The sequence below is a fragment of the Salmo salar genome, unplaced genomic scaffold, assembly GCF_905237065.1.
Source record: "Salmo salar unplaced genomic scaffold, Ssal_v3.1, whole genome shotgun sequence".
Lineage (NCBI taxonomy): Eukaryota > Metazoa > Chordata > Actinopteri > Salmoniformes > Salmonidae > Salmo > Salmo salar.
Genome location: NW_025549192.1, coordinates 51,870 through 123,958, shown reverse-complemented (window position 1 = coordinate 123,958; position 72,089 = coordinate 51,870). Strand labels below are relative to the sequence as shown.

General features: G+C 41.5%; 2 protein-coding genes across 2 annotated transcripts; one reads left to right on the top strand and one right to left on the bottom strand.

The window, feature by feature from the left end:
- Nucleotides 1-13,567: 13,567 nt before the first annotated feature.
- LOC123735926 (NACHT, LRR and PYD domains-containing protein 12) lies at nt 13,568-51,441 on the bottom strand. Its single transcript, XM_045713094.1, has 15 exons — nt 51,379-51,441; nt 41,094-41,326; nt 40,669-40,835; nt 38,586-40,569; nt 38,329-38,502; nt 37,873-38,049; nt 37,620-37,793; nt 34,348-34,521; nt 30,510-30,683; nt 29,978-30,151; nt 26,431-26,477; nt 25,790-26,333; nt 23,560-23,826; nt 13,867-13,995; nt 13,568-13,592 (listed from the first exon to the last, which is right to left on the bottom strand). Exons 2-15 carry the CDS (start codon nt 41,252-41,254, stop codon nt 13,568-13,570), a joined length of 4,371 nt encoding a protein of 1,456 aa, XP_045569050.1. The 5' UTR covers nt 41,255-41,326; nt 51,379-51,441.
- Nucleotides 51,442-59,834: 8,393 nt separating this feature from the next.
- LOC106597858 (NACHT, LRR and PYD domains-containing protein 1 homolog) lies at nt 59,835-61,905 on the top strand. The gene is made up of 5 exons (XM_045713093.1): nt 59,835-60,253; nt 60,383-60,420; nt 61,063-61,127; nt 61,258-61,472; nt 61,661-61,905. The coding sequence occupies exons 1-5, from the start codon at nt 60,241-60,243 to the stop codon at nt 61,903-61,905; spliced, it is 576 nt and encodes a 191-aa protein (XP_045569049.1). The 5' UTR covers nt 59,835-60,240.
- Nucleotides 61,906-72,089: the final 10,184 nt, after the last annotated feature.

The window sequence follows — 72,089 nt, the reverse complement described above, 5'->3', positions numbered from 1 at the left end:
GTATACTGTATACTACATACTTGAGTATATACCACATACTATCAGTTCATTTTAGTATACTGTATACTACATATTTAATGAGTATATACTACATACTATTAGTTCATTTTAGTATACTGTATACTACATACTTAATGAGTATATACTACATACTATTAGTTCATTTTAGTATACTGTATACTACATACTTAATGAGTATATACTACATACTATTAGTTCATTTTAGTATAGTGTATACTACATACTTAATGAGTATATAGTACATACTATTAGTTCATTTTAGTATACTGTAACCGACCAGCTCTTTGCCTTCTCTACCGGAAGTTGATGCTGTTGCTATGCAACCTCTTGCTAGCTAGTTAGCGTAACAAGTTACTAGTTAAACATTGTTCGACTTTGGGTGTGTTATTAAATTAAATCTGGAGTGTTGCACGCTCAGGCCGAGGAGTAGGGTTGATTTGAGCTTTCTAGTGCGGCTGGAAACAATTTAATTACCCTTTTTTTGTCGACGTTTACTGACACTGGCCATATTGAACGGGTGTTGAGCGGCTCGTAAATTCATTATTCTGCGCTCTGGTCTCTCAGGCGAGATGCTCTGAAATCGGAGTAGAGCCAGAGAGAATTTACGAAAGCACAACGACTATACCATTTAGCTAAGCTAAATATATACTTAATGTTACCAGTGAATGCAGTTTTTGTGAACTAGAAACTGAATCTATTGAACTCTTATTCTGTAATTGTTTATATAGTGAAGTGTTCTGGACTGATGTAAAAATACATCTTGGCCTCAAATTGCATACAACCATTGAAATTTCTAAGTTTGACATATTATTTAATTACAAGCGTAATTAAATTGTTTCCAGCAGCACCAGAGCGCTCAATTCAACCCTACTCCTCGGCCTGAGCGTCCAGCACTCCAGATTTAATTTAATAACACACCCAAAGTCGAACAATGTCTAACTAGTAATTTGTTACGCTAACTAGCTAGCAAGAGGTTGCATAGCAACCGCATCAACTTTCAGTAGAGAAGGCAAAGAGCTGGTCGGTTACAGTATACTAAAATGAACTAATAGTATGTACTATATACTCATTAAGTATGTAGTATACAGTATACTAAAATGAACTAATAGTATGTACTATATACTCATTAAGTATGTAGTATACAATATACTAAAATGAACTAATAGTATGTAGTATATACTCATTAAGTATGTAGTGTCGTGTCTTTGGCTATGCCGGATTAAGTGATATGACATGCTAACTTATAAAATGATTTCTCTGTAATTAATATTACCTGATTAAGCTAATCATGTAAATGTAATTAACTAGAAAGTCGGGGCACCACGGAAGAACGTTTATAGAGCAGTTATCTTCCGAATAAACTCTTAAAATACTTAGTAATATTTTACATCGATAGCAATCAATATTAACCCTTATCTTATTTTCAGTCTCATAATGAAAGTTGTAAATTCTTGGTTATCTTCACGAACCCTGGCTAACAAGTTGAATCAGCAATACAAAATTGGGTTTAATTATTTATTTACTAAATACCTAACTAATCACACAGAATTACAAATACACAGAATACAATGATGTCATACAGAATTCACCCCTGGTGAACGGAACCTGTATCATGGCTGGTTACACAAAGGAAAGGGGGTTGGGCTTGAATGAAAGAGCGGGAAGATTTAAGAACACAGAAACAGAAGCTATGCTATCGTAAATACATTATCTTATGCATTCTAAATTACTGCCCATTTGGAAAAGGAAAATGCAATAAATATTTACTCTTGAGCTGCGCTTCGGAAGATTGGTCGTAGATGCTGGCCGGGTTGGCCAACAGATCTCCCTGTTTTCGGAAGAATGTCAATGGTGGTCAATTGGATACGTGGTGGTATCTTCGTCTGGTTGTTAGACTGGATCCGTCGTCCGTCCTTTCCTAGCCCACGTCGACAGCGGCCGCTGCTAACTCAACGGCTAGGAAGTAACACTTCTGTAGTGAATAAGCTCAAAGTTCATACCATTCGCCACCAAAGCTCACGCCGAGGTTGGCTTAGTTCTGTTCTTGACATGTGTGTCCTTCTAACGTAGAAGCTGCAGACCTCACGTGCTGGAACCACGTGGTTATCTTTTCGTCAAAGGCTTATATAGTGGAGAGGGGGGAAGGATGTGTTTCATCGTTTATAACCCCTCCTCTTCACAGGGGTGGGCCACTGATCAAGCAGGGCACTTTCCTTATGAAAACCCAAATCTCTCATTTGGAAGCTAAAATTACATTTCATCTCCTAACAAACAATTTCAATATCAAACATTTCAATTGCATAACAATTCCATGTGACTCTGATAACTAGTGGGCGTATACTTTCTCAGGTACAGTTTATGTCGTCCTGTCATCAATTATAATGTCTCAGATGACAACTGAAATGAAATCCATACTCATTACGTTATCAAGCATATTTCCAACTGGTTTTATTACCAAAATATGGTTCCTTTCCCCATTTGTTTGATGTTCCCAGACTCTCTATATTTAACAGGACAGCAGTCCTTCAGTAGGGTCAGTAAGAGAGGGGAAGGGAGAAAGGTATTTATCGGGGGGGTCATAAACCTTACCCACAGGCCAACGTCATGACAGTAGTATACAGTATACTAAAATGAACTAATAATATGTAGTATATACTCATTAAGTATGTAGTATACAGTATACTAAAATGAACTAATAGTATGTAGTATATACTCATTAAGTATGTAGTATACAGTATACTAAAATGAACTAATAGTATGTAGTATATACTCATTAAATATGTAGTATATAGTATACTAAAATGAACTAATAGTATGTACTACATATTCATTAGATATGTTGTATACAGTATACTAAAATGAACTAATAGTATGTACTATATATTCATTAAATATGTAGTATACAGTATACTAAAATGAACTAATAGTATGTAGTATATACTCATTAGGTATGTAGTATACAGTATACTAAAATGAACTAATAGTATGTACTATATATTCATAAGTATGTAGTATACAGTATACTAACATGAACTAATAGTATGTAGTATATATTCATTAAGTATGTAGTATACAGTATACTAAAATGAACTAATAGTATGTAGTATATACTCATTAAGTATGTAGTATACAGTATGTTAGTATGGGTATTCGAACACAGCTCTAGACTCCCCTCTCCCCCTCATCTCTGCACACTAGACTGTCACCTCTAAACCAGAGACAATCACACAAACTCTGACTGTAGTCTATGGTCACACCCTCAAATGGCACCCTTCTCCTTATTTAATGTACTGCTTCCCCCACAGCTCTGGTCTAACGTAGTGCACTTCATAGAGAACAGGGTGCCAGTTGGGATTAGAGCCTATTTGTATGGACCCATATGCTACACGTGGACATGGGCCGGTTTCCTGTATCCATGGCGCTGGGTTGAAGTGTCAGCTTAGTGACCGTTGCTTAGCGACAGGCGGAGGACTGATCAGCGATTTTTTTATTTATTTTTATTTCACCTTTATTTAACCAGGTAGGCAATTTGAGAACAAGTTCTCATTTACAATTGCGACCTGGCCAAGATAAAGCAAAGCAGTTCGACAACATACAAAAACACAGAGTTACACATGGAGTAAAACAACATACAATCAATGATGCAGTAGAAAGAAAGAAATGATGCAGAAAGAACAGAACTGAACTGTTTGTTTTTCTTCACCCTGTTGTTTTGTTTACCTGTTCTGGTTTTTGTTTGGCACCCTATTCCCTATGTAGTGCGCTACTTTAGACCAGGGGCCTATTCCCTATGTAGTGCACTACTTTAGACCAGGACCCATAGGGCTCTGTATAGGGAATAGAATGCCATTTGGGACGGCCAAACCTACTCCTAGAGAGATACTACTGGCCGTGCAGGCTTTTCCTCCGATCCTGCTCTAACACACCTGATTCTACTAATCAGTCTAATCAGAACCTTGACTGGCAGAATGAGGTGAGTTAGAGCAGGGCTGAAGCAAAAGCCTGCAGATCCAGTAGCTCTCTGGGAGGAGGGTTGATATCATCAAGACAACTTTAGGTTCATACAGCATCAATTAGCTTTCTGATTGGTTACCTCACATATAAAGCAAGTTTAATGCTGTAAGCAGATTTCCTTTGTGTGTAGTTGTGTTTTCAACTGTAATCTCAGTCCATGATTTGATCTTGGTCACCCCTTTTAAATTCTTTGTCTGGTATTTCTAAACAGGTGTGTTATGATCCTGGCAGATGTGTGTATGAATGATCACGTAACAGGTGTGTATATGTAACAGGTGTGTGTGTAACAGGTGTATATGTAACAGGTGTGTGCAGTAAACTACCCAGAAACAGAATACTTTCTCTTTATCTGAGCCCGTGTGGCTCAGTTGGTAGAGCATGGTGTTTGCAACGCCAGGGTTGTGGGTTCGTTTCCCACGGAGGACCAGTACAAGAACATGTTTTATGAAATGTATGCATTCACTGCTGTAAGTCGCTCTAGATAAGAGCATCTGCTAAATGACTCAAAATATTTAAAAAAAAATTAAAAAATGTTATCATGTTAAAACTCAAACAAGAGCACTATGGAACCATTTTAAGAACCAAAAACTATATTTAATTGCTTCGAAAAATGTATTTCATTTTATTTGGAATGCTAAGCCAGACAAAATTAAACGTGCCTAATTATATAATGAATATGAGTTTGTGGGGCCAAAATGATTAAATATTAAAAAGCTTTAAACCTCTCACTAAAAGCTTCACTCATACATAAATTATACTTAATTAAACCCAAAATGGTTCTCCAGTAGATTATTAAGAAAAGCGCATCCGTTGTTCAAACATTGTTTTTTTGCCTTCATACAGATTACAACTTCTCATTTCTGACTAATTGAAAATGACATTTTGTTTAAAGTATCGCACTTTCTTAAACAAGCCATACAAAGCTGGTTACAATTTCAGTTTTATCCTTCGTAAACGATAGAAAAAAATATTAGAACAAATGTGATACGGGAATTAAGTTATCAATGTTCATAAACCGAACTTCAATTTAAGTACTCAGTTTGTATACCAGAAGGTGTAAGGTTCCGGTTGAAGGAAACAGACTGAGACCCAGTTTACAATGATCAGAACGTTAATCTACTGTAAGCCTCAAGGTTTCTCCCCTCCCTGGGTGGGGAGACATTCTTCCTGTTATCAGTTCCTCCGTGGTCACAAGTTGTCTGCTGTCTGTTAACAGTTCCCCTTTTCCTTGAATGTCTTGCTTACATTGCTAAATCATTAAGCTTTGAGTAAATTATTCTTCCACACACACATTAGTAAATTAATATTACAATCACGTGGTTATACATTTTCAGGGTGAAATCATTTAGCCAAACCTTTAATCATATAAATTCCATTACAAAATGTTAAGGTTAAACTCAAATATATTGATTAATAAAAAAAATTAAATGGTGTATTGGAGGCGAAGTCAGGTGCAGGAGAGCAGAGTATAATGAACAGGCACACTTTTATTATAGTTCCAAAAACGAGAGCACTACATAAATCAAACGCGCTCAAAACACGGAACATAAAAGTAAAGCGCGTAAACTAACACCACATAACAAGAAACAATTACACACAAAACATGATGGGAACCAGAGGGTTAAATACAAGTAGATAAATTGGGGAAATGAAAACCAGGGGTGTACGGAAACAAAACAAGACAAATGGATATATGAAAAATGGAGCGGCGATGGCTAGAAAGCCGGTGACGTCGATCGCCGAACGCCGCCCGAACAAGGAGAGGCGGAAGTCGTGACAAAAAAACATAATTTACGGGAGAAATTGTAAAAAAAATTGCATTATATTTATTAATGATATTATGAATAGAAATGGAGTTGTCACATATGCAGTTGTCGAAAATATATGGGAATATCTGCTCAATCCACATTTACAACCAACTGATTGCAGCACTACCACAAAAATGGAGGAGGCAAGTGGAAAAGGGAGAAGGTAGGGAACTTGTTTGCCTGCCATATATTAATGATGCAAATTGGCTGAAAGGAACTGGCATAAATGGAAAAATATACCAGTTTCATCTGAGGACCAAAATGTTGACAGCTGCACCATACAGGATGAAAAATAAATGGGAGGAGATTTTCAATGTACCAATTCCATGGCACACGGTTTATGAACTGGTACAAAAAAACGACACTTGACTCAACACTTAGAGTTTTTCAATTAAAATGATTATATACAATTCTTGCCACCAACAGAATGCTTAAACTGAACCTTACAAATATCAGTGTTGGGTGGTTTGGAAAACCACAGTCAGTCAATAAATAACACAATAATACTCGCAGGAAATGTTTACATCTTTAGCTCTCAATCTGTGGATAATATACGATTAGAAAGATTCAAACATTTTGTAAAACATCACATCCCAATTTAAAAATATATGGCATATGGAAATGTGTATGTATATATGTATATGTACGTATGTGTAGATAAAAAGCTGGGGGAAAAAACTAAAGATATTTGTCCTCAGAAGAGGTAAAAAAATATATGTATTTTTTTGTTTGTTGCTTTTTGACAAAGATTTGACAAAGATTTACAGCTATGAGCAACACCATGGGGTGTATTAATTAGTCACCCACCGTAGCACAACGTTTTGCAACAAAAAAATTGTTTCTTTTGGAAAAAGTCAGGTAGGTCCCTACCTGTTTTAGGGGGAAAGCACTCAGTGTAATCCTAAACGTTGAGTAGGAGTTTTGATCTAGGATCAGGTCTCTAATGAATACACCGCATGGTGTTGAATAGGAGGGTTGATCTAGGATCAGGTCTGTTTCCTAGTGAATACACCCCATGGTGTTGAATAGGAGGGTTGATCTAGGATCAGGTCTGTTTCCTAGTGAATACACCCCATGGTGTTGAATAGGAGGGTTGATCTAGGATCAGGTCTGTTTCCTAGTGAATACACCCCATGGTGTTGAATAGGAGGGTTGATCTAGGACCAGGTCTGTTTCCTAGTGAATACACCCCATGGTGTTGAATAGGAGGGTTGATCTAGGATCAGGTCTGTTTCCTAGTGAATACACCCCATGGTGTTGAGTAGGAGGGTTGATCTAGGATCAGGTCTGTTTCCTAGTGAATACACCCCATGGTGTTGAATAGGAGGGTTGATCTAGGATCAGGTCTGTTTCCTAGTGAATACACCCCATGGTGTTGAATAGGAGGGTTGATCTAGGATCAGGTCTCCCCGGTCCAAATGATTAAGATTATAATTCTGATCCACTGTTACGAACCGGCTCATAGTCCGTAACAAAGAGGGAGACAACGTGGAGATATAGAAAAACATATTTATTAAATAAAGTCAACTATATACAAGTAACAATGTGGTGTGTAGTCAGTAGTGGAAGTGAGTGGATGTGTTCACAGATGGTGATAATGAGGGCTGTTGAAAGGTGCCAAAACAAATGAACACAACGAAGCCCCAAAATGCCACAACCAAAAACAACAGTGTGTCTGGGTGGAGAGAGTCTCCTCAATGAATGGGGGAAAGGTGTATTTATCCCCGGGACACAGCCGAGCCCAGGTGTGTCCCATTTCACTGACGACCCTTCCAGCTCTGCCCACCGACATCCTATTAAAGAAAACAAGATCAAAGAGAAAGAATTCTGCAGACAGAGTGGGAGGGTCGTCACAGTGTGACAGAGCGGGAGGGTCGTCACAGTGTGACAGAGCGGGAGGGTCGTCACAGTGTGACAGAGCGGGAGGGTCGTCACAGTGTGACAGAGCGGGAGGGTCGTCACAGAGTGACAGAGCGGGAGGGTCGTCACAGTGTGACAGAATGGGAGGGTCGTCAGAGTGTGACAGAGCGGGAGGGTCGTCAAACACACACAATATATAAAATGTTTTTTTCTCCATAACATTTGTGCACTGTTACTATCCATTCTACCATTAGGTTGGTAGCCCAACACTGTTACTATCCATTCTACCATTAGGTTGGTACTCCAACACTGTTACTATCCATTCTACCATTAGGTTGGTACTCCAACACTGTTACTATCCATTCTACCATTAGGTTGGTAGCCCAACACTGATACTATCCATTCTACCATTAGGTTGGTACTCCAACACTGTTACTATCCATTCTACCATTAGGTTGGTACTCCAACACTGTTGATCTGAAGCAGTGAACAAAGACAGGGGTCCAGCTCCCCAAGAAGGTTGATCATCCTGGAACTTGACTCAGTTCCTTTTCTCAACACCATGTCGATGATGTCACGAGCCTTCCCTGTAGCTCAGTTGGTAGAGCATGGTGTTTGCAACACCAGGGTTGTGGGTTCGATTCCCACGGGGGGCCAGCACAGAAAAAAAATGTATGAAATGTATGCATTCACTACTGTAAGTCGCTCTGGATAAGAGCGTCTGCTAAATGACTAAAATAAAATGAAAAAAATGACGTGCCTTCTCTGCCCTCTCAGCTATCCCCTATAGTGAGTCCATTTCCTCACTTCCTTCAGACAGAGTGAGTTGTAATCCCATAAAGAATCTAAGGAAGGTCTTTGGTCAAGATGTCAACATGGTGGTGTGTATCTTTGACTAGCCTGACTACCAGCCTCCCCATCTGTATAGGACAAGACATCATTCCAGTTCATTCCCTTAATTGTGTTTTCAAAATCATGTTGTGGAAATTCTTTCACACAGAGACACTCGAAGTCAATCTGAAATGAATCATTGTTTATTGTCAGTGAGCTGGAGAGGTTCCAACCAATCAGGAGCTCTCCCTGGTCAGACCCAACTCAATGCACCATAGTACACATGTCAATCAGGATCTCTCCCTGGTCAGACCCAACTCAATGCACCATAGAACACATGTCAATCAGGATCTCTCCCTGGTCAGACCCAGCAGTTGTCTTATATACGGCTATACACAGACAAGTTATATTTGCATGATTTAGCATAATTAATGAATCATTACCGTTTTGTTCCATTCATGTGACCGACCAATACTGGTTCATAACATTTGACAGACCCATACTGGTTCATAACATTTAACAGACCAACACCTCACCAGTCTTCTTCTCTCTAAGCTGAGACCTTGAAACTGAGATATCTCGTTCTCAAAACAACGTCTGGGCTTACTGCCAAATTACAGCTACTGATAGTGAGGATTTGTACAGTCAGCCACTTGATGAACACACAAATTAGTTTATAGAACAGCACATGAATAAAACACAGACATTTGTTAAAAGAATAGCACAAACATAAACATTTCCCTTACAATCATTTAAGTGTCTTTGTCCACAGACCAGGAGACAGGCCTCAGCATCTTCAGATTAGGTGAAGAAGTGTCTTTGTCCACAGACTAGGAGACAGGCCTCAGCATCTTCAGATTAGGTGAAGAAGTGTCTTTGTCCACAGACTAGGAGACAGGCCTCAGCATCTTCAGATTAGGTGAAGAAGTGTCTTTGTCCACAGACTAGGAGACAAGCCTCAGCATCTTCAGATTAGGTGAAGAAGTGTCTTTGTCCACAGACTAGGAGTCAGGCCTCAGCATCTTCAGATTAGGTGAAGAAGTGCCTTTGTCCACAGACTAGGAGACAGGCCTCAGCATCTTCAGATTAGGTGCTATAAGACAGAGGATGGAGGAGAAGGGAAGAGAGAGGTCAGAAAGTATGCAGAAGAATGAGGAGTGAGATACACCTGAGATAATTATGTGATGATGGTCCTATGATACACCTGAGATAATGATGTGATGATGGTCCTATGATACACCTGAGATAATGATGTGATGATGGTCCTATGATACACCTGAGATAATGATGTGATGATGGTCCTATGATACACCTGAGATAATGATGTGATGATGTTCCTATGATACCCCTGAGATAATGATGTGATGATGGTCCTATGATAGAACTATAATAAGATACATTTATTACAGGCAGCAACACAAAAACATGCTTCCATTCTGAAAAATACTTTCTCTTTGATCTGGGTAGCTATGTTTTTATTTGACCTATATTTAATCATTCCACATATTCAAGGGAGGGAGAAAAGAAAACGGTCTTACCTAGATTCACTCAAGTGCTTAACAAGATGGTGTTCATGTTCAATGAGAGCTTTGAGACAAGCTCCCGTCACTTCTGGTCCTTTAGGGAGGACTGATCTCAGTAGTTCTCTCATTCGGTCCTGTTCAGTTGTTTCAGCTTTTATTCTGGAGTACTCTTCATCACCAATCATGCCCTTTGACCGCAGAACATCTGCTATTGGCATTGGGTTTTTGACTCCCTGAATGAGTATAGCCCTGTGATTCTGAAGAAACTCCTCAGCAGGAATCCCAATGAGTATTAATGCTGAAGGGGGGATCAATTAAATGAATATGTCTTTAGGGTGAACAGCAGCTGTTTCTACATCATGCAGTCTCTCCAGTTATCATTCCCCTGATAGTCATTTATTGAATAGAGCTGACTCCAGTGTTGTGATCAATTCCAATTGAAGTCAGTCAATAAAAAATAAATAAAATTACTATTCTGTTTATTGAGAAGTCATTGAAAGTAGATGCCCTTTTCCAGTTATTGAATTGGAATTTCAGTTCACTTCCTGAATTGACTGACTTATTTGGTATTGACGCCTACCCTGGCTGACACGATTGCCTATTCTACATAACATACAGAGCCTTGCAAAAGTGTTCATACCCCTTGGATTTCTCTATTGTGTTACATAGTGGGATTAAAATGGATTTAGTTGTAATGTTTTGTCATCAATCTACTGAAAATAGTCTGTAATGTCAAAGTGGACATGTTCCCCATACATACAATATCTGGAAGTATTACATTTCAAGCACAGATTCAACTATATACAAAGACCAGGGATGTTTTTGAAAGCCTCGTGAAGAAGGGCAGTGATTGGTAGATGGGTAACAATAACAAAATCAGACATTTAATAATTATGCTGTGGATTACATATTAAACCACCCAGACACATCAAAGATAGTTGTCCTTCTGAACTGAGTTGCAGGACAGGAAGGAAACTGCTCAGGGACGTCACCATCAGGACACTGGTGAATTTAAAACAGTTCCAGAGTTCAACGTCTGTGATGGGAGAAAACTGAGGATGGATCAACAACATTGTAGTGACTCCATAATAACGACTTAAATGACAGAGTGAAAAGAAGAATACAAATATTCCAAAACATGCATCTTATATGGAACAAGGTACTAAAGTAATACTGTTAAAAACATCTACAAAGGAAGACACTTTTTGGCCTAAATGCAAAGCCTCATGTTTGGGGCAAATCCAACACATCACTGAGTAACTGCCTCCTTATTTTCAAGCATGGTGGTGGCTGCATCATAGTATGGGTATGTTTGTCATCAGCAAATACTGGGGAGTTTTTCAGGATAAAAAATAAATGGAATGGAGCTAAGAATAGGCAAAATCCTAGAGGAAAACCAAGACACTGGGAGAGGAATTCACCTTTCAACAGAACAATAACCTACATAACAAGGCCAAATCTACACTTGAGCTGCTTACCAAGAAGACATTGAATGTTCCTGAGTGGCCAAGTTACAGTTCTGACTTAAATCTGCTTGTAAATCTATGGAAAGACTTAAATGGCTGTCTAGCCATGATCTCCAACATCTTGACAGAGCTTGAAGAATTATGAAAATAATAATGGGCTAATATTGTACAATCCAGGTGTGGAAAGCCCTTAGAGACTCACCCAGAAAGACTCCCAGCTGTAATCGCTGCCAAAGGTGTTTCTAAGTATTGACTCGGGGGGCTGAATACTTATGGAACGACTATTTTAGGCATTTCATTTCTATCAATCTAAATATATATATTCTTTGACATTAGAGTATTTTGTGTAGATTGTCGTCAAGAAATGACAATGAAATCCCTTTTAATCCCACTGTTAAACAAAATGTGACGCAGATAAGGCTCTGTATTTCTGTCTGAATGTTTTATATCATTACACCCCACTGAACATGACTCATGAAGACCTTCATCACCCCACTGAACATGACTCATGAAGACCTTCATCACCCCACTGAACATGACTCATGAAGACCTTCATCACCCCACTGAACATGACTCATGAAGACCTTCAGTGTCCTTCATCACAACTTGAAGAGATGTTAGCTCTGTAACCCGTTTTATAAACCTCATCCACAAAAACAAGCTTACATGTTGGATGAGAGTCTTTGCTGTATACATCTGAAAGACAAACAATAGAAAATATCATAAAACATTTTAAAAGCATCTGTTAGAAAAGGACATTGATGATTGACATACTGTTTATGTCTAGTATTTCTTACCTTTTGATACCACTGATTTCCATACTGTCCTCTCATCTTCCCCGATTAATTCCATCTCAATGTCAACCCCTGTGTTTCTCATAATCATCTGACAACAGCTTGGTGTGGTGTCTGCAGGTAACAGCTGAATCTTCTGTAGAAGGCCCATATGGTGCAACGATTGAGACAACAGACAAGAGATAGAAAGAAATAGTGAAATAGAATGACATTCCAGTTATTCATATACAATATGACAGATTCATGTCCTCAGCCTGCTAAAACTGCACCTCTGGATTGATGGAAGTGGAGTGGGGATTCTTGAATGCAAACAAACTGTTCAGCTTTAAGGGCCCGTTTGGACTTGACAGGACGAATTCTGAAAATCCTTTGGACACCTGATCTTTCTCCCGTTCCTGAACAGCCTACAAAATGAGCAATGTAGTAGTCAGTCAGAACAATGTAGTCTCGTAATTCACACAACATGCAATCCATTTTTGTCAACAAAAAAATGTGTAGACTATTGTTCTACTATCCCAATTTTACCAGGATAATATTTTAAAGGTGTACCAGGTAAGTTGACTGAGAAGAGATTCTCTATTACAGCAACAACCTGGGGAAACGTTACAGGGAAGAGGAGAGGGGATAAATGAGCCAATTGGAAGCTGGGGATGATTAGGTAGCCATGATAGTATGAGGGCCAAATTGGGAGTTGAGCCAGGACACCGGGTTAACACCCCTACTCTTATGATAAGTGCCATGGGATCTTTAGTGACCATGGAGAGGACACCCATTTAACATCCCATCTGAAAGACAGCACCCTACACAGGGCAATGTCCCCATCACTGCCCAGGGGCATTGGGTTCTCCTTCGACCAGAGGGAGGAGTGCTGTCTACTGGCTCTTCAAATGAATGAGACAAAAATAGATTTCTCACAGAGCTGCATGTTGTCTTTGTAATCTAGAGATTTTCAACAAACTATCAGCTTTCCTTCAGTAAGTTTCAACATACTGTTGTCACTTCAGTGAAAGTGCCTCACCTCTTTCTGACTGGAGTTTCTGAGGAGCAGGTACAGCCTTGAAATGACTGTTGACCTTTTTACTGCCATATAGAGGACCACGTCACAGTGGACATCTATGTTCAAAGACAGTAATCTCAGTATAACAGAGATAAGTGAGAACTTGGGATGGAGAATTTTAGCATGGAATCTGGTAACCTCATGCACTTCCTCTAAAGACACTCCATGTTCCTCTACATGAAGAATCTTCATCTCATTCCTCAGGGACGGGTTGGTCCCTGAACAACACAATAAAAAGGAGACAGAAAGACAAATATTGTATTATTAATCCAACTAAAACACAAAGAATATGCAGTATCAGATCACAGTAAGCTCAAACTCCCAGAATAGTTCATTCATTCATTCAGGAAGTGAAACTCAGTTACATGAAAATGTCTTTCTGAATACTATTTCTATATGGTTTTACCTAAACAGACACAGTGTGGCAGATGAACTTCCTCCAGTTCACCTAACTCCATAGTGATGTCCAGCAATGGACCACCTTGTGTGTACTGCATGTCTTTCAGAAGGTGACTGTAGGGTTCCCAGTTCCTGAAGTGATACTTCAGAATGACATCTCTCTCACACAGCCAGCGGAGCCCAGACACTGTGCACTCATAACTCCCTTTGGGTGTCCTGTGCCTGAGGGCAACAACAAGATATGGTAGAGAGGGTCAATCGTCAAATGGAGAGGTTGGATTAGAAGACTACTCCCAAAGGTAATGGGGAAATACACTAGCAAGTGGAATGAAATGTTAAAAGTAGTTATTTTACCTGAACATTGTCACTCCCTGGACAGTGGAAGTCAAGGGTTCAATCTGAAGCCAGTGTGTGGAGTCCTGAACAAGGACAAGCATGCCAGTAATACATATGGGGCCTGTTTCCTGGACACAGATTGAGTCTAGTGCTGGACTAAAAAGCATACTCAATGGAAGTTTCAATAGAAAGATCTTATCAGTCCAGGACTAGACTTAATCTGTGTCTGGGAAACTGGCCCATTAACCAAAGTAACTAATCTAATGTATTTATTCAATGTTACTGTCACGAGTACTGTCTTCAAATTTCCTGTCATATAGGAGCCAAGGCGCAGCGTGCCGGTAATTCCACATACTTTAATAGAAGTGAAACCGAACAAAAACAATTAACAGGATAAACAGAAATGAACGTGACACAACTGCAGTACACACAAAACACTCATAGAAAGAATAATAATCCACAAACAGGTTGGGAAAAGGCTGCCTAAGTATGATTCCTAATCAGAGACAACGATAGACAGCTGCCTCTGATTAGGAACCATACTCGGCTCAAAACAAAGAAATAGACATCATAGAAAGCCCACCCCACACCCTGACCTAACCACATAGAGAAACAAACCCTCTCTCTCTCAGGTGAGGCGTGACAGTTACATGGAATGCTGGTGATTTATCAATTCAACTGTCAAATAAAAAAATATGACAATAGCTAAAATCCTGCATGACTACAAGCAGAACACAGGACTGTCTATATCCCAGTATGAATGGTTGGTCAGTACACACCTGGCTTTGAGACTGTGTTTATATTACTAAAGCAGAACACAGGACTGTCTATATCCCAGTATGAATGGTTGGTCAGTACACACCTGGCTTTGAGACTGTGTTTATATTACTAAAGCAGAACACAGGACTGTCTATATCCCAGTATGAATGGTTGGTCAGTACACACCTGGCTTTGAGACTGTGTTTATATTTCTAAAGCAGAACACAGGAATGTCTATATCCCAGTATGAATGGTTGGTCAGTACACACCTGGCTTTGAGACTGTGCCTGACTCCTGCAGGTATGTAAAAGTAAGAATTGACATTATGACTTACCTGAACATGGTCACAAGTCTTACAGCTCTGAGGAATCCCTGAAGTCAAAAGTAGCTGTTCTATAAAACATATTTAAATACAAGTAATTAGACTGTCAAGCAACCAGACGCATTTATGAAATTGCTTATTTCAGTTACTAATAACCATGCACCCATTAATAACTGACTGTAAACGCTGTTAAATTACCATGGATTGATGAGGAATTAAAAATGATATGGTTGAGAGGGAAAAGGAATGACAGACTACTGAGGGCAGTAGGGGCTGCGCTACCCCCTGAAAAATCAGAATGAAATAAATATATATATACATACAGTGGGGGAAAAAAGTATTTGATCCCCTGCTGATTTTGTACGTTTGCCCACTGACAAAGAAATGATCAGTCTATAATTTTAATGGTAGGTTCATTTGAACAGTGAGAGACAGAATAACAACAAAAATCCCCAAAAAATCCAGAAAAACGCATGTCAAAAATGTTATAAAATGATTTGCATTTTAATGAAGGAAATAAGTATTTGATCCCTCTGCAAAACATGACTTAGTACTTGGTGGCAAAACCCTTGTTGGCAATCAGAGGTCAGACATTTCTTGTAGTTGCTCACCAGGTTTGCACACATCTCAGGAGGGATTTTTGTCCCACTCCCATTTGCAGATCTTCTCCAAGTCATTAAGGTTTCGAGGCTGACGTTTGGCAACTCGAACCTTCAGCTCCCTCCACAGATTTTCTATGGGATTAAGGTCTGGAGACTGGCTAGGCCACTCCAGGACCTTAATGTGCTTCTTGTTGAGCCACTCCTTTGTTGCCTTGGCTGTGTGTTTTGGGTCATTATCATGCTGGAATACCCATCCATGACCCATTTTCAATGCCCTGGCTGAGGGAAGGAGGTTCTCACCCAAGATTTGACGGTACATGGCCCTGTCCATCGTCCCTTGATGCGGTGAAGTTGTCCTGTCCCCTTACCAGAAAAACAAACCCAAAGCATAATGTTTCCACCTCCATGTTTGACAGTGGAGATGGTGTTCTTGGGGTCATAGGCAGCATTCCTCCTCCTCCAAACACGGCGAGTTGAGTTGATGCCAAAAAGCTCCATTTTGGTCTCATCTGACCACAACACTTTCACCAGTTGTATTCTGAATCATTCAGATGTTCATTGGCAAACTTCAGACGGGCATGTATATGTATTCTTTAGCAGGGGGACCTTGCGGGCGCTGCAGGATTTCAGTCCTTCACGGCGTAGTGTGTTACCAATTGTTTTCTTGGCGACTATGGTCCCAGCTGCCTTGAGATCATTGACAAGATTCTCCCGTGTAGTTCTGTGCTGATTCCTCACCGTTCTCATGATCATTGCAACCCCACGAAGTGAGATCTTGCATGGAGCCCCAGGCTGAGAGATATTGACAGTTCTTTTGTGTTTCTTCCATTTGCGAATAATCGCACCAAATGTTGTCACCTTCTCACCAAGCTGCTTGGCGATGGTCTTGTAGCCCATTCCAGCCTTGTGTAGGTCTACAATCTTGTCCCTGACATCCTTGGAGAGCTCTTTGGTCTTGGCCATGGTGGAGAGTTTGGAATCTGATTGATTGATTGCTTCTGTGGACAGGTGTCTTTTTACAGGTAACAAGCTGCGGTTAGGAGCACTCCCTTTAAGAGTGTGCTCCTAATCTCAGCTCGTTACCTGTATAAAAGACACCTGGGAGACAGAAATCTTTCTGATTGAGAGGGGGTCAAATACTTATTTCCCTCATTAAAATGCAAATCAATTTATAACATTTTTGACGTGCGCTTTTCTGGATATTTTTGTTGTTATTCTGTCTCACTGTTCAAATAAATCTACCATTAAAATTATAGACTGATCATTTCTTTGTCAGTGGGCAAACTTACAAAATCAGCAGGGGATCAAATACTTTTTTCCCCCACTGTATATACACGGCTCAAAAAAATAAAGGGAACACTAAAATAACACATCCTAGATCTGAAGGAATGAAATAATCTTATTAAATACTTTTTTCTTTACATAGTTGAATGTGCTGACAACAAAATCACACAAAAGTAATCAATGCAAATCCAATTTATCAACCCATGGAGGTCTGGATTTGGAGTCACACTCAAAATTAAAGTGGAAAACCACACTACAGGCTGATCCAACTTTGATGTAATGTCTTTAAAACAAGTCAAAATGAGGCTCAGTAGTGTGTGTGGCCTCCACGTGCCTGTATGACCTCCCTACAACGCCTGGGCATGCTCCTGATGAGGTGGCGGATGGTCTCCTGAGGGATCTCCTCCCAGACCTGGACTAAAGCATCCGCCAACTCCTGGACAGTCTGTGGTGCAACGTGGCGTTGGTGGATGGAGCGAGACATGATGTCCCAGATGTGCTCAATTGGATTCAGGTCTGGGGAACGGCGGGCCAGTCCATAGCATCAATGCCTCCCTCTTGCAGGAACTGCTGACACACTCCAGCCACATGAGGTCTAGCATTGTCTTGCATTAGGAGGAACCCAGGGCCAACCGCACCAGCATATGGTCTCACAAGGGGTCTGAGGATCTCATCTCGGTACCTAATGGCAGTCAGGCTACCTCTGGCGAGCACATGGAGGGCTGTGCCGCCCCCCAAAGAAATGCCACCCCACACCATGACTGACCCACCGCCAAACCGGTCATGCTGGAGGATGTTGCAGGCAGCAGAACGTTCTCCACGGCGTCTCCAGACTCTGTCACGTCTGTCACATGTGCTCAGTGTGAACCTGCTTTCATCTGTGAAGAGCACAGGGCGCCAGTGGCGAATTTGCCAATCTTGGTGTTGTCTGGCAAATGCCAAACGTCCTGCACGGTGTTGGGCTGTAAGCACAACCCCACCTGTGGACGTCGGGCCCTCATACCACTCTCATGGAGTCTGTTTCTGACCGTTTGAGCAGACACATGCACATTTGTGGCCTGCTGGAGGTCATTTTGCAGGGCTCTGGCAGTGATTCTCCTGCTCCTCCTTGCACAAAGGCGGAGGTAGTGGTCCTGCTGCTGGGTTGTTGCCCTCCTACGGCCTCCTCCACATCTCCTGATGTACTGGCCTGTCTCCTGGTAGCGCCTCCATGCTCTGGACACTACGCTGACAGACACAGCAAACCTTCTTGCCACAGCTCGCATTGATGTGCCATCCTGGATGAGCTGCACTACCTGAGCCACTTGTGTGGGTTGTAGACTCCGTCTCATGCTACCACTAGAGTGAAAGCACCACCAGCATTCAAAAGTGACCAAAACATCAGCCAGGAAGCATAGGAACTGAGAAGTGGTCTGTGGTCCCCACCTGCAGAACCACTCCTTTATTGGGGGTGTCTTGCTAATTGCCTATAATTTCCAGCTGTTGTCTATTCCATTTGCACAACAGCATGTGAAATGTATTGTCAATCAGTGTTGCTTTCTAAGTGGACAGTTTGATTTCACAGAAGTGTGATTGACTTGGAGTTACATTGTGTTGTTTAAGTGTTCCCTTTATTTTTTTGAGCAGTGTATATACACACACACACTACCGGTCAAAAGTGTTTGAACACCTACTCATTCAAGGCTTTTCTCTTTATTTTTTACTATTTTCTACATTGTAGAATAATAGTGAAGACATCAAAACCATGAAATAACACATGGAATCATGTAGTAACCAAAAAAGTGTTACTCAAAATGTATTTTATGTTTGAGATTCTTCAAATAGCAACCCTTTGCCATGATTACAGCTTTGCACACTCTTGGCATTCTCTCAACCAGCCCAACCAATGCCAAGAGTGTGCAAAGCTGTCATTCCATATGTGTTGATTCATAGTTTAGGGTCGTTGTCTTATTGGAAGGTGATCCTTCACCCCAGTCTGAGGTCCTGAGCGCTCTGGAGCAGGTTTTCATCAAGGATCTCTGTACTTTGCTCCGTTCATCCTTCCCCTCGATCCTGACTAGTCTTCCAGTCTCTGCTGCTGAAAAACATCCCCGCAGCATGCCACCACCATGCTTCACCATAGGGATGGTATTGACCAGGTAATGAGCTGTGCCTGGTTTCCTCCAGACCAAAGAGTTCAAGCTTGGTTTCATCAGACCAGAGAATCTTGTTTCTCATGTTCTGAGAGTCCTTTAGGTGCCTTTTGGCAAACTCCAAGCGGGCTGTCAGGTGCCTTTTACTGAGGAGTGGCTGATTAGTGGAGTGCTGCAGAGAAGGTTGTCCTTCTGGAATGTTATTCCATGTCCACAGAGGACCTCTCAAGCTCTGTCATAGTGACCATTGGGTTCTTGGTCAACTTCCTGACCGAGGCACTTCTCCCCCGATTGCTCAGTTTGGCCGGGCGGCCAGCTCTAGGAAGAGTCACAATCCTGTTTCGGAGCTCTATGGACAATTCCTTCGAACCTCATAGCTTGGTTTTTGCTCTGACATGTACTGTCAACTGTGGGACCTTATATAGACAGGTGTGTGCCTTTTCAAAATCATGTCCAATCAATTGAGTTTATCACAGGTTGACTCCAATTAAGTTGTAGAAACATCTCAAAGATGATCAATGAAAACAGGATGTACCTGAGCTCAATTACGAGTCTTATAGCAAAAGGTCTGAATACTTACGTAAATAAGGTATTCATTTTTCTAATTTTGCTAACATTTCTAAAAACCGGTTTTCGGTTTGTCGTTATAGAGTATTGTGTGTAGATTGAAAATAAATAAATGTAATCCATTTTAGAATAAGGCTGTAACGTAACAAAATGTGGAAGAAGTAAAGAGGTCTGAATACTTTCCGAATGCACTGTACACACAAACATGATAACATACACACCATACACTCACATACACATGGATTTTGTGTTGTAGATATGTGGTAGTGGAGTAGTAGCCTGATGGCACACACTTAATGTGTTGTGAAATATAATGTCATGTTTTTTTATACCAGTGGAGGCTGGTGGGAGGAGATATAGGAGGACGGGCTCATTGTAATGGCTGGAATGAAATAAATGGAACGATATTAAACACATCAAGCATATGGAAACCATGTTTGACTCCGTTCCATTTTCAACCCTCCAATCAGAAATTGGGAGAACACTCATATAAAACTCCTGACGTACTTGTGTTTGTGTGTGTGTGTGTCACACGCAAGTGTCAAACTTCAAGAACATTGATAAGCAGGGCTACTTAAAGAACTGTGTGTTACAGAGACTTGGTGTTGTTTATGGTGAAAAAACATTCTGATACAGATTATTTTGTGTTTTTTCCCTTACAATCAAAGCATTGTATGCTTATAACTCAATGCACTGCTTTTAAAAAATGGTCCATTTTTAATTTAGGGACAAATTTTAACAAATTCTAAAATTGAACTAATGCCATTAACTCGATTAATTGTTTTAATCGTTTGACTTAGACTTGTAATAAAAAGGAATATAAGTGAGCAACAGGCTTAGAATGTTGTGTGGATAATGAAGTCATACATGATTTATACACTCATTACCATAATCTGACGTGAAAAGTATTAAGGATACAATTACATTGTTATATTAATTCATGTTTGTGGAAGCAGGAAACAACATTGCTCTGGTCCATGTTTTGTAGACGTTAGGGGCCTGATTTCTGGTTCCCTAGTTTCTAAAATGAATGCTTAAGCTTGTTTTTACCAAATGTGACTCACCACCTGGATTTGGTGTTATTAAGTAGCAACATTTGAAATTGTGTTTTTTACACTGGATAAAAGTAGAGACTCAGAGCTACAAAATGGTATATCATACACTGCATTTTGAGGAACAATGGGAACAAAATTCTGCTTTGAAAGTTGATCAACTTGTAAACTCACTTTTGAGAAAATTGCCTTTAAATGTTTTGGTATTTAGTGAATAGCATCGTTCACACCCACTTAAGCTTTAGCCCCACCCATCTCTTTCGCTCTTGGAGTGTTCAGAGCACACCTGATGCTCTGGCCGATTTGTTTACCTCTGTTGTTTATCTCATGAAAACAGCCTTACCAGCTTTGCTGGCTTTTTTTGTTGACATTTACTGACACTGGCCATATTCAACAGGTGTTGTACACTTTAGCTTAAGACATGTAGCTAGCTAGCTCGGTAAACAATGAACCTAGCTAGGTAAACAACGTGTAAGATCACACACGTCACATAACGTTAGTTAACGAGCCAGCCAGTTAATGTTAGCTAGTTACCCACCAGGTACAACCCCAAATCCGTAAACATGGGCACCCTCATAGATATTATCCTGACCAACTTGCCCTCCAAATACACCTCTGCTGTTTTCTATCAAGATTTCAGCGATCACTGCCTCATTGCCTGCATCTGCCATGGGTCCGCGGTCAAACGACCACCCCTCATCACTGTTAAACGCTCCCTAAAACACTTCTGCGAGCAGGCCTTTCTAATTGACCTGGCCCGGGTATCCTGGAAGGATATTGACCTCATCCCGTCAGTCGAGGATGCCTAGTCGTTCTTTAAAAGTAATTTCCTCACCATCTTAAATAAGCATGCCCCTTTCAAAAAATGTAGAACTAAGAACAGATATAGCCCTTGGTTCACTCCAGACCTGACTGCCCTCGACCAGCACAAAAACATCCTGTGGCGGACTGCACTAGCATCGAATAGTCCCTGCGATATGCAACTTTTCAGGGAAGTCAGGAACCAATACACGCAGTCAGTCAGGAAAGCAAAGACTAGCTTTTTCAAACAGAAATTTGCATCCTGTAGCTCTAACTCCAAAAAGTTCTGGGACACTGTAATGTCCATGGAGAATAAGAGCACCTCCTCCCAGCTGCCCACTGCACTGAGGCTAGGTAACACTGTCACCAATGATAAATCCACGATAATCGAGAATTTCAATAAGCATTTCTCTACGGCTGGCCATGCTTTCCTCCTGGCTACCCCAACCCCGGCCAACAGCTCCGCACCCCCCACAGCTACATGCCCAAGCCTCCCCAGTTTCTCCTTAACCCAAATCCAGATAGCAGATGTTATGAAAGAGCTGCAAAATCTGGACCCCTACAAATCAGCTGGGCTACACAATCTGGACCATCTCTTTCTAAAATTATCCGCCGCCATTGTTGCAACCCCTGTTACCAGTCTGTTCAACCTCTCTTTCGTATCGTCCGAGATCCCTAAAGATTGGAAAGCTGCCGCGGTCATCCCCCTCTTCAAAGGTGGTGACACTTTAGACCCAAACTGCTACAGACCTATATCTATCCTACCCTGCCTTTCTAAGGTCTTTGAAAGCCAAGTTAACAAACAGATTACCGACCATTTCGAATCCCACTATACCTTCTCCGCTATGCAATCTGGTTTCAGAGCTGGTCATGGGTGCACCTCAGCCATGCTCAAGGTCCTAAACGATATCATAACCGCCATCGATAAGAGACATTACTGTGCAGCCGTATTCATCAACCTGGCCAAGGCTTTCGACTCTGTCAATCACCACATTCTTATCACCAACTACTTTTCTGATAGAGTTCAATGTGTCAAATCGGAGAGCCTGTTGTCCAGACCTCTGGCAGTCTCTATGGGGGTGCCACAGGGTTCAATTCTTGGGCCAACTCTCTTCTCTGTATACATCAATGATGTCACTCTTGCTGCACGTGTCTCCCTGTCATGGATGCCATACCACGGTTGCCCTTAGTTTGAAGATTTAATCCGGAGACAGGTGTTTCCTCCATCTCTTTAGCTATCATACTCTAATTCCACGGATTTCAAAACTCGATCCTCCAGAAAGTGGAGAGCAACTCTACTACACAATACATTTTTTTTAAAGCAGCATTCAACAGGATTACCAACAGACTGACCATCTCAAATAGACAGAAGCCTTCTATGGCAAACCAATCCGAACTCCTCTCTTTGCATGTCTAGCCCACTCATTATCTCAGCCAATCATGGATAGTGGGAAGGTTGCTAACTTTTTCTGTAGCTTAACCAACAAGGCTCGTAATTTAAAAGTCTAATTCATATTTATAGATGGCATACAAGTTTGTTATTAAGGCACATGAAAGTTCACATGTTCGCAAAGGCATTTCTGCCCCAAAAACGCATTTTGATAAAAAGCTCTCCTGTGAAGTCGTGACTTGCGACATACGCCTAGTTTCCTGAAACGGGTCACAAATACAGAATTATTGTGTTCCTTGCCTGGGACTCTAGTACAATGAATGTTATAATCATATTTTGATTGGAAAACAAGTAAAACAAGGAAATCAGTTAACACTCACTTTTCTCAGGTCCAGGCTTGATACAACTCTCTCCACCATGGTCTCTGGTGTCCTCAGGTCCAGGCTTGATACAACACTCTCCACCATGGTCTCTGGTGTTCTCAGGTCCAGGCTTGATACAACACTCTCCACCATGGTCTCTGGTGTTCTCAGGTCCAGGCTTGATACAACTCTCTCCACCATGGTCTCTGGTGTTCTCAGGTCCAGGCTTGATCCAACACTCTCCACCATGGTCTCTGGTGTCCTCAGGTCCAGGCTTGATACAACACTCTCCACCATGGTCTCTGGTGTTCTCAGGTCCAGGCTTGATCCAACACTCTCCACCATGGTCTCTGGTGTTCTCAGGTCCAGGCTTGATCCAACACTCTCCACCATGGTCTCTGGTGTTCTCAGGTCCAGGTTTGAGACAACAGTCTCCATCAAGGTCTCTGGTATTGGGATAGCAGACAGACTGACCGTGATTAAACAAACTACAACTTTATACTGTATAGCATACATGGATCTTTCTATAAATTAGGGTACCAGTGAGGGTTTCCTGCAGTGGACAACTTGTTACAGCTGTTGATAATAATCAGGGGGGGTTCAGCTTTAATATTGAAGATAGATTGTTGCTTCCATCAATGTAATTATCTGCATCATTTCCAATGCCCCATATATTTTTGGTATATACACACACACACACACACACACACACACACACACACACACACACACACACACACACACACACACACACACACACACACACACACAGTTGAAGTCGTAAGTTTACATACAGTTAGGTTGGAGTCATTAAAACTCATTTTTCAACCACTCCACAAGTTTCTTGTTAACAAACTATAGTTTTGGCAAGTCAGTTAGGACATCTACTTTGTGCATGACACAAGTAATTTTTCCAACAACTGTTAAGAAACAGATTATTTCACTTATAATTCACTGTATCACAGTTCCAGTGGGTCAGAAGTTTATATACACTAAGTTGACTGCCTTTAAACAGCTTGGAAAATTCCAGGAAATGATGTCATGGCTTTAGAAGCTTCTGATAGGCTAATTGACATCATTTGAGTCAATTGGAGGTGTACCTGTGGATGTATTTCAAGGCCTACCTTCAAACTCAGTGCCTCTTTGCTTGACATCATGGGAAAATCAAAAGAAATCAGCCAAGACTTCAGAAAAATTGTAGACCTCCACAAGTCTAGTTCATCCTTGGGAGCAATTTCCAAACGCCTGAAGGTACCACGTTCAGCTGTACAAACAATAGTACGCAAGTATAAACACCATGGGTCCACGCAGCCGTCATACCGCTCAGGAAGGAGACACATTCTGTCTCCTAGAGATGAACGTACTTTGGTGCGAAAAATGCAAATCAATCCCAGAACAACAGCAAAGGACCTTGTGAAGATGTTGGAGGAAACAGGTACAAAAGCATCTATATCCACAGTCCTATATCGACATAACCTGAAAGGCCGCTCAGCAAGGAAGAAGCCACTGCTCCAAAACTGCCATAAAAAGCCAGACTATGGTTTGCAACTGCACATGGGGACAAAGATCATACTTTTTGGAGAAATGTCCTCTGGTCTGATGAAATAAAAATATAACTGTTTGGCCATAATGACCATCGTTATGTTTGGAGGAAAAAGGGGAAGCTTGCAAGCCGAAGAACACCATTCCAACCGTGAAGCACAGGGGTGGCAGCATCATGTTGTGGGGGATCTTTGCTACAGGAGGGACTGGTGCAATTCACAAACTAGATGGCATCATGAGGAAGAAAACTATGTGGATATATTGAAACAACATCTCAAGACATCAGTCAGGAAGTTAAAGCTTGGTCGCAAATGAGTCTTCTAAATGGACAATGACCCCAAGCATACTTCCAAAGTTGTGGCAAAATGGCTTAAGGACAATAAAGTCATGGTATTGGAGTTGCCATCACAAAGCCCTGACCTCAATCCCATAGAAAATTTGTGTGCAGAACTGAAAAAGCGTGTGCGAGCAAAGAGGCCTACAAACCTGACTCAGTTACACCAGTTCTGTCAGAAGGAATGGACCAAAATTCACCCAACTTATTGTGGGAAGCTTGTGGAAGGCTACCCGAAACATTTGACCCAAGTTAAACAATTTAAAGGCAATGCTACCAAATACTAATTGAGTGTATGTAAACTTCAGACCCACTGGGAATGTGATGAAAGAAATAAAAGCTGAAATAAATCATTCTCTCTACTATTATTCTGGCATTTCACATTCTGAAAAAAGTGGTGATCCTAGCTGACATATGACAGGGAATTTTTACTAGGATTAAATGTCAGGAATTGTGAAAAACTGAGTTGAAATGTATTTGGCTAAGGTTAACTTCCGACTTCAAGGATTTACCCTTAGTCAACTATGACTCACCTTTGAATGTATTGGTCATTGATCTGATACAGGGTCACTGAGGAGGTTTTCAACAAAAGAAACCCAAATCCAGGATGGAGGGGTTCAGTGAATGTGGTGTAGAATGTGTAAAGGTGTGTCAGTGTACCAGAGGAGGACACACTATAGAAGGACAAAGTACCAGCTGGCCAGTCCAGATACACTCCAACTCTGTTAGAAACAGGGCCAAGGATGGATCTACTACGGACTCCAGCATTGTAAAAGTCATAAACGCTGTCAGAGCCATACATACACCAGGAATTGCTGGTGAGTCCAATACATGCCCTTCCCATCATTCCTTTGTACACCACACCAATGGCAGGCCAACCACCATCCCAGTCAATCTCCCAATAATAACGAGATCCAGATAAGCCTTCGCTGCAGAGAACTTGGCGATAACGGTCAAATCTGTCTGGATGGTCTTCATAACGCTGCTTCTCCACCACCGGTGTCACCTTCCTGTTCCCCTCAGACAGTAACAGGTCTGGGTTTGCTGTATTTGGGTCCAGGGTGAGATGACAGGCATCTGTAGACATAGTAATTAATCAAACCCCATTGTCATAACACTTAGCTATGTTACTATAGTTCTGAATATGCAGTTAATTAGGATTGAAGAGACTTACATTTCCTCAGCCTTGATTTCAGCCTGCACTCTCCACCATGATCCACACTGGAGGAGAAACAGGTTATTGGCTGACAAAGCCCTAATAAAGCAGTCAACATTTAAACCATGTTGTTGTGTTCTGGTGCACTATCCAAGTTCATTACTAGAGACATACAGGTATTCTATCCTACCTACTGCATACAGAACAGAGTACAATTCATTACTAGAGACATACAGGTATTCTATCCTACCTACTGCATACAGAACGGAGTACAAATCCAACAGGATATCAGAGATGCAGAAGAAGAGTATTCATGTGGTGATGATGTATGCTGTGTTGGAGTGCTCAGCCTGTTGGGTAAACTTCCCCTTAATTCTACCATCATGTCCTCAACCAAAAACTCTGAAATCTTCATCCCTAATTACAACATTTTCAGACAAGATAGAACAGCCAAAGGGGGCGGTGTTGCAATCTACTGCAGAGATAGCCTGCAGAGTTCTGTCCTGCTATCCAGGTCTGTACCCAAACAATTTGAACTTCTACTTTTAAAAATCCACCTCTCCAAAAACAAGTCTCTCACCGTTGCCGCCTGCTATAGACCCCCCTCGGCCCCTAGCTGTGCTCTGGACACCATATGTGAACTGATTGCCCCCCATCTATCTTCAGAGCTCGTGCTACTAGGTGACCTAAACTGGGACATGCTTAACACCCCAGCCATCCTACAATCCAAGCTTGATGCCCTCAATCTCACACAAATTATTAATGAACCCACCAGGTACAACCCCAAAGCCGCAAACACTGGCACCCTCATAGATATCATCCTAACCAACGTGCCCTCTAAATACACCTCTGCTGTTTTCAACCAAGATCTCAGCGATCACTGCCTCATTGCCTGCACCCGTAATGGGTCAGCGGTCAAACGACCTCCACTCATCACTGTCAAACACTCCCTGAAACATTTCAACGAGCAAGCCTTTCTAATCGACCTGGCCCTGGTATCCTGGAAGGATATTGACCTCATCCCGTCAGTAGAGGATGCCTGGTTATTTTTTTTAAATGCCTTCCTCTCCATCTTAAACAAGCATGCCCCTTTCAAGAAATTTAGAACCAGGAACAGATATAGCCCTTGGTTCTCCCCAGACCTGACTGCCCTTAACCAACACAAAAATATCCTGTGGCGTTCTGCATTAGCATCGAACTGCCCCCGCGATATGCAACTTTTTAGGGAAGTTAGAAACCAATACACACAGGCAGTTAGAAACGCCAAGGCTAGCTTTTTCAAACAGAAATTTGCTTCGTGCAACTCCAACTCTAAAAAGTTCTGGGACATTGTAAAGTCCATGGAGAATAAGAACACCTCCTCCCAACTGTCCACTGCACTGAGGATAGGAAACTCTGTCACCACCGATAAGCCCACTATAATTGAGAATTTCAATAAGCATTTTTCTACGGCTGGCCATGCTTTCCACCTAACTACCCCTACTGCATGCAACAGCACTGCACCCCCCACAGCTACTCGCCCAAGCCTTCCCCATTTCTCCTTCTCCCAAATCCATTCAGCTGATGTTCTGAAAGAGCTGCAAAATCTGGACCCCTACAAATCAGCCGGGCTAGACAATCTGGACCCTTTCTTTCTAAAATGATCTGCCGAAATTGTTGCAACCCCTATTGCTAGCCTGTTCAACCTCTCCTTCGTATCGTCTGAGATTCCCAAAGATTGGAAAGCAGCTGCTGTCATCCCCCTCTTCAAAGGAGGGGACACTCTTGAGCCAAACTGCTACAGACCTATATCTATCCTACCCTGCCTTTCTAAGGCCTTCGAAAGCCAAGTCAACAAACAGATTACAGACCATTTCGAATCCCACCGCACCTTCTCCGCTATGCAATCTGGTTTCAGAGCTGGTCATGGGTGCACCTCAGCCACGCTCAATGTCCTAAACGATATCGTAACCGCCATCGATAAGAAAAAATACTGTGCTGCCGTATTCATTGACCTGGCCAAAGCTTTCGACTCTGTCAATCACCACATTCTTATTGGCAGACTCGACAGCCTTGGTTTCTCAAATGATTGCCTCGCCTGGTTCACCAACTACTTCTCTGATAGAGTTCAATGTGTCAAATCGGATGGCCTGTTGTCCGGGCCTCTGGTAGTCTCTATGGGGGTGCCACAGTGTTCAAATCTTGGGCCAACTCTTTTCTCTGTATACATCAATGATGTCGCTCTTGCTGCTGGAGAGTCTCTGATCCACCTCTATGCAGATGACACCATTCTGTATACTTCTGGCCCTTCTTTGAACACTGTGTTAATAACCATCCAGACGAGCTTCAATGCCATACAACTCCCCTTCCGTGGCCTCCAACTGCTCTTAAATACAAGCAAAACTAAAAGCATGCTCTTCAACCGATCGCTGCTTGCACTTGCCGGCCCGTCCAGCATCACTACTCTGGATGGTTCTGACTTAGAATATGTGGACAACTACAAATACCTAGGTGTCTGGTTAGACTGTAAACTCTCCTTCCAGACTCACATCAAACATCTCCAATCCAAAGTTAAATCTAGAATTGGCTTCCTATTTTGCAACAAATCATCTTTCACTCATGCTGCCAAACATACCCTCGTAAAACTGACCATCCTACCGATCCTCGACTTCGGCGATGTCATTTACAAAATAGCCTCCAACACCCTACTCAATAAACTGGATGCAGTCTATCACAGTGCCATCCGTTTTGTCACCAAAGCCCCATATACTACCCACCACTGCGACCTGTACGCTCTCGTTGGCTGGCCCTCGCTTCATACTCGTCGCCAAACCCACTGGCTCCAGGTCATCTACAAGTCTTTGCTAGGTAAAGCCCCGCCTTATCTCAGCTCACTGGTCACCATAGCAGCACCCACCCGTAGCACGCGCTCCAGCAAGTATATCTCACTGGTCACCCTCAAAGCCAATTCCTCCTTTGGCCGCCTTTCCTTCCAGTTCTCTGCTGCCAATGACTGGAACGAACTGCAAAGATCACTGAAGCTGGAGACACATATCTCCCTCACTAGCTTTAAGCACCAGCTGCCAGAGCAGCTCACAGATCACTGCACCTGTACATAGCCCATTTATAATTTAGCCCAAACAACTACCTCTTACCCTACTGTATTTATATATTATTTTTGCTCCTTTGCACCCCATTATTTCTATTTCTACTTTGCACTTTCTTCCACTACAAATCTACCATTCCAGTGTGTTACTTGCTATAATGTATTTACTTTGCCACCATGGCCATTTTGCCTTTACCTCCCTTATCTCACCTCATTTGCTCACATTTGCATATAGACTTATTTTTCTACTGTATTATTGACTATATGTTTGTTTTACTCCATGTGTAACTCTGTGTTGTTGTATGTTGTCGAACTGCTTTGCTTTATCTTGGCCAGGTCGCAATTGTAAATGAGAACTTGTTCTCAACTTGCCTGCCTGGTTAAATAAAGGGGAAATAAATAAAATAAAGTTACTGAACCTACTACACTACATATGACACAACCGCTGCTCACACTATTAGGACATCTATTCTGACTTACTTCAGCTTCATCAGTTTATATGTGGGATCCACCAGAGCAGCTGAAAGCAGTCCTCCTGCAGAGTCTCCTGGGTGATTGTAGCTCAGGTCCAGCTCTTTCAGGTGGGAGGGGTTTAACCTCAGAGCTGAAGACAGAGCAGCACAGCCCTCCTCTGTGACCAGACAGCCAGACAGCCTACAGAGAGACACACAAGAGCTGTCTAGGTTGGTGTACTGGTGTCAATCATCTTTTAGGACACCCAGACATTTGTCCATGAAACAAACATTGTGATGAAACATCAGATTTTCAGAGGATTTGTTTTACGAAGCTCAGTACCGACCTGATTGAAACAGCTGTACTTACCCCAGTGTGTGTAGTTTACAGTCTGGATCCTCCAGTCCAGCAGACAGCAGTGTAACTCAGCTCAGTACAGACCTGATTGAAACAGCTGTACTTACCCCAGTATGTGTAGTTTACAGTCTGGATCCTCCAGTCCAGCAGACAGCAGTGTAACTCAGCTCAGTACAGACCTGACTGAAACAGCTGTACTTACCCCAGTGTGTGTAGTTTACAGTCTGGATCCTCCAGTCCAGCAGACAGCAGTGTAACTCCTGAGTCCTGCAGGTCATTGTCTCTCAGCTCCAGTTGTTTCAGTTGTGAGTTGGGTGAACTCAGGACTGAGGCCAGATCTGAACAGCAACCCTCTGTCAGACCACACTGACCTAGACTGTGGGGAGTAGAGGACAAACTTCATCATCAGTCACACACACCTTATCAGATAGATATGGTAAAAACATGTGGAAAATACAAATAGTAATGTTTGTCGGCCTCTCTACAGGCCTCTGCGCTCTACAGCTTCTCTGATGGGGAAACATAATCTGGTATAACAGTATCGTTACACTGCTGAGAAATAATCTAATTATGATCTAAAACATCACCTCCACGTTGTCATTCAGTGCCTACAGTCTTCATTGTAAACAGGTGGACTTTTTTGGAAGGAGACGGAAAGGGGATCAGGCTTTGAAAGCCATATTACAACATATGTGTTGTGATAATTGCGTTGTTTGCTCTATAAACTGTTGGTTCAGATGCCTTGACACAGTGATATATAGGACTAAAGGCCTAGACAATAAGACAGTGATATATAGGACTAAAGGCCTAGACAATAAGACACAGTGATATATAGGACTAAAGGCCTAGACAATAAGACACAGTGATATATAGGACTAAAGGCCTAGACAATAAGACACAGTGATATATAGGACTAAAGGCCTAGACAAAAAGACACAGTGATATATAGGACTAAAGGCTGAGACAATAAGACACAGTGATATATAGGACTAAAGGCTGAGACAATAAGACACAGTGATATATAGGACTAAAGGCTGAGACAATAAGACACAGTGATATATAGGACTAAAGGCCTAGACAATAAGACACAGTGATATATAGGACTAAAGGCTGAGACAATAAGACACAGTGATATATAGGACTAAAAGCTGAGACAATAAGACACTGTGATATATAGGACTAAAGGCTGAGACAATAAGACACAGTGATATATAGGACTAAAAGCTGAGACAATAAGACACAGTGATATATAAGACTAAAAGCTGAGACAATAAGACACTGTGATATATAGGACTAAAGGCTGAGACAATAAGACACACTGATATATAGGACTAAAGGCCTAGACAATAAGACACAGTGATATATAGGACTAAAGGCCTAGACAATAAGACACAGTGATATATAGGACTAAAGGCCTAGACAATAAGACACCGTGATATATAGGACTAAAGGCTGAGACAATAAGACACAGTGATATATAGGACTAAAGGCCTAGACAATAAGACACAGTGATATATAGGACTAAAGGCTGAGACAATAAGACACAGTGATATATAGGACTAAAGGCCTAGACAATAAGACACAGTGATATATAGGACTAAAGGCTGAGACAATAAGACACAGTGATATATAGGACTAAAGGCTGAGACAATAAGACACAGTGATATATAGGACTAAAGGCTGAGACAATAAGACACAGTGATATATAGGACTAAAGGCCTAGACAATAAGACACAGTGATATATAGGACTAAAGACCTAGACAATAAGACACAGTGGCAGAATAAATTCAACCACAACTTTGTTTCATTACAAAACCGGATAGAAACCTCTGTCCAGTGAAGTCCACAAAGCATATTGTATTTAACAAACAGTTACATGACCTACAGCATGGTCAAGCAAGTTAATGTTTCCGACATTTCTGGACCACTAAACAACTATTAATTTAGAACCACAGAGAGTTACTGCACGTTGTAAAGAATGGTTCATGGTACTGATGTCTGTGTGTGCGTGTTAGTACAAGTAGAAAAAACATGTTCCTCTGTCATGTTATACAGTACACAGTCTATCACTCTGTTATACAGTACACAGTCTATCACTCTGTTATACAGTACACAGTCTATCACTGTTATACAGTATACTGTCTATCACTCTGTTATACAGTACACAGTCTATCACTCTGTTATACAGTACACAGTCTATCACTCTGTTATACAGTATCACTTTGTTATACAGTACACAGTCTATCACTCTGTTATACAGTACACAGTTTATCACTCTGTCATACAGTACACAGTTTATCACTCTGTTATACAGTACACAGTCTATCACTCTGTTATACAGTACACGATCTATCACTGTCTATCACTGTTATACAGTAGACAGTCTATCACTGTTATACAGTACACAGTCTATCACTCTGTTATACAGTACACAGTCTATCACTTTGTTATACAGTACACTGTCTATCACTCTGTTATACAGTACACAGTCTATCACTGTTATACAGTACACAGTCTATCACTCTGTCATACAGTACACAGTCTATCACTGTTATACAGTACACAGTCTATCACTCTGTCATACAGTACACAGTTTATCACTCTGTTATACAGTACACAGTCTATCACTCTGTTATACAGTACACGATCTATCACTGTCTATCACTGTTATACAGTAGACAGTCTATCACTGTTATACAGTACACAGTCTATCACTCTGTTATACAGTACACAGTCTATCACTCTGTCATACAGTACACAGTCTATCACTCTGTTATACAGTACACAGTCTATCACTCTGTCATACAGTACACAGTCTATCACTCTGTCATACAGTACACAGTCTATCACTCTGTTATACAGTACACAGTCTATCGCTCTGTTATACAGTACACAGTCTATCACTCTGTCATACAGTACACAGTCTATCACTCTGTCATACAGTACACAGTCTATCACTGTTATACAGTACACAGTCTATCACTGTTATACAGTACACTGTCTATCACTGTTATACAGTACACAGTCTATCACTCTGTTATACAGTACACAGTCTATCACTCTGTTATACAGTACACAGTCTATCACTCTGTTATACAGTACACAGTCTATCACTCTGTTATACAGTACACAGTCTATCACTCTGTTATACAGTACACAGTCTATCACTCTGTTATACAGTACACAGTCTATCACTTTGTTATACAGTACACTGTCTATCACTGTTATACAGTACACTGTCTATCACTCTGTCATACAGTACACAGTCTATCACTCTGTTATACAGTACACTGTCTATCACTCTGTTATACAGTACACTGTCTATCACTCTGTTATACAGTACACTGTCTATCACTCTGTTATACAGTACACTGTCTATCACTCTGTTATACAGTACACTGTCTATCACTGTTATACAGTACACTGTCTATCACTGTTATACAGTACACTGTCTATCACTCTGTTATACAGTACACAGTCTATCACTTTGTTATACAGTACACAGTCTATTACTCTGTTATACAGTACACTGTCTATCACTCTGTTATACAGTACACTGTCTATCACTGTTATACAGTACACTGTCTATCACTCTGTTATACAGTACACAGTCTATCACTCTGTTATACAGTATCACTCTGTTATACAGTACACAGTCTATCACTCTGTCATACAGTACACACTTCTCTTGTTTGTTGTCCTAGGCTACATGGCTAAAATGCTCGCTAGCCTAACTTCCATTCATGGGCAACGTTAGCTAGATAACATTAGCATTCTACATCTAGCTACATATTGAAGGTCTATCCTCTCAGGCCAGGAGCAGAACAATGTATGAGTTAATGGTTGGATTAGAATCGCCACTCGGATGCTTTCTCCTGCAAGATACATTCGTGACATACTTGCGAATTTAAGGAAAATTAGGAAACACAGAGAGATGAAAGATTCATTATTTTATTTTGTAAAAAACTAAATTCTTGGTAAATGTTTTGGGTAAGCCTGGATCACTCTCACACACACAAACACTCTCTCTCTCTCTTACCCCAGTGTGTGTAGTTTACAGTCTGGATCCTCCAGTCCAGCAGACAGCAGTGTAACTCCTGAGTCCTGCAGGTCATTGTCTCTCAGCTCCAGTTGTTTCAGTTGTGAGTTGGGTGAACTCAGGACTGAGGCCAGATGTGAACAGCAACCCTCTGTCAGACCACACTGACCTAGACTGAGGGGAGTAGAGGGAAACTTAGCACACACATCTCTGGTGACAGAATGGTAACTTCTGTCTGCCTCTGTGTTGAGTCTGAGATGGGGAAACATTGTCTTTCATTGGTAGCACTGGTGCTCCTAACTTTAAAAAGTTAGGAGCACCACATCAAATTTAGGAGCACCAGAATAATCTATTTTTAAATTGATTGAGATATAGCCTACGTTGGGCCTATAGTGTAAATTAATCCTACTAACTTTTAAAACATCTGAAAAAGATATTACTTTTCACCTTTCTTTCTGTGCCACAAAATGTTTGCATATACTGGTAAAATTTCCAGGTTGATACAAGGCTGCACAATATGGGCAGAAAATCTAACTTTTCAACCAAATCTTGCAGTTTTTTCGATAGATTTTTTATTTTATATAGATCAAAACACTTGAACTGTTGGAAACATAAATAGAATGATTATTCTAATTCTATGGTTGGTGTTGTTTAGCATGACAACAAATTAAAAAGCCAGGTTGGAGTTATGACAGGGTAGGAACCAAAGGGTTGGTGAGTGTTTCCCAGGGGACACTAATCACATTTGAATAGATAGCTAAAATCTTTGTCTAAATGTCACATCTATCTAATTCAAAACATGCTGTTGCACAAACATGCTGATCTACACCACCACTGGTAACAACCTGTATTAGAGCTAACGTGTGCATTTAGCTAACTGCATTTAGCTAGCCAGCTAGCTAGTTAGCAATTACCATTATTTTAGCCACGTGCCAGCTTAAGGCATCTGCATGCTTCCCATCCAATAAACAGTTTGGGACAGTTCTTGCATTTATTATGAAGACATTTTGTGACGTTTTTGTTCATTTTGGTCTTCAGGTTTTTTTGGCTGTTCGTGCACATAACATTTTTTCTCGAGGCAAGCTGAAGTCGATAGCCAAAGTCTACGCCCCTTCGTCTGTGATTGGTCAACAATAGAGATTCTTCAATTAAGTTGTCATTCAATGAGAGATGACTTGTTTATCTGCACATTTTTTCCACTTAAGATATATTACAGCAAACATCTTAGTTAGATGTAAATACAGTACCAAACATCTTAGTTAGTAAAATTGCACAATTAAGATCTCCTCCGCAAAAACATAAAAATGATTAGTCAGATTAATTCTGACTATTTTGAGGAAGTGTATACTGGCTACGGCGTCTCAGAATGAACAAACAGCTATTTTTCTTTGTTTTTCAAGCAAAGGTCTTTTAGGGGAGTATGCGAGCACACTCGTGACCACACTCGTTCAGCTGCCAGCCGAACCGAAGCCTGCTGACACTTTTATTGAAGTCACGTTTTGCAGAGAGAGAAAGATACACAAACTAATAGTACAATAGAGAAAACAAGGATTAACATTAACAAGCAATGTGAAAAGCACCATCGTTGTTTTTTTGGAAGAATCTGAGTTCAAACAGCGTGGAGTGTCTGTGTGCTGTCTGCTTGAGTGACCCGGCGGCTGCGGTAAAGCGAGACCTAATCAAGGCCAGACTGGCCTTTCCTATAAGCTGTTGAGAGTTGAGACCCACAACTGATCCAAATGTAATCAATGGAGTTAAATATTCTAAATCAAAGGGCTTTTGCAACATTATTTGGATGAAATTTTCACTGCAGTTTACATCCAAGAGTGGAATTTTGTAAGACAATTATTCATTGCAATGTGGTGTTGTAGGCTAGATAATAATAATGATAATTGTATTGTCATTAAACAAGATCAATATGGGAGTTTTTTTTGCTGCGTGTCTCATGTCTTCACTGTTCTTTCAGTGACGCACCATGTTCGTATATTAAATATTTGAATGATTGTATGTGTGGTATGATATTAGCTAGTTATCCTTTGCAGATCTGGACAACCAATCCACTATTGACACCATTTATGGTGGATAGAGGACCGGATAAACAGGTAGACTGGTAGTATCATGACAGAAGGCGAGACCCAGATGCGCATGGTTGGAGTCTAATAATGTTTAATAATCCAAAAGGAGTAGGCAAGAGAATGGTCGTGAACAGGCAAAAGGTCAAAACCAGATCAGAGTTCAGGAGGTACAGAGTGGCAGAAAGGCTCATGGTCAGGCAGGCAGAATGGTCAGGCAGGCGGTGACAGAGTCCAGAACAGGCAAGGGTCAAAACCCGGGAGGACTAGAAAAAAAAGAATAGCAAAGGCAGGAGAACGGGAAAAACGCTGGTTGATTTGGAACATACTAGACGAACTGGCACAGAGAGACAGGAACCACAGGGATAAATTCACTGGGGAAAACAAGGAGGGGGTGGAGACAATAACAAGGACAGGTGAAACTGATCAGGGTGTGATAGGTAGACTATACAGGGACTATTATTTATGGTGGAGAGAGGACAGGATAGACAGTTAGACTGGTAGACTATACAGGGACTATTATTTATGGTGGATAGAGGACAGGATAGACAGTTAGACTGGTTGACTATACAGTGCCTTCAGAAAGTATTCATCCTCCTTGACTTATTCCATATTTTGTTGTGTTACAGCCTGATTTCAAAATTGTTTATTTTTGTCACCCATCTACACACCATAGAGTACCACAGTATGAGTCATAATACCCATAAAACCTAGCAGTCAAAGAGGAAAATGGTTCCAATCGTTTTTCCACCTTTCATTTTTCCCCATAGGTGATTTCAGAAAGTACCAAACACCTTGATATAGGGAAGGCAGATGAGGTAGTAAAACCCATCAAAAGGGTGAATTTAAAACCCTTCAAAAAGGTGAATTTAACGGGCTTTGAGAGGGGTGGTATCTGCTACTTGAGTTCAGATTTTAAAAACAGAGTAAAATTAACTAGACCTCAGCCACAACAGTGATTCTGGATTATGAGATGACACATCTGGATTCTGATACCAAACAAACAAACAAACACACACACACACACACACACACACACACACACACACACACACACACACACACACACACACACACACACACACACACACACACACACACACACACACACACACACACACACACACACACACACACACACACACACACACACACACACACACACACACACACACACACACACACACACACCACACTTACCCCAGTGTGTGTAGTTTACAGTCTGGATCCTCCAGTCCAGCAGACAGCAGTGTAACTCCTGAGTCCTGCAGGTCATTGTCTCTCAGCTCCAGTTGTTTCAGTTGTGAGTTGGGTGAACTCAGGACTGAGGCCAGATGTGAACAGCAACCCTCTGTCAGACCACACTGACCTAGACTAGAGGGCAGAAGAGCACATGATTAACACATGTTTAAAACATCCACATAATAACTCATACTGAAGATGTTTAACTCACACTAGTGTCAGTATGTTGCAGAGTGGACTGGTTAGTCCAACACAGAGCAGCTCCACTCCTCTGTCTTCCAGGTCATTGTTGTGGCTGAGGTCCAGTTTTCTCAGGGGGGAGTTTGGTGTCTGCAGAGCTGAGGTCAGAGTCTCACAGGATCTATATGTGAGTTTACAGCCATCCAGTCTGGAGAGAGGAGATATGTCAATACACTGTTAAATTTGCAAAGCTTTAAGAATAACGAGATGCATTAAGACAATAACAGAAGGACATGACTAGACTATGTTAAAAACATACTAACTCACTCAAGATATTTAACCTTAGTTTCATATATTTATCACATTTCATGTATCTTTCTGCATATTTACCAAGATGTTCAAATAATGTTAAAAACATAATAACACATAATTACTATAAATATATAAACACTATAAAGACAGTGGATACTGAAGATATTTAACTCACACTAGTGTCTGTATGTTGCAGAGTGGACTGGTTAGTCCAACACAGAGCAGCTTCACTCCTCTGTCTTCCAGGTCATTGTAGCTGAGGTTCAGTTCTCTCAGGGGGGAGTTTGGTGTCTGCAGAGCTGAGGTCAGAGTCTCACAGGATTCATACGTGAGTTTACAGTGATCCAGTCTTGAGAGAGGAGATAATCTGTTAGATATACAAATCCTTCATTATAATGATACTGTAAACATCAACTCAATAACAGAACTTACAGTGCTCTCTTGCAGGTTTTCACTACCGGCAGCAACCTCTGATAACCTTCCTCTGATGTGTTGTATGTCTTCAGGTCAAACTCCTCCAGCACCTCCTCTGACATCAGTAACAGGTAGGCCAGGGCTGAACATTGGTCAGGTTTTAGCTCTGTTTCTGAAAGAGTTCCTGATCGCAGGGAGGTCTGCATGTCTTCAACTAGAGAGTTGGCACCAAGTTCATTCAGACAGTGGAACAAGTTGATGATCCTTTCTGGTGAGGATTCTCTTTTGATCTTGTATGAAAGGTACCTGACTGTTCTCTTAACTGTTTTCTCATTGGTCTCTGTCGTACATCCTGTCTGTGTCAGAAGGCCTCGTAACAGATTCTGATTGGACTCCAGTGAGAGACCCAGAAGGAAGCGGAGGAACAGGTCCAGGTGTCCATTCTCACTCTTCAAGGCCTGGTCCACTGCTCTCCTGTGTAAGTCAGACAACTGGAATGACTCCTCTTCATCATTGTCGTCATCATCATCCTCATCTTCGTCATTGTTCTCCTCCTCGTCGTCCTGCTTATCATCAATCTCCTCCTCCTCCTCCTCCTCCTCCTCCTCATCATCATCATCCTTGTTCTCCTCCTCCTCGTCCTGCTTATCATCAATCTCCTCCTCCTCCTCCTCCTCCTCCTCCTCATCATCACTAGTGACTGCTTTGGGGGGGAAAACATTTTCCTTCTTGTCCAGACATGATTCTAAAGCATGCACTGCTGCTAGAAACTCCTGAATGCTCAGATGCACAAAGCTGTAGACCTTCTCTTGGTACAGCCCAGATTCTTCTTTAAAGATCTCTGTACACAATGCTGAGTACACTGATGCCTCTGTGACATCAAGGCCACATTCTCTCAGGTCCTCCTCATAGAAGATCAGGTTGCCCTTCTGCAGCTGTTGGAAAGCCAGCTTTGCCAGTTTCAGGATCATCTCTTTGTCTGACTGAGACAGTTCCTTTGGGTTTGTCTCTGTGGCTATGTTGTACTTCTTGTTCTTCACAATAATCTGGATGAGCACGAAGTGTGAGTACATCTGGGTCAGAGTTTTGGGGACTTCATCCTTCTCTGCCTCTTTCAGTATCATCTCAAGGACAGTGGCTGATATCCAACAGAAGACTGGCATGTGGCACATGATGTGGAGGCTCCTTGATGTCTTCATGTGTTTGATGATTTCATTGGCCAGATTCTGATCTGTGATTTTCTTCCTGAAATACTCCTCCTTCTGTGGATCATTGAACCCTCGTACCTCTGTCACCTGGTCAACACACTCAGGAGGGATCTGATTGGCTGCTGCAGGCCGTGAGGTTATCCAGACGAGAGCAGAGGGAAGCAGATTCCCCTCGATGAGGTTTGTCAGCAGCACGTCCACTGAGGTTGGCTTCGTGACATCACAGCACTTCTCATTGTTTTTGAAGTCTAGAGGAAGTCGACACTCATCCAGACCATCAAAAATGAAAACAGTTTTGGTTTCACCATCTTCAATGCTGTCAATCTCTTTCAGCTCTGGGAAGTAGTGGGAAAGAAGTTGCATCAGACTGTATTGGTCCTTTTTCAGGTTCAGATCACGGAAAGGAAGAGGCAACATGAAATGAACGTCCTGGTTTGCTTTTCCCTCTGCCCAGTCAAGGATGACCTTCTGCACAGAGACGGTTTTTCCAATGCCAGCGATTCCTTTTGTCAGCACAGTTCTGATAGGTTTGTCTTGTCCAGGTAAAGGCTTGAAGATGTCGTTGCATTTGATTGGTGTCTCTTGTGTGGTTTGTTTCTTGGATGCCATCTCTATCTGTCTAACCTCATGTTCATTATTGAGTCCTCCACTTCCACCCTCTGTGATGTAGAGCTCTGTGTAGATGTCCTTTAACAGAGTTTGGTTTCCATGGTGTCCAATTCCTTCAGATATGTGTTGATACTTGTGTTTCAGTTTAGCCTTAATGTCTTGTTGGACTGTCAGCAGAGTTTGACCTGTAGGAAAACATTGAGAGTTGGGACTCATAAGTTTGTGTGTGTTTTATAAGGGCCTTTGTACCGTTCTTTGTAATATTGTATGAAACACAGTCTTACTTCTTCTGTCCAGAAGGTTGTGTGTGATCTTTAATGCATCCTCACTGTCCAAACTCTCCACTTCCTTATTGTCATCTGGTAATGGTTCCTGGCTGAAAGCAGGTGGCTGATCACTCGTCATTGATAGCAGGCTGGTTGTAGGGGACTCTGCTCTGGGCTTCTGGACACTGAACAAAACAGGGAGACAGATCACCTCATCAATATCTCATCAATACCTCATCTACTTCCTTTCAACAACTGTATAATGGAACATCTAGAAGTCCTGATGTTTCTTTATAAAGATACAGTCTGCAATTGGTAAATCCATTTCTGGCCTTTTAAGTGAATGATATAGACCTACATTTTATGTAATTTGTAATTTGGGAACACTTTTCATTAGTTTGATATTTTTAAGAGCAATGTACATTTTGCAAATCATCTCTTACCTCTTAGAACTGGTGTCTTGAGTCATTTTAGAGGCAGTGGTCTCTTCCTCTCTCTCCCCAGAGAGACTCATTTTAGAGGCAGTGGTCTCCTCCTCTCTCTCCCCAGAGAGACTCGTTTTAGAGGCAGTGGTCTCCTCCTCTCTCTCCCCAGAGAGACTCATTTTAGAGGCAGTGGTCTCCTCATCTCTCTCCCCAGAGAGACTCGTATTAGATATAAGTCACAGCTCACTCAGCTACAATAACCAATAAGAAATAACAGAACAGTCAATATTTCTAAACATTGAAGATCCATTAACAATGACAACACTTTTACTGTCTGAGGTCAGAGTTCAGATACTTCTTGTTGCATTTAAACATACACAGTCCAATATTATTAATTTGATTTGGATCCCCACTAGCTGACTCCATAACAACAGCTAGTCTACCTGGTTTGATCCCCTGACTCCCTAACAACAGCTAGTCTACCTGGTTGGATCCCCTGACTCCATAACAACAGCTAGTCTACCTGGTTGGATCCCCTGACTCCATAACAACAGCTAGTCTACCTGGTTGGATCCCCTGACTCCATAACAACAGCTAGTCTACCTGGTTGGATCCCCTGACTCCATAACAACAGCTAGTCTACCTGGTTGGATCCCCTGACTCCATAACAACAGCTAGTCTACCTGGTTGGATCCCCTGACTCCATAACAACAGCTAGTCTACCTGGTTGGATCCCCTGACTCCATAACAACAGCTGTCTACATGGGCTCTTTTTGAGAAGATCAGGGAGTTTTGCTACGAACAAGCTATGGACATCACATGCCCTGCACCAAAGTCAAGGGCAGGACAGAAACAGCCTCTCCGAATATAGATTCCCTTGTTCATGCGTGGTTCGGACAGACCAGTTCATCACTGGGGAGAGTTCCCAGTCATCACCACTATCTACAGTGCCTCTTGTCACATGACTCTCTCCTAACACACACCATACGTTGCTGCTACTATAAAAAAAATGTATCCTGCTGCTCAGCCACTTCACCCCTGATTGTCTACATATAACTACCTCATCTATCACCAGTATCACTGATATGGTTATTGATATTGTACATTTATTTTATTTATTTATTTTATTTCACCTTCATTTAAGGACAACAAGGTCAAGGTATTGGAGTTGCCATCACAAAGCCCTGACCTCAATCCCATAGAAAATTTGTGGGCAGAACTGAAAAAAGCATGTGCGAGCAAGGAAGCCTACAAACCTGACTCAGTTACACCAGCGCTGTCAGGAGGAATGGGCAAAATTCACCCAACTTATTGTGGGAAGCTTGTGGAAGGCTACCCAACACGTTTGACCCAGGTTAAACAATTTAAAGGCAATGCTACCAAATACTAATTGAGTGTATGTAAAATTCGGACCCACTGGGAATGTGATGAAAGAAATAAAAGCTGAAATAAACCATTCTCCCTACTATTATTCTGACATTTCAAATTTTTGTTAATAAAGTGGTGATCCTAACTGACCTAAGACAGAGAATTTTTACTAGGACTAAATGTCAGGAATTGGGAAAAACTGAGTTTAAATGTATTTGGCTAAGGAGTATGTAAACTTCCGACTTCAACTGTATGTATGTATGTATGCATGCATGCATGCATGCATGCATGCATGCATGCATGTATGTATGTATACATTTTTTTATGAGATATCTTGGCATAGGTTATTGGTGTACTGTTGGAATCATGGAAATATAATGATTGTAATTAAATAGTTGGAATATAGTGGGCAGCACATTGAATGCATTGTTGTTTGACATAACAAATGAATAAGCCAGGGAAGATGTGTGTAAGGAATGGAACCAAAGTGTTGGTCAGTGTTTCCCAGGGGTCCCTATACGATGTTCCGTTCCTCTTTATGTGGCTAGCTAGCTAACATATTCATGCTTCGCCTATTCCTCTGATTTAGTAGATACCATTACACAAACATGCAGATCTAGGCCTACACCAGCACTGGTTTCAGGCTGTAATTAGACATTAGGTTTGCGCCAACTCCGATTACATTTAGCTAGCCAGCTAACTAGCAGTTAGCATTAGCTCCAGAGTGAACAGCAAGTGAAGTGCCTGTGACTACACCGCCAAGCAACACCTGCTCTCCTTGAGTGACAGGGGGCAGGGCTTGGTGTGGGAAGTGGAATGCAGGAACAGGAGAGACGACTTGCAAGTAGCAAACGGAGTGAACTCTAAAAATGGACATTACGGACACGCTGGTGTTGCGCGTCACATTCGGCCAACCAAACATTAAAATACTGTTATAGAAGGTGAAGTAAAAACACAAATCGGTCTGTGCATCAATACCAGTATACTGCCCAGCCCAACTGTTTATTACGTATAAAATAATTTATTTACATTACTTTAATAAAATATTTCAGTTCTCTATATAACATTTGATGACTGTAATTTCATTCCAAGTCCTTATCGATAGAGTTGCTGTAAAACTACAAAAAAAATGGATATTGTCAAAGTAAGTAAAGCCTACTTTTGTGACTCCTGAATACCAACTATCACATAGATCATGTATTTTCAAGTAGAGAAGCAACTGCTCTCTAACCCTCTCGATCAGTGTTCTTGTCTCTTCTCTCGGTCTGCCCCACACAGACGGTCTGTGCTATAGACTGAACAAGTAGTCTCGCAATGGATTATGGTCATTACCATGTATAATATTGGCCTGTAGGAAACTACAACTCCCTACTATATCACCCAGTTCGGACTAGTTCCGATTTCAAGAGAGAAACTGTGCATTGAGCTCACAGAAACACTAAATAGAATTCAAATAGTTAAAACAATTAAAAAATAACAAGTGTTGGTTAATCGCTCAGAACTACTGCCATCGGATGGTGGTGGGTTGGACACCAAAGGGCTTGGCGCAAAAGGCTGCCATTGCCTTTCCGGCTCTGTAGGCCTGGGAATGACGGGTACAGAGTGGGCTAAAATGGTGCTGCTATGTGCTCCTACCACCCACATCAGGTTCCAGAGTCGCCCAAGACCAGAGCACTCCATTAGTCATCCATATCAGACAAGGCCCTTCACATTTCTCCTTCATTCCTCATTGCATTGAAAGTAAAGAGAGCCCTTGTCTTCAACAACAGCCCAGCCCTGATATGGAGAAAATGGGGCAATAAGGTAGACTCCCCACTGTATGAAAATGATTAAACTGAACAGTCGACAGCTTTTTTACTTATTTTTAATAAGTAAAAATAATAATTGCCGTATGGGTGAGAGGGAAGTGTCAAGGATAGAAATTTCCGGTAATATCTACAAGGCAGCTCTCGGAATTACAACAACCAATTGCAGCTGATGAAACACCATAAAAAGGCACAATTTGTCAATCAATAACGTTGGTAGCGTAGTATGATAATTCTACTCTAACTTGGGCAGCAGGACTGCACAGGGTGTGATTGTGGGATAACAACGCTCATATCAGGCTCCTGTAATATAATACAGAGAAGTAAAACAGGTCACTGCACAATGAGTGCAAGTGAGCTCCTTCAGCTCTCAGCCTGTTTAAAATATCTACTGATAATATCTCCCTACTTGCCGGCCCGGTTTCTGATCCCTTTAACCAGGTAGGCCAGTTGAGAACAAGTTCTCATTTACAACTGCGACCTGGCCAAGATAAAACAAAGCAGTGCAACACAAACAACAACACAGAGTTACACATGGAATAAACAAACAAAGGCAATAACACAATAGAAAAGTATATATACAGTGTGTGCAAATGAAGTAAGATAAGGGAGGTAAGGCAATAAATAGGCCATAGTGGCGAAATAATTACAAATTAGCAATTAAAACACTGGAGTTGATAGATGTGCAAAAGATGAATGTGCAAGTAGAGATACTGGGGTGCAAAGGAGCAAGATAAATAAAAAAATACAGTATGGGGATGAGGTAGTTGGATGGGCTATTTACAGATGGGCTATGTTCAGGTGCAGTGATATGTGAGCTGCTCTGACAGCTGTTGCTTAAAGTTAATGAGGGAGATATGAGTCTCCAGCTTCAGTGATTTTTGCAATTCGTTCCAGTCATTGGCAGCAGAGAACTGGAAGGAAAGGCGGCCAAATGAGAAATTGGCTTTGGGGGTAACCAGTGAAATATACCGGCTGGAGCGCGTTCTATGGGTGGGTGCTGCTATGGTGACCAGTGAGCTGAGATAAGGCGGGGCTTTACCTAGCAAAGACTTATAGATGTCCTGGAGCCAGTGGGTTTGGCGACGAATATGAAGCGAGGGCCAGCCAACGAGAGCATACAGGTCGCAGTGGTGGGTAGTATATGGGGCTTTGGTGACAAAACGGATGGCACTGTGATAGACTGCATCCAATTTGCTGCATCCAATCGCCGAAGTTAAGGATCGGTAAGATATCAAATCAAAGTTTATTTGTCACGTGTGCCGAATACAACAGGTGTAGACATTACAGTGAAATGCTTACTTACAGGCTCTAACCAATAGTGCGAAAAAAAGGTATGTGTGTGTGTGTGTAGGTAAGTAAAGAAATAAAACAACAGTAAAAGACATTTGAAAATAAGAGTAGCAAGGCTATATACAGACACCGGTTAGTCAGGTTTATTGAGGTAGTATGTACATGTAGGTTTGGTTAAAGTGACTATGCATATATGATGAACAGAGAGTAGCAGTAGCGTAAAAAGAGGGGTTGGCGGGTGGTGGGTGGGACACAATGCAGACAGCCCGGTTAGCCAATGTGCGGGAGCACTGGTTGGTCGGGCCAATTGAGGTAGTATGTACATGAATGTATAGTTAAAGTGATTATGCATATTAGATAAACAGAGAGTAGCAGCAGCGTAAAAGAGGGGTTGGGGGGGCAAATAGTCCGGGTAACAATTTGGTTACCTGTTCAGGAGTCTTATGGCTTGGGGGTAAAAACTGTTCAGAAGCCTTTTTGTCCAAGACTTGGCACTCCGGTACCGCTTACAATGCGGTAGTAGAGAGAACAGTCTATGACTGGGGTCTTTGACAATTTTTAGGGCCTTCCTCTGACACCGCCTGGTGTAGAGGTCCTGGATGGCAGGCAGCTTTGCCTCAGTGATGTACTGGGCCGTACGCACTACCCTCAGAAGTGCCTTGCGGTCGGAGGCAGAGCAATTGCCGTACCAGGAGGTGACGCAACCGGTCAGGATGCTCTCGATGTTGCAACTGTAGAACCTTCTGAGGATCTCAGATAGTCAGTTTTACAAGGGTATGTTTGGCAGCATGAGTGAAGGATGCTTGGTTGGGAAATAGGAAGCCGATTCTAGATTTAATTTTGGATTGTATATTGGTATTTGTAGATGTCCAAATATTCTAAGTCAGAACCGTCCAGAGTGCTGGACGGGCGGGCAGGTGCGGGTAGCGATTGGTTGAAGAGCATGTATTTAGTTTTACTTGCATTTAAGAGCAGTTGGAGGCCACAGAAGGAGAGTTGTATGGCATTGAGGCTCGTCTGGAGGTTAGTTAACACAGTGTCCAAAGAAGGGCCAGAAGTATACAGAATGGTGTCGTCCGCGTAGAGGTGGATCAGAGAATCACCAGCAGCAATAGCGACATCATTGATGTATACAGAGAAAAGAGTCGGCCCGAGAATTGAACCCTGTGGCACCCCCATAGAGACTGCCCGACATACTGTATAACTACCTCATCTATCACCAGTATCACTGATATGGTTATTGATATTGTTCTTCTACATACTGTATATTATGTAGTTCTTTCTCTATATTGACACTTGTTATTTTTGTATTTATATTATTTATATTGACACTATCTATTTCTGATATTGCTACTACGTAGTAACCATTTGTCTGTACAGTTTCCACCTTCTGTAGAGACCCATCCACTTAGCTAGACGTGGCTGGGGGATATAGCATTTCTTTCACATGAACCATCAGTTTAGTGTCTGGATTAGCGTCATCTAACATTTATACAATATTTTTATCTGGACACTTTCTGCTTACCTGGGATTGTTCCTTATTGTAGGCTACTACTTTTAGTCTTAATCTTTACTACACTACTCACTGTTTATCACATGACCTCACATGTGAATCCTTCAACAGATGGGTGGGGCTAAGGCTTAAAACCTCTTGGGGCTAGGTGGGACGCTAGCGTGCCACCTGTGGTGCACTCCATCAACAGCAGGTGCATTTCAAGAGCGGCAAATTTGAATCCAAATAAATGTCAAAATTCAAATTTTTCAAAAATACAACTATGTTACACCATTTGAAAGATAAACATCTCCTTAATCTAACCACGTTTTACGATTTCAAAAAGGTTTTACGGCGAAAGCATAAATTTAGAGTATGTTAGGACAGTACATTTACAAGAGTTGTGTGTAATGTTTTGTCAAGTCAAAGACAGGGTCACCAAAACCATAAAACCAGCTAAAATGATACACTAACCTTTTACAATCTCCATCAGATGACACTCCTAGGACATTATGTTAGACAATGCATGCATTTTTAGTTCTATCAAGTTCATATTTATATACAAAAACAGCGTTTTACTATGGCATTGATGTTGAGGAAATCGTTTCCCTCCAATAACCGGCAGTCAAGTCAGCGTCACAAATTAAATAATTAAAATTAGAAAACATTGGTAAAATATTATATTGTCATTTAAAGAATTATAGATTTACATCTTTTGAACGCAATCAACTTGCCAGATTTAAAAATAACCTTACTGGGAAATCACACTTTGCAATAATCTGAGCACTGTGCCCAGAAAAATACGCGTTGCGATACAGACTAGACGTCATGTTGGGGAGATCTAAAATCGAAAATACTATGTAAATAATCCATTACCTTTGATTCTCTTCATCAGATGTCACTTCCAGGTATCACAGGTCCATAACGAATGTAGTTTTGTTCAAAAAAGCTCATCATTTATGTCCAAAAATCTCCGTCTCGTTAGCACATGATGTAAGCCAGCCGGACTTCTCGTCATGAACGAGGGGAAAAATATATTTCCGTTCGTTCAAACATGTCAAACGTTGTATAGCATAAATCATTAGGGCCTTTTTTAACCAGAACATGAATAATATTCAAGGTGGACGAATGCATAGCCTTTTATAACGTATTGGAACGAGGGTACCCAACATGAAGTAGCGCGCCAGGTGTCTAATGGGACATCACCGTTCCATGGCTCTTGTTCGGTCAGATCTCCCTCCAGAAGACTCAAAACACTTTGTAAAGGCTGGTGACATCTAGTGGAAGCAATAGGAAGTGCCAAAATATTCCTAAACCCCTGTGTTTTTCAATGGGATAGGTTTAAAATCAATACAACACATCAGGTATCCACTTCCTGTCAGAAAATGTCTCAGGGTTTTGCCTGCCAAATGAGTTCTGTTATACTCACAGACACCATTCAAACAGTTTTGGAAACTTTAGAGTGTTTTCTATCCATATATAATAAGTATATGCATATTCTAGTTACTGGGTAGGATTAGTAACCAGATTAAATCGGGTACATTTTTTTTATCCAGACGTGCAAATGCTGCCCCCTAGACCCAACAGGTTAAGAGGGTGTGAACAATGCTGAATGGGTGGAGACAAAGGAGAGCTCTCCAGTAGGCGCACCAAAAACATTCAGGGGCCATTTTCACAAAGGTGGGGTTTCAGGTTTATCAACTTTCAAAGCAGAATTACTTTCCCATTGTTCCTCAAATGCAGTGTATGATATACCTTTTTGTGCCTCTGACTCTGCTTTTTTTTCAATGTAAAAAACACAATTTCAAATGTTGCTACGTAAGACCGAATCAAGTCTGTCGGTCACATTTAGTTTCAATGCCCATTACCGCATGTCACTTTTGACAATTGACAAGAGCGACAATTATTTTTCTACAAAGAAACTAGATGACGTGACACACGTCTTCCTCCGGGATGTGAAAGAGCGCAAATAAATCAATCGCCCATACCCTACCTCATAACCCTGTAGCCTATATTATAACCCCATACCCTACCTCACAGCCCTGTAGCCTATATTATAACCCCATACCCTACCTCATAACCCTGTAGCCTATAATATAACCCCATACCCTACCTCATAACCCTGTAGACTATATTATAACCCCATACCCTACCTCACAGCCCTGTAGACTATAACATAACCCCATACCCTACCTCACAGCCCTGTAGACTATAACATAACCCCATACCCTACCTCATAACCCTGTAGACTATAATATAACCCCATACCCTACCTCATAACCCTGTAGACTATAACATAACCCCATACCCTACCTCACAGCCCTGTAGACTATAATATAACCCCATACCCTACCTCATAACCCTGTAGCCTATAATATAACCCCATACCCTACCTCACAGCCCTGTAGACTATAATATAACCCCATACCCTACCTCATAACCCTGTAGACTATATTATAACCCCATACCCTACCTCACAGCCCTGTAGACTATAATATAACCCCATACCCTACCTCATAGCCCTGTAGCCTATAATATAACCCCATACCCTACCTCATAACCCTGTAGACTATAATATAACCCCATACCCTACCTCACAGCCCTGTAGACTATAATATAACCCCATACCCTACCTCATAACCCTGTAGAATATAATATAACCCCATACCCTACCTCATAACCCTGTAGACTATAATATAACCCCATACCCTACCTCACAGCCCTGTAGACTATAATATAACCCCATACCCTACCTCATAACCCTGTAGACTATAATATAACCCCATACCCTACCTCACAGCCCTGTAGACTATAATATAACCCCTTACCCTACCTCATAGCCCTGTAGACTATAATATAACCCCATAACCTACCTCATAACCCTGTAGCCTATAATATAACCCCATACCCTACCTCATAACCCTGTAGACTATAATATAACCCCATACCCTACCTCATAGCCCTGTAGCCTATAATATAACCCCATACCCTACCTCATAGCCCTGTAGACTATAATATAACCCCATACCCTACCTCATAGCCCTGTAGACTATAATATAACCCCATACCCTACCTCATAACCCTGTAGACTATAATATAACCCCATACCCTACCTCACAGCCCTGTAGACTATAATATAACCCCATACCCTACCTCATAGCCCTGTAGACTATAATATAACCCCATACCTTACCTCACAGCCCTGTAGCCTATAATATAACCCCATACCCTACCTCATAGCCCTGTAGACTATAATATAACCCCATACCCTACCTCATAACCCTGTAGCCTATAATATAACCCCATACCCTACCTCACCGCCCTGTAGACTATAATATAACCCCATACCCTACCTCATAACCCTGTAGACTATATTATAACCCCATACCCTACCTCACAGCCCTGTAGACTATAATATAACCCCATACCCTACCTCATAGCCCTGTAGCCTATAATATAACCCCATACCCTACCTCATAACCCTGTAGACTATAATATAACCCCATACCCTACCTCACAGCCCTGTAGACTATAATATAACCCCATACCCTACCTCATAACCCTGTAGAATATAATATAACCCCATACCCTACCTCATAACCCTGTAGACTATAATATAACCCCACACCCTACCTCATAACCCTGTAGACTATAATATAACCCCATACCCTACCTCACAGCCCTGTAGACTATAATATAACCCCTTACCCTACCTCATAGCCCTGTAGACTATAATATAACCCCACAACCTACCTCATAACCCTGTAGCCTATAATATAACCCCATACCCTACCTCATAACCCTGTAGACTATAATATAACCCCATACCCTACCTCATAGCCCTGTAGCCTATAATATAACCCCATACCCTACCTCATAGCCCTGTAGACTATAATATAACCCCATACCCTACCTCATAGCCCTGTAGACTATAATATAACCCCATACCCTACCTCATAACCCTGTAGACTATAATATAACCCCATACCCTACCTCACAGCCCTGTAGACTATAATATAACCCCATACCCTACCTCATAGCCCTGTAGACTATAATATAACCCCATACCTTACCTCACAGCCCTGTAGCCTATAATATAACCCCATACCCTACCTCATAGCCCTGTAGCCTATAATATAACATTGATACATATTGACTAGGCTGGTCAATATGAATCAGCATCAATGTAAGGATGCCTAAAATGATCATTATTTAAAGTTGAAATCAGTATTGTAATAACTTAACAATTCTGTGGATGTCTTACCCCCTAAATCACCTCTCTCTGCGATGGCCTAACTTCTCCAAAACACTTTTTGTCATAAAATGGTAAAAGAACGCTACAAACCTCAGAAACATTTTTCTTCGACCGACAGTGTCCAGTTCTGCCTCTACTTCCTTATAAATGTACTTCCTTGTTTCAACACAGTGGGCGGGTTCAACCGGTATAGGTTTATGTGAAGACACACAAACACAAAACACACGCGCAGACAGACACACACACACACACACACACACACACACACACACACACTCACACACACCTTTCCGCTAACTTTAGACCATGTGTATGCACAGTTTCTAGTGGTTGAAGTATTGCATTTCAAGAAGGCCAGTAGATTAGTATTTAGTGTAAATGTGGGATATGATGGACACGCTTATTCATAACAATAAAAGTTTAATAACAAGATGCAACAATTTGCCGTTACTGAGACATCCATTCCGTTTATCTTTGCATTTTAAAATAATTAGAAATAGCCATCTATTTCCCTAGGCTTCTATTTATTTCGTTTCCATGATCGTTGCATAATACATTTCTCACCTTTTCTGTGATGTTTTCATACTCACGAGGTAGAATATAGGCCTACAACAAGGTTACCATTCGTCCCATCTCTCGTTTAATTGGACCGACTTCACAACAGTAAATAGATAAGCTATTTCAAGTATTTTGCTCTATGTAAAATACCAGGGACCACATTTGTAAACGTTGTCTACACACAAAATATGCCACAAAACATGCATGTGCCAGTTTTCACGCAAATGTTGTCATTTATAAAAAGTGAACTTGACATGAGAATTTGCTAATCCTCCTGCTAACTTTAGACCAGGCGTCCTTACAGTTTCTAGTGGTTGAAGTCTTGCATTGCAAGAAGACAAAAGTAGACTAGTAGTAGCCTGGTGCAGATGGGGAATATATGACGAGACTCTTATTCAGAACTAAAGAACAGGTAGACCTGGCTAAATATAATAACAAGATGCAATCATTAGCTGTTAGTGAGAAGAGCGTTAATCGATGTGTCTTTACATTCTATAATAATTAGAAGTAGGCATATATTTCCTGTTATTTATTTCATTTCCATGATCATTGCAGAATAATTCCTATACTCGCCAAATATCCTATAGGCCTATAACAAGTTAGGATTGGCTACCATTCCTCCCATCTCTCATTTAATTGGATCCACTTCACAGTAGTAACTAGATAAACTACGGTATTTCAAGCAGACTATTTTGCTCTGTGCCAGTGGCCACCAACCGGTTTATCGCGATCGACTTGTCGATCTCCAAGGCATTTCTAGTTGATCGCCAAACGTTTCTGTAAAAACCCAACGATAAATCCTTGTGTTTCTATTCTTTGTTATTAGTCTCGGGCTGTTGGTGGTAGGTTCAGACAATTCAGCTGCTGTCCTGCGCGCCGGGTTGGCAAACTGTTGCCATTTCGTGTGTCTGAATGTAGAAACTGTTTCCTTTTCATGTGTCTGAATGTACAATCTGTTTCCATTTCATGTGTCTGAAGGTACAAACTGTTTCCATTTCATGTGTCTGAAGGTACAAACTGTTTCCATTTCATGTGTCTGAATGTACAAACTGTTTCCATTTCATGTGTCTGAAGGTACAAACTGTTTCCATTTCATGTGTCTGAATGTACAAACTGTTTCCATTTCATGTGTCTGAATGTACAAACTGTTTCCATTTCATGTGTCTGAAGGTACAAACTGTTTCCATTTCATGTGTCTGAATGTACAACCTGTTTCCATTTCATGTGTCTGAAGGTACCAACTGTTTCCATTTCATGTGTCTGAATGTACAAACTGTTTCCATTTCATGTGTCTGAAGGTTCAAACTGTTTCCATTTCATGTGTCTGAAGGTACAAACTGTTTCCATTTCATGTGTCTGAATGTACAAACTGTTTCCATTTCATGTGTCTGAATGTACAAACTGTTTCCATTTCATGTGTCTGAAGGTACAAACTGTTTCCATTTCATGTGTCTGAATGTACATACTGTTTCCATTCCATGTCTCTGAAGGTACAAACTGTTTCCATTTAATGTGTCTGAAGGTACAAACTGTTTCCATTTCATGTGTCTGAAGGTACAAACTGTTTCCATTTCATGTGTCTGAATGTACAACCTGTTTCCATTTCATGTGTCTGAAGGTACCAACTGTTTCCATTTCATGTGTCTGAATGTACAAACTGTTTCCATTTCATGTGTCTGAATGTACAAACTGTTTCCATTCCATGTCTCTGAAGGTACAAACTGTTTCCATTTAATGTGTCTGAAGGTACAAACTGTTTCCATTTCATGTGTCTGAATGTACAAACTGTTTCCATTTCATGTGTCTGAAGGTACAAACTGTTTCCATTTAATGTGTCTGAAGGTACAAACTGTTTCCATTTCATGTGTCTGAATGTACAAACTGTTTCCATTTCATGTGTCTGAAGGTACAAACTGTTTCCATGTCATGTGTCTGAAGGTACAAACTGTTTCCATTTCATGTGTCTGAATGTACAAACTGTTTCCATTTCATGTGTCTGAAGGTACAAACTGTTTCCATTTCATGTGTCTGAATGTACAAACTGTTTCCATTTCATGTGTCTAAATGTACAAACTGTTTCCATTTAATGTGTCTGAAGGTACAAACTGTTTCCATTTCATGTGTCTGAATGTACAAACTGTTTCCATTTCATGTGTCTGAAGGTACAAACTGTTTCCATTTCATGTGTCTGAAGGTACAAACTCTGCTTCCCGGTGGGCCTGGGGAGGAAATCAAGTGCACCATGTGTCCGCTGGCCAATCAGATTGCTCAGATGACCGAGTCTACAGTGACGTAGCAGACATAAAATAAAGCTACGGCAAAATTGATATTGTGAGATTCCAAAACGTTTAAAACCATGACTAGAGAGAGACTGTCAACGAATGCAGCAAAGAGCTGCTGTTTTTATGAGTGAGTTCATGTTAAGTTTTTACTCAGCGCTGTCAACACTTTGTATTCAACACTTTTATAAGCCATAAAATGCGCGTTGTTCCTATTTCCACTCAGCGCTACAACAAGCAGTGCAGCAGTAATGAATGAGGAGGAAAGTGGATCTATAGGCCTTGTTATTATTAGCGGCTTGGGTCTTTTTTAATATCAATAAATATTTCACTTTCTCTGTTCATAGGAGTAACAACATGAATTTGTGCATGAAGCAGAAATAATGAGGTGCGACTCGAGTTTCGCCATCAGCTGGAAGACGGTGTCCCTTTTTGGTCAGTGTCAGTGGAGGAAAGGGAGAGCGGAGGGATGTTGAGAGACTGACCCTCAGTCTGCTGCTCTCACCCTCTGCTGAGACAGACCCTCAGTCTGCTGCTCTCTCCCTCTGCTGAGACTGACCCTAAGTCTGCTGCTCTCTCCCTCTGCTGAGACTGACCCTCATTCTGCTGCTCTCTCCCTCTGCTGAGACAGACCCTCAGTCTGCTGCTCTCTCCCTCTGCTGAGACTGACCCTAAGTCTGCTGCTCTCTCCCTCTGCTGAGACAGACCCTCAGTCTGCTGCTCTCTCCCTCTGCTGAGACTGACCATCAGTCTGCTGCTCTCTCCCTCTGCTGAGACTGACCCTCAGTCTGCTGCTCTCTCCCTCTGCTGAGACTGACCCTCAGTCTGCTGCTCTCTCCCTCTGCTGAGACTGACCCTCAGTCTGCTGCTCTCTCCCTCTGCTGAGACTGACCCTCAGTCTGCTGCTCTCTCCCCTCTGCTGAGACTGACCCTCAGTCTGCTGCTCTCACACTCTGCTGAGACTGACCCTCAGTCTGCTGCTCTCTCCCTCTGCTGAGACTGACCCTCAGTCTGCTGCTCTCTCCCTCTGATGAGACTGACCCTCAGTCTGCTGCTCTCTCCCTCTGCTGAGACGAACCCTCAGTCTGCTGCTCTCTCCCTCTGCTGAGACGAACCCTCAGTCTGCTGCTCTCTCCCTCTGCTGAGACTGACCCTCAGTCTGCTGCTCTCTCCCTCTGCTGAGACTGACCCTCAGTCTGCTGCTCTCTCCCTTTGCTGAGACGGACCCTCAGTCTGTTTTTAACATTATTTGAACATCTTGGTAAATATGCAGAAACATTCATCAAATGTGATAAATATATCAAACTAAGGTTAAATATCTTGAGTGAGTGAGTTAGTGTGTTTTTAGTAAAAAATATAAACTATTGGGACCAAGACTTAAAAAGAACTGATATTGGTCACAAGATGGAGGAAATGTTGGAACATAACTAACAAAATTAAAGTTAGCAAAAATATATGATTAATCCAGTATAAACTAATGTATAGAGTTTATTACACGAGACAAAATTAACAAATTGTACAGCAGAACGACAGTCATGTCTTAAGTGTAAAACTAACAATGAGTCAATAATTTATGCTTTCTGGGAATGCTATAATTCCAAAAGTTATGGGCGGAGTTACAAGTTGTCTGTCAGAAGTATTATGATGTAAACACACTTTTAATCCGTCTGTCTGCATATTTCATGACATGGCATATGGGGGGTGTAGAGAGAGACCCAATGAGCTGGATGATTCTCTTCTCGTCACTCATATTCTAAAAACGTATACTAAAAATATATGAAAATATGAAAATGGTTGTAAAAAGTTAACATTGGTTAATAATGTGTCCTTCTGTTATTGTCTTAATGCATCTCATTATTCTTAATGTTTTGCATATTTAACAGTGTCGATATATCTCCTCTCTCCAGACTGGATCACTGTAACCTCACATATGAATCCTGTGAGACTCTGACCTCAGCTCTGCAGACACCAAACCCCCCCCTGAGAGAACTGGACCTCAGCTACAATGACCTGGGAGACAGAGGAGTGGAGCTGCTCTGTGTTGGACTAACCAGTCCACTCTGCAACATACAGACACTAGTGTGAGTTAAATATCTTCAGTATGAGTTATTATGTGGATGTTTTCAACATGTGTTAATCATGTGCTCTTCTGCCCTCTAGTCTAGGTCAGTGTGGTCTGACAGAGGGTTGCTGTTCACATCTGGCCTCAGTCCTGAGTTCACCCAACTCACAACTGAAACAACTGGAGCTGAGAGACAATGACCTGCAGGACTCAGGAGTTACACTGCTGTCTGCTGGACTGGAGGATCCAGACTGTAAACTACACACACTGGGGTAAGTACAGCTGTTTCAGTCAGGTCGGTACTGAGCTGAGTTACACTGCTGTCTGCTGGACTGGAGGATCCAGACTGTAAACTACACACACTGGGGTAAGTACAGCTGTTTCAGTCAGGTCGGTACTGAGCTTAGTAAAACAAATACTCTGAAAATCTGACGTTTCTTCACAATGTTTGTGTCATGGACAAATGTATGGGTGTCCTACAAGATAATTGACACCAGTACATCAACCTAGACAGCTGTTGTGTGTCTCTCTGTAGGCTGTCTGGCTGTCTGGTCACAGAGGAGGGCTGTGCTGCTCTGTCTTCAGCTCTGAGGTCATACCCCTCCCACCTGAAAGAGCTGGACCTGAGCTACAATCACCCAGGAGACTCTGCAGGGGGACTGCTTTCAGCTGCTCTGGTGGATCCCACATATAAACTGATGAAGCTGAAGTAAGTCAGAATAGATGTCCTAATAGTGTGAGCAGTGGTTGTGTCATATGTAGTGATGTAGGGTCAGTAACATGAGGACATGATGGTAGAATTAAGGGAAGTTTACTCAGCAGGCTGAGCACTCCAACACAGCATACATCATCACCACATGAATACTCTTCTTCTGCATCTCTGATATCCTGTTGGAATTGTACTCTGTTCTGTATGCAGTAGGTAGGATAGAATACCTGCATGTCTCTAGTAATGAATTGTACTCCGTTCTGTATGCAGTAGGTAGGATAGAATACCTGTATGTCTCTAGTAATGAATTGTACTCCGTTCTGTATGCAGTAGGTAGGATAGAATACCTGTATGTCTCTAGTAATGAACTGTACTCCGCTCTGTATGCAGTAGGTAGGATAGAATACCTGTATGTCTCTAGTAATGAATTGTACTCCGCTCTGTATGCAGTAGGTAGGATAGAATACCTGTATGTCTCTAGTAATGAATTGTACTCTGTTCTGTATGCAGTAGGAAGGATAGAATACCTGTATGTCTCTAGTAATGAATTGTACTCTGTTCTGTATGCAGTAGGTAGGATAGAATACCTGTATGTCTCTAGTAATGAATTGTATTCCGTTCTGTATGCAGTAGGTAGGATAGAATACCTGTATGTCTCTAGTAATGAATTGTACTCTGTTCTGTATGCAGTAGGTAGGATAGAATACCTGTATGTCTCTAGTAATGAATTGTACTCCGTTCTGTATGCAGTAGGTAGGATAGAATACCTGTATGTCTCTAGTAATGAATTGTACTCTGTTCTGTATGCAGTAGGTAGGATAGAATACCTGTATGTCTCTAGTGATGAACTTGGATAGTGCACCAGAACACAACAATATGGTTTAAATGTTGACTGCTTTATTAGGTCTTTGTCAGTCAATAACCTGTTTCTCCTACAGTGTGGATCATGGTGGAGAGTGCAGGCTGAAATCAGGGCTGAGGAAATGTAAGTCTTTAATCCTAATTAACTGAATATTCAGAACTATAGTAACATAGTAACTAATCAATTCTTGTTCTGTACCTACAAAACAACATTTTATATGAAGATGTGGTTTGATTCAACTCTCCTTTTGTCTACAGATGCCTGTCATCTCACCCTGGACCCAAATACAGTAAACCCAAACCTGATACTGTCTGAGGGGAACAGGAAGGTGACATGTGTGGAAGAGATGCAGCATTATGAAGACCATCCAGACAGATTTGACTATCATCCCCAAGTTCTCTGCAGAGAAGGCTTAACTGGATGTCGTTATTACTGGGAGGTGGAGAGGGATGGTGAATGGGCTTACATTGGTGTGGTGTACAAAGGAATGAACAGGAAGGGAGGGGTGCTTCACAGTGGTATTGGAACCAATAGGAAGTCCTGGTGTTTAATCTGCTTTGATGGCTTCTACTCATTTAACCATGCTGGAGTCAGTAGGAGATCCATCTCTGATCCTCATTCTAACAGAGTTGGAGTGTATCTGGACTGGCCAGCTGGTACTTTGTCCTTCTATAGTATGTCCTCCTCTGGTACACTGACACACCTTTACACATTCTACTCCACATTTACTGGACCCCTCTATCCTGGGTTTGGGGTTTGCTCCTCCTCCTCCTCAGTGACCCTGTGTCAGATAGATGACCAACACATTCAGAGGTGAGTCATAGCAATGTTTTATCATTTGTTTCCTCTGGAATCATTCCTACAGTTACATTAGTAGTAGTGGTGTGTTTTAATGTGTTCTGTTGGACCTACAGACAGTTAGATGAGTAGTGGTGGTGTGGTTTAATGTGTTTTGTTGGACCTACAGACAGTTAGATTAGTAGTAGTGGTGTGTATTAATGTGTTCTGTTGGACCTATAGACAGTTAGATTAGTAGTTGTGGTGTGTTTTAATGTGTTCTGTTGGACCTACAGACAGTTAGATTAGTAGTAGTGGTGTGTTTTAATGTGTTCTGTTGGACCTACAGACAGTTAGATTAGTAGTAGTGGTGTGTTTTAATGTGTTCTGTTGGACCTACAGACAGTTAGATTAGTAGTAGTGGTGTGTTTTAATGTGTTCTGTTGGACCTACAGACAGTTAGATTAGTAGTAGTGGTGTGTTTTAATGTGTTCTGTTGGACCTACAGACAGTTAGATTAGTAGTAGTGGTGTGTTTTAATGTGTTAGTAGATTCCTGTCCTCTATTTAATTTCAGTCTGTTAAATAGAACAGCCTCTCTGTTATGTCATTCTCTCTCTAACCACTAGAGGGCATCAGAACCTGTTGAATAGAACAGCCTCTCTGTAATGTCATTATCTCTGTAACCACTAGAGGGCATCAGAACCTGTTAAATAGAACAGCCTCTCTGTAATGTCATTCTCTCTCTAACCACTAGAGGGCATCAGAACCTGTTAAATAGAACAGCCTCTCTGTAATGTCATTCTCTCTCTAATCACTAGAGGGCATCAGAACCTGTTAAATAGAACAGCCTCTCTGTAATGTCATTCTCTCTCTAACCACTACCTGGTGACTTCACACCTCTAAGGGCTTTCCTCAAGATATGCAATGTCACCTGTCAGTATTGCCTATATGAAAGTTGACATAGTGGGTTATGTCACATTTAGGCAATGTGCCCTACATAGGGAGTTGTTCTCTCACCCCATATAAACTTGTTGTATGTCTTATGAAGACTGTATGTATGCTATATGAAGCCTTTATAAGTTGTATTTAGTTTAATCTCAGTCTATCCTTCTGCTTTACCAACACCAGAGACCATGGTGGAGAGAGTTGGATCAAGCCTGGACCTGAGGACACCAGAGACCATGGTGGAGAGAGTTGTATCAAGCCTGGACCTGAGAAATGTGACTGTTAGTAACTGATAATTGTTTTTAAATCAAAATTGTTTTAAGCGTTCATTGTAGTTGAGTCCCAGGCAAGGAACACAATCATGATCTATTTGGTCAAAACAAACTTAAAGGTAGAGTCAGCAATATGACGTAGATGCACAAAGTAAACAGCATAGTGGGTCAATTTCTACAACAACTAAGAGCATTGTAGCGCAAGGCTAAACTTCTCTGCTGTTTTGGTCCCGTGGCTAACACTCTGTTAGAGAGTGAAGAGAACCCTTCCACATAGGCAGATACTGTGTGTGACTGTGTGAGAGAGAAGTCAGGCATCTTGCTCATCACAATATCTGTGGTGCTGCTCGTACAAAATCATTTAGCTGACTCTACCTTTAAGCTCTCATCCTAGGATCTACCAGAAATCAGGCCCCAACATCTACAAAACATGGACCAGAACGATGTTGTTTCCTGCTTCCACAAACATTAATTAATATAACACTAATGTCAGATTATGGTATGCTAATGAGTGTACATTCTGAGACTGTTGATCACTTATATTCATTTTTATTACAAGTCTATTTAATAATTATTCATTCAATATTCCATGAGATTGTACATTTTAAATAACTACTTTTGACTTCAGGGATTCCTCAGAGCTGTAAGACTTGTGACCATGTTGAGGTAAGTCATAATGTCAATTCTTATTTTTACATACCTGCAGGAGTCAGGCACAGTCTCAAAGCCAGGTGTGTACTGACCAACCATTCATACTGGGATATAGACAGTCCTGTGTTCTGCTTTAGTAATATAAACACAGTCTCAAAGCCAGGTGTGTACTGACCAACCATTCATACTGGGATATAGACAGTCCTGTGTTCTGCTTTAGTAATATAAACACAGTCTCAAAGCCAGGTGTGTACTGACCAACCATTCATACTGGGATATAGACTGTCCTGTGTTCTGCTTTAGTAATATAAACACAGTCTCAAAGCCAGGTGTGTACTGACCAACCATTCATACTGGGATATAGACAGTCCTGTGTTCTGCTTGTAGTCATGCAGGATTTTAGCTGTTGTCATATTTTGTCATTTGACAGTTTATTTGATAAATCACCAGCATTCCATGTAACATTGAATAAATACATTAGATTAGTTACTTTGGTTAATTGGCCAGTTTCTGGACACAGATTAAGTCTAGTCCTCGACCGTAAAGAACTTTCTATTGGAACTTCCATAGAGTATGCTTTTTAGTCCAGCACTAGACTCAATCTGTGTCCAGGAAACAGGCCCCATATGTATTACTGACATGCTCGTCCTTGTTCAGGACTCCACACACTGGCTTCAGATTGAACCCTTGACTTCCACTGTCCAGGGAGTGACAATGTTCAGGTAAAATAACTACTTTTAACATTTCATTCCACCTGCTAGTGTATTTCCCCATTACCTTTGGTAAAAGTCTTCTAATCCAACCTCTCCATTTGACCATTGACCCTCTACCATATCTTGTTGTTGCCCTCAGACACAGGACACCCAAAGGGAGTTATGAGTGCACAGTGTCTGGGCTCCGCTGGCTGTGTGAGAGAGATGTCATTCTGAAGTATCACTTCAGGAACTGGGAACCCTACAGTCAACTTCTGAAAGACATGCAGTACACACAAGGTGGTCCATTGCTGGACATCACTATGGAGTTAGGTGAACTGGAGGAAGTTCATCTGCCACACTGTGTCTGTTTAGGTAAAACCATATAGAAATAGTATTCAGGAAGACATTTCCATGTAACTGAATTTCACTTCCTGAATTAATTAAATTACTATTCTGGGAGTTTGAGTTTACTGTGATCTGGTACTGCATATTCTTTGTGTTTTAGTTGGATGAATAATACAATATTTGTCTTTCTGTCTCCTTTTTATTGTGTTGTTCAGGGACCAACCCTTCCCTGAGGAATGAGATGAAGATTCTTCATGTAGAGGAACATGGAGTGTCTTTAGAGGAAGTGCATGAGGTCACCAGATTCCATGCTAAGATTCTCCATCCCAAGTTCTCAGCTATCTCTGTTATACTGAGATATATATTTTCTTGGAACGTAGATGTCCACTGTGAGCTGATGCTCTATCTGACAGTGAAAAAGGAAACACTAATTCCACGCCTATACCTGTTCCCCCAGTAACCCCGGCCAAATACTGGTGAGGTTCCATTATTATAGAGATGACCTTAACTAACCAGTGGTGCAGTTTATGTTGACACTCATTAAATGAAGATAAGTGTGTTGGTAGTTTTCTGAATAATGTTTGAATTAGACTATACATTGACTGGCTGTGTATTCCATGCCTCGTTTCACAGGCTGTGGAACAACAGGAATCAAAGTTTCAAGGGTCTAAAAGGATTCTCATCTCAAGACCAGAGCAGTCCTTCAAACTGAAAAGTTCCTTCAGACTGAACATTCCCTGTTCTACCTCCATCTTTCCACCGGTACAGTTTTAGTAGACTAAGAACATGAATCTGACATTTAAGTCACATCTCTCTCTCTCTCTCTCTCTCTCTCTCTCTCGTCTCTCTCTCTCTCTCTCTCTCTCTCTCTCTCTCTCTCTCTCTCTCTCTCTCTCTCTCTCTCTCTCTCTCTCTTTTATGCTGGCAGTGTTTGGTGCATGCTGGGTATTGTATGAGTGAGGGTGAGTGTTGTCTGGAGTTAGATCGCCTGTGGTTTCTTTCTTGTTTACTTTTCTTGGTGGTTTTCCTTTTTCTGCTGATTCAGGTTTTTTTCAGTGGTAGAATTAGATATATTGTATTTCTTGTTGAATTATCCTTGTTTTGGTGGGGATGGCGACCCACATGTGGTCGGCGTCCCTGCCACTTGGGCACGGCTTGAGGTGTGTTACTAAAGCTACTGTCACTGTGGAGGAGTATCTGGTCTCAGTAGGAGAGAAGGTAGACTATGAAAAAGTTATGCCGCTTTTTCTCCGTCAACAAGGGTTACGATTTTGAATGTACCGCCTTTTATTGCAAATGAGCGATTGGAACGCGAGTTATTGCGGTTTGGGAAATTGGGTTTCAAACACTCGACTCTGAAAAAGGTTGTTGTTTCGGCGACAGGTGTTTATGTTTTTGGATTCACCGGAGCAGACTTTGGAGTTATCATTTAAAGTCAAGTATGACATCAGACTGTATATGGCTTATGCTAGTACGGGTAGTCAACAGTGATTTGAGTGTGGGGATGTTGGCCATAAGTAACATGCTTGCAGGTGGTCCTCGTAACGCCTGGACTCACTGATGTAGGGAGAGGTGGGCTGACAGTGGTAGGAGCAGCCACAAGCACCTGTTGCTGAGGAACAAGTTGTTTGTGTTGAGGGTACTGAGTTGCAGTTTGTAACAGAGGGGAACATAGCGTCTGATGTGCAGCAGAAAAAATTGTTGTAGGAGCTCAGGATGGATCTGGGGAGCCATTTCCCCAGACTGGTGAGAAGATGCCCAGTACGCGTGATGGAGTACAGGAGGGGGTTTAGGTGGGTCTAGTTTCCCAGGTAGTGGAGGAGATGCCCGGTACGAGTAATGGGGTACAGGAAGGGGTTCAGGTGGAGCTAGTCTCCCAGGTAGTGGAGGAGATGTCCACTACTGGTAATGGGGTACAGGAGGGGGTTCAGGTGGGGCTAGTCTCCTAGGCAGTGGAGGAGATGCCCGGTACGTGTAATGGGGTACAGGAGGGGGTTCAGGTGGAGCTAGTCTCCCAGGTAGTGGAGGAGATGTCCACTACTAGTAATGGGGTACAGGAGGGGGTTCAGGTGGGGCTAGTCTCCTAGGTAGTGGAGGAGATGCCCGGTACGAGTAATGTGGTACAGGTGAGGAGTGTTGAGAGGGATGTGGCAGAGGGGAGTCAGGGGTCTGTGTCCTCAGTTGAGGAGGATCAGGAGAAGGATATGGATATTTCTGATATGATAGCAGCTGGCGATGACTCAATCAATCAAGGTCAGACAGGTTGTATGTATCTGATCTCTACTGTAGTAGTTAATGAAGGTGGTGTTTGTGCAGCAAGGTTAGACAGGTTATATGTATCTGATCACTACTGTAGTAGTTAATGAAGGTGGTGTCGGTGCAGCAAGGTTAGACAGGTTGTATGTATCTGATCTCTACTATAGTAGTTAATGAAGGTGGTGTTTGTGCAGCAAGGTTAGACAGGTTATATGTATCTGAGCTCTACTGTAGTAGTTAATGAAGGTGGTGTCGGTGCAGCAAGGTTAGACAGGTCGTATGTATCTGATCTCTACTGTAGTAGTTAATGAAGGTGGTGTCGGTGCAGCAAGGTTAGGCAGGTCGTATGTATCTGATCTCTACTGTAGTAGTTAATGAAGGTGATGTCAGTGCAGCAAGGTTAGACAGGTTGTATGTATCTGATCTCTACTGTAGTAGTTAATGAAGGTGATGTCGGTGCAGAAAGGTTAGACAGGTTGTATGTATCTGATCTCTACTGTAGTAGTTAATGAAGGTGATGTCGGTGCAGAAAGGTTAGACAGGTTGTATGTATCTGAGGGTTATTAATTAGAATTTTTTAATCCTTGAGACAATGGTGGGAGGTTGGGAAGGCCCAAATATGTGTGTCTTGTCAACAGTATACTGCTCTGTCTTGTATTGAAGTTAAAGAGACTATCAGGGCCCTTGAACAGGACATCAAATCTATTGAATTGAAGTTGCTCACTCAGAGGGACCCCGGAGCCCCTGGCATCGATGTTTTACCATCTGAGTTCTATAAGCACTGGGGTGCTACCCCGCTGTCTATTGGGGGGATTTTTATGAAGTGGTGTGTGAATCTTTTCATGAGGATTCTCTTCCTGTATCCTGTCAACGTGCTGTGCTTTCATTGTTGCCAAAAGGGAGGATTTGGCCCTTTAAAAAAACTGGTGACCTGTTGCATTGCTGTGTGCAGAATATAAAATGATATCTAAGTGTCTCTCAAACAGGTTGAAAGAATATCTGGGGCTGTTGGTCCACAAGGACCAGTCTGACTGTGTACCTGACCGCTCTATCGTTGAGAACTTGTTTCTGATAAGAGATGTTTTAGACATTTGTAAACTGTCTGATGTGAATGTGGGTTTACTTTCTTTGGATCAGGAGAAGGCTTTTGACCGTGTGGACCACCAGTACTTCATCAAGACAATAAAAGCCTTTCTGTTTGGGGATGTTATTTTGTCTTGGATGAGTTTACTGTATGCTGGGGCCTCATGTATGATGAAGGTGGGGGGTGGGTTGAGCTGCCCCATCCCTGTCCAAAGGGGCATTGGGCAGGGATGCCCAACTTCAGGACAGTTATATTGTCTGGCAATTGAACCAATGCTTTGTTTTTTAAGAGCGAGGCTTACTGGTTTCTCTGTGCCAGGGGTTATGAAGGGTCCCACGATAGCACTGTCTGCGTATGCAGATGACGTGACAGTTTTTATTACAGGGGGTGAGGATGTTAAGGTTCTCTCAAACGCTCTAAAGGTGTGTGAGGGGGTCTCCTCAGGTAGAGTTAATTGGGGAAAGAGTGAATCGCTATGGGCAGGTCAGCTTCAGATAGGGTCCACTCCACGGTTGGGATGAACATTGTTCTTACAGTGTCCCAGGTTGGTGGGGATGATTGACCTGATCACTAGCTGATTCTCAGGTCTGGGAGAGGTTTTCTATTCCCCAAATTTTTATATTTGGGACAAAGTACAGGTTTAGTAGAAGGGGTGTAGTTCTCTTAACTTTGTGTCAGGGGCAGCTAAATTAGCAATTTGGAAAACATGAAAGAACAGTATTCGAGGACAGGGGTCTGTGGATGTGATGGGAATGCTGGAGGGGATGTTGGCAGCGAGACTGAGGGTTGAGTTTGCCTGTTACAAAATTATTAACATTGATCTGTTTGAGTATATGGGGTATTCAGAGGCTGTTGTGTTGAGTTACTGTGGAGGAAGATTTGGTGTTGTGTTTTAATTGATGTTTAACCATGTTTTTGTTTAACCTCTCTCTCTCTCTCTCCAGAGGATTCATCTCATACATAGAGACACCACACCAAGCTTTTTCAAGGTGGTTATGAAAATTACAGAGATTGAGATGGAGTTAATCGGTGATGATGAGAGGATAGTATGGAAAGAAATTGTACCAACAGGTAGGAGAATATGTCAATCATAACATTTTCTGACAGATGCTGTTTAGAGTGATATAACCTATTTCTGTTTCTTTCAGATGAATACATCTCTGAAACCCATTCAACTAGTAAGTAAACATGAGATATACAAACCAATGACTTGAGGGTCAGTCAACATGGTTTACTGTAGGACCTGGACTAGTTTTGATTATAAAATACTGTCTTCAAGAACAATGACATCTCCTCCAGGACTTGATGTAGATTAACCTGGTTCTGAATGACCCAATGACATCTCCTCCAGGACTTAATGTAGATTAGCCTGGTTCTGAATGACCCAGCCTTTTTTTTCTATGTCTGTGAAACCGTCCCTAAATGTGAATATGTGATATGTTCAGGTCGTTATTGTAAAAGATCATGTTTTCTCAATACTTTTATTTTAGGAGTCTGCTTCTAAATGACTGAAATGTAAATGTACAAATGTAGTTATTTTGTAACCTGACTCTCTCAGGTGCTGTGTTGGGGGCAGGGCGTCCGGCTGAGAGCAGTCTGACTGGTTCTACAAAACTGCAGCTGCGTTCTCTACGGACAGAGTTTGTGAAACGAGTGTCAAGACCTGTCCTGAATGAACTGCTGGACGGACTCCTGCAACACACAGTCATCAACCAGGAGGAAATGGAGTCAGTGAAGGTGATAGCTGAGAGGGCAGAGAAGGCACGTGACATCATCGACATGGTGTTGAGAAAAGGAACTGAGTCAAGTTCTAGGATGATCAACCTTCTTGGGGAGCTGGACCCCTGTCTTTGTTCACTGCTTCAGATCAACAGTGTTGGGCTACCAACCTAATGGTAGAATGGATAGTAACAGTGTTGGCGTACCATCCTAATGGTAGAATGGATAGTAACAGTGTTGGGGTACCACCCTAATGGTAGAATGGATAGTAACAGTGTTGGGGTACCAACCTAATGATAGAATGGATAGTAACAGTGTTGGGGTACCAACCTAATGGTAGAATGGATAGTAACAGTGTTGGATTACAAAATACAAAAATAACTGTGCAAATGTTATGGAGACACAGTTTACAGTATTGTGTGAAAAAGTGTGTGTGACAACCCTCCCACTCTGTCTGCCGAAAATACAGAGTCCACATACACACACACACACACACAAACACACTGTGACGACCCTCCCGCTCTGTCACACTGTGACGACCCTCCCGCTCTGTCACTCTGTGACGACCCTCCCACTCTGTCACACTGTGACGACCCTCCCACTCAGACTGCAGAATTCTTTCTCTTTGATCTTGTTTTCTTTAATAGGATGTCGGTGGGCAGAGCTGGAAGGGTCGTCAGTGAAATGGGACACACCTGGGCTCGGCTGTGTCCCGGGGATAAATACACCTTTCCCCCATTCATTGAGGAGACTCTCTCCACCCAGACACACTGTTGTTTTTGGTTGTGGCATTTTGGGGCTTCGTTGTGTTCATTTGTTTTGGCACCTTTCAACAGCCCTCATTATCACCATCTGTGAACACATCCACTCCCTTCCACTACTGACTACACACCCCATTTTTACTTGTATATAGTTCACTTTATTTAATAAATATATTTTATTCTATATCTCCGCGTTGTCTCCCTCTTTGTTACAGGCTATGAGCCGGTTCGTAACAGTGTATGAGAATAATTCTGAATCATTTGGACCGGGGAGAACTGATCCTAGATCAACCCTCCTAATCAACACCATGGGGTGTATTCACTAGGAAACAGACCTGATCCTAGATCAACCTTCCTATTCAACACCATGGGGTGTGTTCACTAGGAAACAGACCTGATCCAAGATCAACACTCCTATTCAACACCATGGGGTGTATTCACTAGGAAACAGACCGGATCCTAGATCAACCCTCCTATTCAACACCATGGGGTGTATTCACTAGGAAACAGACCTGATCCTAGATCAACCCTCCTATTCAACACCATGGGGTGTATTCACTAGGAAACAGACCTGATCCTAAATCAACACTACCTGAATTTGTCCAAAATAAACTACTTTTTTGTTGCAAAACGTTGTGCTACGGTGGGTGACTAATTAATACACCCCTGACTGACTGGGCTGTAAATCTTGGTCAAAAAAGCAACAACAATCCTCCACCACCCTCTTCAGAGGACAAATATCGTAGTTTTATTTCAGCTTTTTTGCTACACATACATATACATATTTACACACATATTTCCATGTGCCATATATTTTTAAATTAGGATGTGATGTTTTACAAAATGTTTGAACCTTTCTAATTGTATGGTATCCACAGATTGTGAGCTAAAGATGAAAACCTTTCCTGCGAGTATTATTATGTTATTAATTGACTGACTGTGTCTTTCCAAATCACCCAACACTGCTATTTGTAAGGTTAACTTTAAGCACATGTGATTTTTTAACCGTTCCTGAACCTATGAACAGAAACTAGCTACATTGGGGCAATATCAGAATAAATGATCTATTGATTCTGTCTCTTCACAACAAAATCTACAGAGCTGAGATTGTTGTATTGTTGCCCTATATATATATATATATATATATATATATATATATATATAGATAGCATTCTGTTGGTGGCAAGAAATGTATATAATCATTTAAATTGAAAAACTGTTGAGTCAAGTGTAGTTTTTTTGTACCAGTTCATAAACCATATGCCATGGAATTGGTACATCGAAAATCTCCTCCCAGTTATTTTGCAACCTGTATGGCGCAGCTGTCAACATTTTTGTCCTCAGATGAAACTGGTATATTTTTCCATTTATGCCAGTTCCTTTCAGCCAATTTGTATCTTTTAATATATGGCAGGCAAACAAGTTCCCTACCTTTTCCACTTGCCGCATCCATTTTTGTGGTAGTGCTGCAATCAGTTGGTCGTAAATTTGGATTGAGCAGACATTCCCATTTATTTTCGATAACTGCATATGTGACAACTCCATTTCTATTCATAATATCATAATAAATAAAATACAATTTAAAAAAAAGAAAATCCATAAAGAAGTTTTTTTTATTAATCAATATATTTGAGTATAACCATAACATTTGTTGTAATATTTTTTCTTTCTTTTACGGAGTATAAAACTGTTACGGGAATTAAGTTATCAATGTTCTTAAACCGAACTTCAATTAAACAACCACTGACTACCGAATCTTTCCAGGCAAAACATACCAACAGTTGAATGACAATCAGCACCTCAAATTATAATCCACTGATGCATAGGCTGAGAAACGAACCCGAGCCTCCCGTCTGGCAGTCGAGAATTCTACCGCTGAACCACCAACGTGCTATTGAAATGATGAAGACTGCTCGCAAACAACCCTATTTCTAAATGTCTGTAGTCATAAAATTAGGCACGTACTACCAATACAATTTCCAGAACATAGCCCTAATGTAAATGTCTAAGCCTTTCTCCTGCGATTACTCTCCTTAACCTTGCTCCCGTTTACTCTGCCTCTCTCTTTTTCTCCTCAGAATTTTGGAATAATTACTATTGTGACTTTTGATAAGTTATTAGGTCTCACACATATACGAGTTACTGAACTTATGACTTTTAACTGGTCAATAACCCTATCTCACACGCACATCATTTTTATTTATTTCCCCCCTGCTGATATCCTTCTTCAAACCTTCTCTCTCTCTTTCTCTACACTTGCCTTCTTCTCCGGGCTTCAGACAGCCACACCCTGGCTATATCTAACCCTTGACCTGCTGTTTCCCTGTCTTGTCCCCACATACCTTATGTATCTTTCTGATCATTAGTCCCAACTTTTCTACATCCAAACTTCCATCAAATTCATACTTCCTTCTCCACATTGGACCGAAATAAATATTTATTTTATAACATTTAACTCCATGTATCGCTCATCTCCCGTTAATTCCTGCACCTCCTTTGAGGATTTGCCACCCATGGTTATCCAATAACTATCGTTGTTATTATGCTTCTTCTCACAATCTGTGTGTACTTACTATTAATCTCTATGTGAGTGCTTTCTACCGTTATTATTACAACTCTAATTAAATTTAAAACTTCTATGTGTATCACAATCTATGTGTCTTCTTCTCACAATCTAGAATTGTGTCACTCCTCTCTATGTGGGTGCTCTCACTCTATGCTGACGATCTATGTGTATTTGCTTTTCACTTTAACCTGGTTTTGTTCTATTATGACTACTAATTTGGATCTATGATTATCTTACCTTGTTTTGTTTAATTCCAATCTGTTAATTTGGATCTATAATTAATTTACCTAGTCTTGTTTAATTGAATGCTCTTGCCTCTCCTCCTTTTTGGACTTTATTTCAGTGTTGTCTTTTGAATTGCATCTATGGTTAATTCACTCTTGTTAATTGACCATTTGAGTTGAGTTATCTTGTTCACATAGGATGGTAATTCTATCTCACAAACCTATTTTATAGCCTCTCCTCTCCTCAATTTAGGACTTTATTTAGGTATGTCTCTTGATTCGGATCTATGGTTAATTTACCACTCGTTAAATAACCATTTAAGTTATCCTCTTTGCACAAAATTACCGTCCTATCTCACAGCACCTATTTTATATCCCTTCTTAATAACCTCTCGGCCACTTCACAAAGAAAAACACTGACCTCAATTATTAACCTGTTGGGGCTAGGGGGCAGTATTGAGAAATTTTTAACTGCCTCCTACACCAACTCAGAAGCTAGGATATGCATATTATTAACACATTCGGATAGAAAACACTCTGAATTTTCTAAAACCGTTTGAATGGTGTCTGTAAGTATAACAAAACTCATATTGCAGGCAAAAACCTGTGAAAAATAGATTTAAAAAAAAATGTGAATTTTGTGACTGTACTATTTAGTGTCATTGTTTTATAGATACCATAGTGAGAAAGGATTCATTTCGCAACTCCTACGGCATCCACTAGATGTCAACGATCTTTATAAAGTTGTTTGAAGCGTCTATGATAAACAGAGAGCAAATTAGAATGCATGGAAGTTGACATGTCGTCACTTCATTTTTTGCGCCTGCGCATAAATCTGAGAAGCGTGAGTTTGTCATAATTGTTTATCTAGACATAGGATAGGTTGTGTGAAAATATTACTGATGTTTAACGTTAAAAATGGACCAAAAGATTAATGCTAAACAACGTTTGACATGTTTGAACGAACGTAAATAGATTATTTACTAGGTTTTTTTAGCTTTTCGGCGTGATTTTACACCGCCCCCACCACGTTTTGTGGGAGCATAATGAATGCAAACTACTTGGTGTTATTTGGACATAAATTATGAACTTTGTCAAAAGAAACCACATTTGTTCTGGACCTTGGATTCCTGGCAGTGCCTTCTGATGGAGATAATCAAAGGTAAGGGGATATTTACAATGTTATTATCGATATTAGATGATGCTAACTGTATAGCATAGCTTATTGTTCTTAGCATAGCACCCCGTTTATTGCAAAATGTGATTTCCCAGTAAAGTTATTTTGAGATCTGGCCATTCGGTAGCAATTACGAGATGATAATATATTATTCTTTGAATGTGTAATGGCTGTCTTCTGTAAAAATTGACCAAGGCGCAGCAGGTATGTGAATACTCATCTTTAATAAAAATAAAGGAGTAGAGCATCCACTTCACAATTCAAACAATATATAAGACAGGAACAGTTTTGCAGGCACACAATACGCAGTGCAAAAACAACTACCCACAAAACCAAGTGACAAACATACTCCTACATATATGACTCCCAATCAGGAACAACGATCCCCAGCTGTTCCTGATCAGGAGTCACAAGACCAACACAGAACAATCACACACACAAGACTGCCACGTCCTGACCCCAAAACTACAACAACAGCTCCATCTGCTGGTCAGGACGTGACAGTACCCCCCCCTCAAGGTGCAGACCCCGGAATGCACCTAACAACGAAAAAAACACCAACAAACAAAATCCCCAACAAAACCCATAAACAATAACCCCTAAACAATAAGGGAGGGAAGGGAGGGTGGCTGCCGTCAACGACGGCACTGTGCTACACCCTCCCTCCCCAACCCACCTATCCTGGAGGTGGCTCCGGTGCAGGACGTGGACCCTGCTCCACCCTCGGCGTCGCCCACTTCGGTGGAGCCGATAGCTGCGCCAGGCAGACGGACCCCTCGAGCCGGGCCGGGGACAGGAGGGCCCCTCGGGCCGGGCCGGGGGCAGGAGGGCCCCTCGGGCCGGGGCAGGAGGGCCCC

Bases quoted from the DNA above. Each gene is read 5' to 3' on its own strand.
- LOC123735926 (XM_045713094.1), bottom strand. From the start codon at position 41,254: ATGAGTCTCTCTGGGGAGAGAGAGGAGGAGACCACTGCCTCTAAAACG. The intron at 38,503-38,585 runs GTAAGTTCTGTT...TCCTCTCTCAAG, and splicing joins AAAACCTGCAAGAGAGCACT to ACTGGATCACTGTAAACTCA. The intron at 30,152-30,509 runs GTAAGTACAGCT...GTCTCTCTGTAG, and splicing joins TGTAAACTACACACACTGGG to GCTGTCTGGCTGTCTGGTCA.
- LOC106597858 (XM_045713093.1), top strand. The intron at 60,421-61,062 runs GTAAGTCATAAT...GTCCTTGTTCAG, and splicing joins AGACTTGTGACCATGTTGAG to GACTCCACACACTGGCTTCA. The intron at 61,128-61,257 runs GTAAAATAACTA...TGTTGCCCTCAG, and splicing joins CAGGGAGTGACAATGTTCAG to ACACAGGACACCCAAAGGGA.